Here is a 54840-nt window from a genome sequence, read left to right on the forward strand (position 1 = left end):
CAAACATCAACCTATGTTAGTCACCCAATGAACTGTGCCTCAGATAAAAGCAACATACGTAGATTGAAATCATATTCTAATTTCTATTTCACAAATCTAACTTGAGTTCTTAAAATACCATAGTTTATTTGAAGTCAATTTCAATTCAGTGGATTGGATCTTGACAAAGCTTCATCATTATTGATTTTTCTTGAGATCCTATTCATATTTCAGTGAAGTATGGTGCAAAATGTTCTCAGAGTTGAAGGCTTAGAGATACCCTTGTTGTATAGGTCGGTGTTGTTTCTGCAGTAAAACAAAACAAATTGTACTTCATCATTAGGCAATAATAATACTGAAGTTTAGTTAAGGATGGATTTTACTTTTTCATGTTACACTTGTGGAATGGATAACTAGATAAATAGAGTCATAAAATCATACAGCATGGAAACAGGCCCATCGGCCCAACTTGCACACACTGGCCAACATGTCACAGCTACACTAGTCCCACCTGCCTTCTTTTGGCCCATATCCCTCTAAACCTGTCCTATCCATGTACCTGTCTAATTGTTTCTTAAACGTTGCGATAGTCCCTGCCTCAATTACCTCCTCTGGCAGCTCGTTCCATGCACCCACCACCCTTTATATGGAAAGAGTCACCCCTCAGATTCCCATTAAATCTTTTCTCCTTCACCTATGTCCTCTGATCCTCAATTCCCCTACTCTGGGTAAGAGACTCTGGGTCTACCCAATCTATTCATGATTTTATACACTATATCTGTCAAACTTCAGAATAATTTTTATAAAAGTGAATTAAAATATGCTATGACTGTGTTTTCTAGTTTCATAACAGAATCCAATTTTTAATGAATAAACAAACCCACTTGAGCACTCACCTCTTTCTTTCAAATCCTGAAAGTACACGTGCATCATTTCTTTTTCAAATTCTTCATGTTCTTCAACATCTGCAAAGATTTCACTGTCTGCCATATCTTTGATATTGTCAAGTGGATTTTCCCTCAGATCAATATATCTGGTAAAGGATAGATAAGGTGCATAATCCTTGGTTGAGCGTTTATCAATATTTGATTTACTTGTGATGTTATATAGAGAAAAATATCAAAACATATAATGTGTAGGAAGGAACTACAGATGCTGGTTTAAACCGAAGATAGACACAAAAAGCTGCAGTTACTCAGAGAGTCAGACAGCATCTCTGGAAAAAAGGAATAGTGACGTTTCGGGTCGAGACCCTACTTCAGACCTTACCTTTTCTGAAAAATTAGAAAAAAACCTTTTTAAAAATTGCCCTTTCATTTTCAGTATTTAGGGAAATGAAAATTACATTAATTCATTAAGTGACTGCTAATTCTCCCTCAACTAGTGACATGGGATTTCTAACTATTTTAAGGACAAGGACATGAGACCACAATTTAATATATCAGTTGAAAGACACAGTAATCAACATTGCTTCACCCTCTCCACAGTTGATTAGCTCTCTTCAGTATGGGCAATATATTTAAATTCTAAAGCCAGTCTTCAACTCACAGTTAGGTCAGTTCGATTCTAGAGGACTAGCTAAAGAGCTGAAAGACACAAAAAATGGCAAGAAAATGTGTCTAAATGGGTGGCTGTGGAGATAATGGATGCTCTGGTCAACATCTTCCAAAGTTCTATAGATTCTGAGATGGTTCTTCAGATTGAAGGATGGCAAATGTGACATTGTCAGTTAAGAAAGGCAGAAGGGAGAAAGCAGATGAGAGACCCATTACTCTTAGTATAAGAAAATAACTGCAGATGCTGGTACAAATCGAAGGTATTTATCCACAAAATGCTGGAGTAACTCAGCAGGTCAGGCAGCATCTCAGGAGAGAAGGAATGGGTGACGTTTCGGGTCGAGACCCTTCTTACCCATTACTCTTAATAATTAGGAAAATGTTGAAATCCAAAATAAAACAATGTGACATCAAAACATGATTAGGTAGAATCACCGGTATTATGAAAGGGAAATTATGATTTATCTACTTATTAGAGTCTTGAGTAGGAAAAAAATCAGTGGATGTGGTGCATTTGGATTTTCAGAAGGATTTTGATAAACACAGACAAATTGTTGAACAAAGTTAGAGCATGAATTGGGTGTTGTGAAATTATCATTGTTAACAGAAAGAAAAGAAGAAATAGGAATAAATGGGTTCTGCTTAAATAGGCAGGAAGCGAATAGTGGGGTACCAACCATTTTAAATCTGCAGCAACAATCTGGCTGTAGATATCTAGAAAGGAGCTCTGAATTTGCTCATGACCCAAAACTAAATGGGAATGTAAATAGTGATGGATACAAAATGGCTTCAAGGGGATATGAAAAAGTTAAGAGAGCAAAAACATGGCAGATGGAGTATAATGTGGAAAAATGTTATTCATTTCAACAGGAAAAGCAGAAATGCTTTATTTTCAAAAGGTTGAGATTCAGCAGGACCTGGGTGTGTGTGCATATGATGCTGAAAGCCAATATGCAGATGCAGCAGGTAATTAGGAAGGCAAATGATACAAAAGCCTTTATTAAGAGCACAACCATAAAAAATACCTTCCTATAATTGCACAAGGCTTCTGCGTGATCGCAAATACTGTAGAGTATTACTTATAATTTTGGTCTTCTTAAGTCAAAAAAGTTTTGGTTGACGTAGAGGGAGTGTAACAAAGATTTAACAGACTGGTTCCTGGGCGGGTGGGTCCATCAAAGGGCAAGAGATTGAGTCACATAGCACTTTATTCTTTCGAGTAGTGGTGCCCAACTTTTTGCATCCGCAGCCAAAAACTGATCAAGCTTTTGGACTTATTTTAAGAAAGCATGATAAATGAATTGATAATTCTGTCAAAACGATTAGAGTTTTCGCAACATTTTAGTTTGGCTTTGCAGCTTATTCTTACGGAATAAAAATATTAAGTAAAAATCAAATTAAATCATTGAAAACAAAATTAATGCAAGAAACAAAAGCGTCACGATGTTCCTACTGGTCTACCCACCTGTTCCCTGCGCGCTTAAACTTCCACAAGAACTACAAAGCTATGTGTCAACCATTTAAACAACTTTCACCGGAATATTCCTTAATTTAAAAAAAATGTTTTGGACCTTCTCCCGGCTCAGTTTCAATCCTTCGTGACTCAATTTTGGGCCATGGCCAAAGATTGGGAACCAGGGTTCTAGAGTTTTGAAGACTGAAAGGTGACCTAATTGAAACATTTGAATTCTTGGTGGGCTTGACACAAAAGATGTTACGAAAATGTTTCACCTGCCTGATGAGCTTAGAATTAGTCATCACTGTCTCAAAATAAGGAGTAGGCCATTTACGATTGAAATTAGGAGAAATTTCTTCACTCAAAATGTGGTTCATTGTTTGCTGCGCTAAACTGTTTGGTGCCATACACTATATTGTGGAACATTCCTCTCGGACCAACAACAAAGGCAAAGACAACTTAAATAAATCCTTTTAACCAAATGCCTTTTATGCCATGCGCTTGGCCAAACATAACACACATCCAGAAACAATGCAATAAATCTGATTATTTGAGATTGCTAAACATTGAGGTTAATTCGAAAAGAGCGGTTTGAAAATTTATGTTGTGCCAGAATTAACCACCAAATCACCATGGAAACAAATCCAATAAAATATCCTTAAGTGACACAGTATCATTCACATTGTTAACTTTAGCTTACTGTGCACACTCGTTTACGAGACCAATGTCAGGAATATCTGGAGAAGGGTCCCAACCCAAAATATCATCCATTTCCCTCCACTTTTCACTCCATTTCCCTGCCTGATCTGCTGAGTTCCTCCAGCAGTTTTTTTGTTGTTTTATGGTCAGAATTCCAGCATCTACAATCCCCTGTGTTACCAAAGTCAGGGACTTTAGTTTGCACATCACTTTCCTCAGGTAATTTTATCTAATTGCATTAGTCCTGATCTTTAACGGCTTTTAAAGACCTACATGACTGTTATTTTATTATTTTCTTCTAATCATCTCCCTTTCCTTGTTAGTGTTTAATCCCCTCTCAATATTCTTTGGTACACTTTGCTATACTCAGTAAATCGAAAGTATTGACATAAAGAAACTAGAACTATGAACAAAAAACAAAATGCTGAAGGAAATTTGCAGACTAGGCAGCATCTGTGGAGGGAAAAAGACAGACAATGGTCAGGACTGAAATGCCGCCTGATCATTCCCGCAACAGACGCTGCCTGAGCCGCTGAGTTCCTCCAGTTTTTTGTTTTTTCCTCAGGATTCCAGCATCTAGTTTCTTGTGTCTCCATTTAACATGTTTGTAGGAAGATCCCTTTAACTATTGTGCTTTCAGTATTTGTTGTTCATTTCGTAAGTGTTGCTCAATCATGCGTACTAGCAGTCATGAACTCCATCACCTTAATGAAACAACATTTTCCACATCATAATGTAGCAATCAACTGAATCCAACTGCATTCCTCCTGATTACTCATATGTCCTCCCAATGGCAGACTAACATGCAGAAGTGGACACAAGTCTATTGATTGAAATGCAACACTTCCTTTCTCAGTTTTGTTGAATTTTAAGGGAAAGTAGGAATTAAAGGCAGACGTTGCAGAGTAAAAAACAGAGGAAATGAATTAAAAATAACTACAAAAAGAAAGATTATATTGCAACACTTACTTTAGATTGGGGTCCGTCAGAAGAGAAGTTGGCAAGTTGTTTATGTCATCGCCACTGACAACCAACATCTTTAGATTAGCCATTCTGCACAAGACTTTAGATAGGTAGGTCATCTTGTTTTTCTGAAGGAAAAGTGACTGGAGCTCACTGAGTCTGTGCAGAATGGAAAAATAATGCACACTATCATCCCTATCTTCACCTCTATAGAATATTACACTGACAGCCTAATTTATCTCACTTTATCTATGATATATATTTTTTAAAACAATAGTTGTATTAAGTCAATGTATTTAATTTTTTTAAATATTATTGGCCTAAGTATACAATTCTGATGCAGTGGCATTCTATTGGATTATATGAATGGTTTAGAGTTGAGAGATACAGGATGGAAACATGAATCTTTGGTCACCAAGTCCATGCTGACCATGGACACTACTTCTACGTTACCGACTTTCGCATACACTCCCTGCATACTGGGACAATTTACAGACGCCAAGTAACCGACAAACCTCTCTCGACTTTGGGATGTGGGAGGCAGAGGATGGTGATGAGGAGACGTTTTACTGATTAGAAGTCTGTGACTAGTGGTGTGCTGCACGGATCGGTGCTGGGATTATTGTTGTTTATAATAAATATCGATGACCTGGATGTGAATACAGGAGATATGATTAATAAATGTATGGATGATATGAAAGATGATGATATGTGTTGCAAGAAAGGTTGTCTAAGACTACAGTAGGATATTGATCAAATGGAAAATCGGGTGGAGCTTTGGCAAATTGTATTTAATCCTGACAAGTCTGAGGTGATGTATTTTTTTGTTGGATCGAAGGATGCGTTTCTGTCTTTTATAGCCTATGACAATGACTCAATGACTATGTGGTGTAGCTGTGGACGAGGAAAGGCAGCACTGGACAGCACTGGTGAGGAATTAGAGTATTGCAATAGAAATGAATTATCAGAGAGAATGTTATGAAGTTTTGCTGACAAATGGCCAGTGACATTTTCAAAAATAAATTGCCAGTACAAATAACGTAATGGGTGCTTGATGTAAAGATAAGTGTAATTTTCAATCTCTTTCTGAGAAGCTGCTATGGGACATCGAAAAAAAAATTGGAATCTGGGTTAAGATTGGCCAGACAACTTTCACAAACAATCCCAGGAAGAGAATTTGAAATTAATCTGGTCAATTAGGGCCTTTGGAATAAGGAGCCAGATTCTCTGTGAACTTCAGGTTCCATGGACTTAACTGAGTATAAATTTGGGATTAGTTCAGACTGAATTGCAGCCTTCTGCTTTGTTAACAGCTGGTCCTTGGACAATGTGAAGGTAAATAATAGACAATAGACAATAGGTGCAGGAGTAGGCCATTCGGCCCTTCGAGCCAGCACCACCATTCAATGTGATCATGACTGATCATTCTCAATCAGTACCCTGTTCCTGCCTTCTCCCCATACCCCCTGACTCCGCTATCCTTAAGAACTCTATCTAGCTCTCTCTTGAATGCATGCAGGGAAATGGCCTCCACTGCCTTCTGAGGCAGAGAATTCCACAGATGCATGGAGTCCAGTGGTACTGTGCGGTTGCTCTGAGATTCCAGGCTGGGGAACTAGCTTGCTGAGCCTGTGGCAAGTTTGACCTGGCCCAAGAGCTGCACTCCCATTGAAATCAAATCAAATGCGAAAAAATGGCAGAGGAATGATAAGTAGTCATGATTCGAAGGTAGGTAACAGGAAAATTGCCAGTCAGCAGGTCTTCCCAGTTACTTTACTTAATTAGCACGGGTGTCAGGGGTTATGGGTTGAAGTCAGGAGAATGGGGTTGAGAGGGAAAGATAAATCAGCCATTATTGAATGGTGGAGCAGACTTGATGGTCAAAATGGTCTAATTCTATTCCTATAACTTATAAACCCCGAAATAAACTTAATTTGGACTGGAATTGAATCAGTGCTAACTGTAGCTATGTGCAGAATGTGCTCTACTTTTGAAAAATGGCACATATAAGAACTTTCATTATTGTGTTCTAGTTTTGCCACTTCAGGTTTTGCACATTTCTTAGATGTTGATCAGGAAGTTACCTGTCCAGGTCCTGAGGAAGTTCTTTCAGTTTATTACTGCTAAGATCCAGGCTCTTGAGGTTTGACATCCGAAGCACACATATGGGCATGCTCAGAAACTGGTTGGAGGACAGATCTAAGTGGCTGAGATTCTGCAGATCACGCAGCTGCAACACACAAACAATATTCATGTTATGTTATGGAATCAGACTGTAGAAGGTTCCCAACCTGAAACATTGTCTGTCTATTCCCTCCACAGATGCTGCTTGACCCAATGAGTTCCTCCAGCACTTTGTGCTTTGCTTAAGATTCTTCAAGTATGTTGGGTGCATCCCATTACATTAATATCTGAAGCCTTGTACCTCAATGAATAGACATTTAGGCTTTTCATATTTCATTTTCTTTCCATTGGGAATGGGTGAAAAGTGGACATAATAACTTTACTGCATTATTCAGGACTCTTTTATTTTTGATTTCATCTCTTGTTTATCTCAAAATTCAATTTAGCACATTTAGCCATGTGTTGATTTATATTCACCTTTTCCATAAACAGACTTGTACATTGACTTGTACGTTTATGTCACAAGTCCCAACCATTTCCCCCAGATAGTCAGTTACTTTAACAAAGCAGTGGTGGCTGCAGTCAAGATGCTTAACATAATGTGACCATCTGTCACCACACATTATAACTTGGCACTTTCCCAAAGTAGTTTTGTTAAGCAGGCATATCAAGCAATCGGATGCAAAGGTGGATAAATGGATCAGCTATGAACTAAATGAAAGAAAAACTGGAGGTGTAAAAAAAAAGAAAGCTGCTGGAGTAACGCAATGGGTCAAGCAACATCTGTGGAGGAAAATGGGCTGTCAACATCAATGTGTGATTATGGTCAAAGAGTTACAGAGCAGTGGAAATCACAGGGGAGGAGTAGTCAGAGAAGATTTCACAGCACTCCTGTTGAAGAGAAGTGGAACACTTCTTCAAGGAGGGAATGCACTGAAGAGACTTCGTAGTGGAGTGGTAAAGTGGAGCAGCATTTGCAGTCCCTTTATTATTTATTCAATTTTTAGGATCTGGGCATCGCGGACAAGAACAAATTTATCGTTCCTAATAAATTGGTGGTAGGTTGCTTTCTTGAACCTATATAATCCATTTTTCCTGTAAATCTGCAGTGTACGAATTCTGTTGTCCCAGTTCATACCCAGTGCATATGAGAAATAAACATTCTTGACTCCTTTCATTGAAAGTCCACCTATGACACCTTTGGGGAAGAGGTTTCAGGATTTAGACCCAGTTATGATGAAGAAATGCCAATCTATTTCCAAGCTACACTGAAAAGCTTTTTTTGCATGCTAACCAGTCAGCAGAAAGACAATAGATGATTACAATCGATCCATTTACAGTGGTGCATTTACATCTTTGCTACCTCAATTTATGTAGAGGAAGATGCTGAGGGTCTGTGATATGCTGTTGAAGTAGTCACGACAAATAAATGCAGAGTATGTTGGGAACAGTATACATCATAGCCGTTTTGTGTCTGTGTTAGAGGGAATAAAAAGTTACGCTGGTGGAGGTGGTGCCAATTAAATATTTTGCTTTAATTTTGATAGACCTGAACCTCTTGAGTTTTGTTAAAGTGCACTTATCCAGGCTAGTGAAGAATATTCTATCTCACTGGAAACTTCTGCCTTTGAGTTGTTGGAAAGGCTTTGGAGTAACAGGAGGTGAGTCACTCCCCACAGCCTTTCATCTCCCATATTGTCATGTCCCATTTGAGTTCTGGCCAACGGTGAGCCCCAGGATATTGATGGTGGGGTGATCAGTGAAGATACCATTCAGCTGAATGACATTTCTCGTTATGAGTTCTGAGAAAATGTCCAGAGTCTTCCCTAAATGTTCTTCCTTCTCTGAAGTGTTAATTTCTCATTACAATGTATTTTTATTGGTGCTGACAGGATGCTGGGCCTTGGAATATTACACAATGTATGTGCCGAACATGATGCCAAGACCAACTGTTATCCTCCTGCACATAATCCTTATCAGAAGAATCAGAATCAGAATAGCCTTTATTGTCATCCAAAAACATGTCTTTTGGACGAAATTCTGTTACCCACAGTTGAACAATAAGAAGCAATAAACATAAAGCAATAACACACACAATCACAAAACCAACATAAAACAAAAAAATATCCATCACAGTGAGTCTCCTCACTGTGATGGAAGGCCAGAATGTCTTTCTCTTCCCTGCCGTCTTCACCCACGGTCAGGTTGTTCAAATTGCCACAACGGGGCGGTCGTGGCTCCCGACATTGAAGCCCCCGCCATTGAGAAAATCCCACGGCCTATTCCAGGCCGCGCCGGACGGTGAAAGGTCCGCAGCGGGCCGACCCAAGCCCCGCAATTCGGGGCGCACGAAGACGCTGCCGCTGCCGGAGCTCCCGAAGTCGGCCCACACCCAGGGACCTGCGAGCTTCTGACGTCCACAGGGCCCGCTGCCCGCGGCCAAAGCCTCCGAAGGCGAGTCGCAGCCGCACTCGCAGCGCCACCGCAGCCTCTGAAGGCAGCCAGCTCCGCAGGTGGTGAGTACAGTCTGCGGGCTCTGCGAACCCAGGTGGTCCCAGCTGGAGGCCAGCTGGAGACCGCCAGCTCCAGGTGCATGGCCGATGGTAGGCCGCAGCGGGAACGGAGACACGACCCAGCAAAAGGTCGCATCTCCGTTCGGAAGAGACTACATACGGAATTTGTAATAGTTTCTCCTTCCCCCCCACACATAGCACACAAGCACAAAAAACACTACATCACATCCAAACACTACAATTAAGACAACAACAAAAAAACCACAAAATACAAATGGACTGCAGGTGAGCTGCAGCTGCTGCGCAGTGCCACCACTTCCTTCCATTCTCTGCATATATATGTGCCTACCCAAGAGTCTCTACAAAGCCACTATTGCATCTGCCTTCACCACTGCCCCCAGCAGCAGGTCGCAAGCACACACCACCCTAGGTGTAAAAGACTTGACCCGCACATCTCCTTTAAACTTTGCCCCAATCACCTTAAAGCTATGCCCTCTACTATTTGATCTTTCCATTCTGGGAAAAAAAGGTTCTGATGGGATACATAGAAGGTTCTACCCTATCTATGCCTTTCATCATTTTACACAGTTCTGTCATGTCTCATCTCAATCTTGTCAAATTGTTCACTCCTATATGTGAACCAAGTGCCGATGTGCCAGTGGACGTGTCCATTAGGACACTATATCTGAGCTGAGTGAACAAAAAAATAATTGAAAGTGGAGGTTTTCTTGTCCAGTTATAATTTCCTCACTGCTCCAGTTGAAGATTAATCCTTGGACTTCCTACTCTGGTAAAATACTGCAGAAGGTAATGTCTTTGTTCATGTGCTTCAGAAGAACATGCAATTCCATTAACAAATGAACATAGGGACAAAGGCAAGCTGGTATATCACACTTTCGTTACAATGTTGATACCCCATCCTGGACTCGTGTAAGATTTTGGAAATGTCAAAAACAAAGAAAAATAATTGGGTAAAAATTAAAAAATTAAAATAAAAACTCAAGCAAATTCCTCTCCAATTTCTTCCTGATTTACTTGCAAAGGTTGTGTATAACAAACAGAACATTTTGGTGATTAGGAAGATATTTTTTCCCCCTTTTGTTGGCCAAATCCAGAATATCTGGGGGAAAGGTATTTCTGGGGAAGATATATTTAAATACTGTTTCTTTTTAAAAATCTTAAACAGAATTGAGTATGCACCTGACCATAAAGAAGCCACTTTCAAAATTTTAATGTGCAGAGTTTGAAAAATGGATTCTGACATCTTATTTACACTTGATTTCATAATGGATAACTGTGTGCAATGACACAACTAATGCATAAATAGTCAGCAAATCTATATACTAAAACTCTCATTTGTTTGTTTGTTTGTTTGTTCCAAAATGGCGGCGCTGCCATAGCAGCTGCGGCTTACCTGCGGTCCATTTGTCTTTGTGTTTTTGTTGTTTTTTTTTGTCTTAATTGTAGTTGTGATGTGGTGTTTTTGTGTTTGTGTACTATGTGTGTATGTGGGGGGGAGGGGGGGAACTGTAAAATTGTAAATAGGTGTCCCTTCCGAACGGAGACCCGACCTTTGTTTTCTGGGCCGTGTCTCCGTTCCTGCTGCGGCCTACCATCGGCCCAACTCCTGGAGCTGGCTGCACCAGGGCTCTGGTTCGCAGAGCCCGCGGATCGGACTTACCATCACCGGAGCCGGCCGTCCTCGGAGGCTGCGGGAGCGGCTGCGACTTGCCTTAGGCTCGGGCCGCGTGGATGCCGACATCGGGAGCTCCGGCAGCGGCAGCGGGTTCGCCCGCCCCGGATCGCGGGGCTTGGGTCGCGGACATTTCACCGTCCGGCGCGGCCTAAGATATGCCGTGGGATGTTTCTCTGCTGGGCGGGGGCTTCGATGTCGGGAGCCACGACCGCCCTGACGTGCAGCAACAGCGGCAGCGGCAGCGTGTTCGCCCGCCCCGGATCGGACTTATCATCGGCGGAGCCGGCCGTCTTCGGAGGCTGCGGGAGCGGCTGGGACTCGCCTTAGGCTCCGGCCGCTGCGGACCGTCCGGCGCGGCCTGCAACCACAACAACCTGACTGCGGGAGAAGACGACAGGAGAAGGGAAAGACATTGTGGCCTTCCATCACAGTGAGGAGAGGACTGGAGGAGGCTCACTGTGATGGATGTTTCTTTGATGGATGTTTCTTTTTTTGTGTGTTTTTGGGGTTGTGTAATTTTAATGCCTATTTAATGCTTTTATTGTTGGACTGTGTTTTGGGGGTTTTTGGGGTTGTGTAATTTTAATGCCTATTTAATGCTTTTATTGTTGGACTGTGGGTGACTGAATTTCGTCCAATATTGGATGACAAATAAAGCTATCTTGAATCTTGAATCTTGAATCTTGAATCTTGAATCTACAGCCAAAATGGTACATGATAGCTCAACAAATCTAGGCCCACCTTACTCCGTCGTCCCTTTGGTGCTAATGGAAGACGTTTCATTGGAATCTGTGCCACTTCCGGAGGGGGTGGAGGGAGGGGGTGGGAGGAAGGGGGAGGAGGGAGGATAAGGGGGTTGAGGGGGATGGGGAAGGGGGGAGGGGGCGGGGAGGGGGAGGGAGGGAGGAGGGAGGAGGGAGGGGGAGGGGGGAGGGGAGGGAGGAGGGGAGGGGGAGGGGGGAGGAGAGGGTGTTGCATCAATGCAGGAGAGGTTTGGGCCCAATGGGTCCACTTGTATATTATAAAGTCTACACATCCAATACTTGTGTTGACTTAAATTGAGTCAAAGGTTTGATATTTTCTACATTATATTTTACTCCCATGCTCCTCTTCTTTGATATTATATTAAATTCTCTTTGTGGTTAAATGCAATATGTGACACATTCACAATACACAGTAAACAGAACTGATGCTTTACCAACAGTTGAAATTCCAGTTGAATAATGGTGGTGCCTTACTTCTTTTTTCAATTCAGATGTTTGAGTTATGGGTGTGCTTTTACTTAAAATAATTTATTATTCCTTGTCTTCTTTTACCAACGAGTTAATTATAGGGCATGCACAGAGAGTTGTATTGAGTCCAACTTAAATAGATCACTAATTCTACAGGAAAACAATCAAACTCCAAACTTATAATGATGTGTGATCTACTTCTGAAGCTTTAATTTTGGGTTTTTTCTAGACTTCTGAAACCAGATCCTCTGCGTTCAATTTGCAGGTGAAATCCAAATAAGCCTGATCAGAAACAGGGTGTAGTTCTTTCTGTAAAAGCAGTTGTTATATCACAATAGTATCCAGTCAATGAAACATGACGGTCTACATGGACACACACAAAACTGCTGATGTTGGTTCATAAAACAGACACAGAGCGCGGGTGCAACTCAGCGGGTCAGGCAGCATCTCTGGAAAACATGCATAGGTGACATTTCGGGTCGGGACCCTGCTTCAGACCGTGGGTCTAGGTATTGCTCCAGACCCTTTCTTTGGCATTTAAACAGTAAAGCAGGTCATCCTAATTCTTTGAAAGCCACAGAAAGAGAGATTTTTTAAGTGCAAATTTTATGAGACAAGCGGCACACTGAAACTGACATTGTTGATTTCATTACATGCCCTACTGATGTATTGGAAATTCCCACGATTCTGAACTTATAGTAGAGCACACACAATCTTTGCAGATGGCTCTTAAAGGGATGAGTGCTGCAATGAGGCGAGAAGGTTGCCAGGTGCTCCCAAGGGGTTAAGTGGACCCAGAAAAGTCAGTAAGAAAAGGAGACGTGGAAACAAGGATCTGCAGATTCTGGTTTACAAAAGAGACATGTCTGTGTCAGATGCTCTGGGGCCATAGGAGAGTTGCATGGAGTTTAGGTTCTTGCTCTAATAATGCAGCAGTGAGCATCAAATGCTGAAACCTTGAAATTGATAGGGAACTTTAAAAAACTGATAAGAGGATCAGAAATATTACCAAAATCTGTTGGTTAATTTGCTGGTGGGGTTGTGGGGGGGGGGGAGACCAAAGGAAATATTCACAAAATTACACTATTTCTTCTACAGCCATTTTTCAACTGCCCACTATCATTATTTTTCTAAATTGTGCAATCATTTATAGCCTGATAATTATATTGCAGTTACATTACTGCTGTACAAAATGGCCACGCCAGGTTACCAATGATGGGTTAAATGAAAGTCACTCAAAATATTTAAATGTTAAAGTAAAGATCCTTCCATCATTGTGGATTATATTTGCCTTTATTTATCATTTCCCTACAAGTAGAATTTCAAGGCTCACGTTGTCATGCTGCACCGAATCCTCTGTAAGTATCTTACTGCCACTAACAGGTTTCCCCATTTGACAATTTTATCTGAACAATTTCCCTAACTAATAACAGAGTGATCAACTCAACCTTGGCTTCAATGACATTGATGCTGGTGTTAATGCATTCATTGAAGCATACAAGAGAATAGTCCTTACTTAGAACATCCATAGGACAAAAACTATACACAAAACCAAATGCGCTCTCGCCGGTGTTTTATATATTTGCAACATAAGATTCCACCTTTTATATACAATGCCTCAACCTCTGAAGGCAAGCGTGTCATATGATGTCTGCACCACCCCAGCTACTGTGTATAGACACAAAAAGCTGGAGTAACTCAGCAGGACAGGTGGGAGAACAAAGAAGGGAAGAAGATTGAACTTTTTTTGCCTTCCATCACAGTGAGGAATGTGGGGGAGTCATGTGGTGGATGTTCATGTTAAAAATTTATTTGGGTGTCTTGTTGCTTTTTATTGGTATGACTGTATGGCAAATCAAATTCCTCGTATGTTGCAAAAACATATTTGGCTAATAAAGTACTATTATGATTATGATCTCTTGAGAGAAGGAATGGGTGATGTTTCAGGTCGAGACCCTTCATCAGACTGGTTAGGGATAAGGGATGAGGCTCTCACTAGGGTCTCTTCTACATCCCGCAGCTCCGCTCTTCCTCCCCTTCCCCCCATTCGTAACAAGGACAGAATCCCCCTCGTTCTCACCTTCCACCCCATCAGCCAGCGTATTCAACAAATCATCCTCCAACATTTCCGTCACCTACAACGGGACCCCACTACTGGGCACATCTTCCCATCCCCTCCCCTTTCCGCGTTCCGCAGAGACCATTCCCTCCGTAACTCCCTGGTCCGCTCGTCCCTTCCTACCCAACCCACCCCATCCCCGGGCACTTTCCCCTGCAACCGCAGGAGATGCAACACTTGTCCCTTTACCTCCCCCGCAACTCCATCCAAGGACCCAAACAGTCTTTCCAGGTGAGACAGAGGTTCACCTGCACCTCGTCCAACCTCATCTATTGTATCTGCTGCACTAGATGTCAACTTCTATACTTCGGCGAAACCAAGCGCAGGGTCGGCGATCGTTTCGCTCAACACCTTCGCTCAGTCCGCCTTAACCAACCTGATCTCCTGGTGGCTGAGCACTTCAACTCCCCCTCCCACTCCCAGTCTGGCATTTCTGTCATGGGGCTCCTCCAGTGCCATAGTGAGGCCCACTGGAGATTGGAGGAACAGCACCTCATATTTCGCTTGGGCAGCTTGCAGCCCAGCGGTATGAACATTGACTTCTCCTACTTTAGATAGTTCCTCTGTCCCTCTCTTCCCTCCCCTTCCCAGTTCTCCCTCTATCTTCCTGTCTCCACCTATATCTTCCTTTGTCCTGCCCCCGTGACATCAGTCTGAAGAAGGGTCTCGACCCGAAACGTCACCCATTCCTCTCCTGAGATGCTGCCTGACCTGCTGAGTTACTCCAGCATTTTGTGAATAAATACCTTTGATTTGTACCAGCATCTGCAGTTATTTTCTTACACAGGGAAATGAGAGACTTGAACCCGAAAGGTCCCTGTTCATCAACATTCCTTCATACCCTATCATTCACCATATGTATACCCGGCCACTATTTGACCTTACAAAATGCATCATCTCAAAGACTTCAGTACTGTGACAATGAGATCTAGCAGATTTTCTATTACAGCTGAAATTCTCATTACAGGATGGTGTTGGGTCGAATTGGAAAACTAGCAGCTGAGAGTAGCTGAGAAACGTGTGTTTTCAGTTGTGGAAGAGTCCAAGACCAGTGGCCACAGCCTCAGAATAAAAGGATGTTCCTTTTGAATGGAGAGGAGGAGGAATTTCTTTAACCACAGGATGGTGAATCTGTGGAATTCCTTATCACTTTCGGCTGTGGAGGCCAAAATGTTCTGTATTTTTAAAGCAAAAGTTGATAGGTTCTTGATTTGTAAGGGCAAATGTTATGAGAAGGCAGGAGAATGGGGTTGAAAGGGAAAGGTAGATCAGCCATGATCGAATGGCAGAGCAGAATGAGACGAGTAGCTAATTTGTGCTCCTTTGTCTATGGTGCAGGAGGTGGTCTTTAGTGTGTGGTGATATTACTATCTAAGCAGGTTGTGGCTAGCTCTACCTCTGCACCGCATAGTACGACAGAAGAGAGAAACATGGTGAAACATGGTGACTGTTGCAGAAATTGGTCACTACCCAAAATGTTAACTGTATCCCTCACCACTGATACTGTCTGGCCTGCTGAGCATCCCGAGTATTTTCTGCTTTTATTTCAGGTTTATGCATCTGCAGACATTTTCCGTTTCAATGAGCTGTGTGTGATATGTCTCTCAATCTTTAAGCGCAAGGAAACCTGGGGTGAAGAGTCCAGATTGAAAATGTAGATTAAAAATACACTGTGACAGTCTGCAGATCAATGAATCTAACCAACACCGCTGAAAGCTGAGGACACTCGACTATTCCATAAAAAGTGGAAATCTTTTGACGCAGTCTGCCCTGATTTTGTTTGTGACCTGAGCTCAGACAATGTTTACATTTTAAAATATGACCTATAAAGCATAGATCCTGAGCTCAATAACCAAGGCTGATTACGAGGTACCCCTTTATCAGGAGTGCAATTTATTCACGTTTGAATGTACACTGTATGATCTGATGCACCATCTCTGCACTACTTTAAACTCTGCAGGGTGGGTACATCGTGGTTGGGTAGGAATAACCAGAGGCTGTGAGTGCTGGTCAAATGGTGGACACTTGACTATGGTACAAATTCCAGTGGCACACCTAGTCCAAGAGAACAATGTTGTCACCATGACAACCTACAAAATAAAGCTCAGAGGTGAATAAATCAACGCTAGCTTGAGAGGGAGCTGGAGACAGGCTGGAGACTGCAGAATTCCATTGTGCTTTGGCGTGGCGCACAATACTGGCGAATCAACTTGCAGTCAAAAGCACGCCTTTTGCCCTTGAGACACCTGGACAGTAAGGAATTGAAGCAGATGTTTTTTGTTGTCTGAAATATCTTTGGAAATTTGACTGCTGTGTCAGTGAAGGTATAATAAGTCAGGCAAGATTACTGTCTCAACACTTGCATGGTAATCAAGGGAATTCTCATCCAGTGTAAAACACTAAGTGCTGGAGTAACTCTATGGGTCAGGTAGCATCAGAGGGAATGGATAGGTGATATTTCAGGTCAGGACCCTTCTTTAGAAGTTCCCTGTCCACCCCCTTCAATAATGCTGGCTCACCTGCTGAGTTACTCCAGCACTTTGTGTTTAATATTTTGTGATTCCAGCATCTGCAGTTCCTTCTCCACTCGGCAGAACTTGGCCTTACCTTTAACAACTCTTTTGATTCCTCCCACCTTCAAAGGTGTAGACATGCCATCCGTATGGGTCCCATCCATTGTATTTTTGTTGGCTACATGGAATAGACCATGTTCCAAGTCTATTCCACCAGTGTCACATCTCTTTCTCCGCTACATTATTGGCTACATTAATGCTGCCTCCTGTGCTTGTACAGAACTTGTCAAATTTCATCATCTTTTTGAACCACTTCCACTCTTCTTCAAATTCACCTGGACCAACTATTCTTTTTCTGGATCTCTTGGTCTCCAACTTAGAAGATAGACATGCCACTGAAATCTTCGATACACTCACCGACTCCAACAGTGACTTCGACAATACCTCCTCCAAATTGCCTCCTGCAAGGATGTCAAGCCCCTTTCTCAATTTCTCTCTGTCTTTATCGCATTTGCTTTCAAGATGAGGGTTTCTGCTCCAGGTTTGTATACACTGGAATTTAGAAGGATGAGAGGGGATCTTATCAAAATGTATAAGATTATTAAGGGGTTGGACACGTTAGAGGCAGGAAACATGTTCCCAATGTTGGGGGAGTCCAGAACCAGGGGCCACAGTTTAAGAATAAGGGATAGGTCATTAAGAACGGAGATGAGGAAAAGCTTTTTCAGTCAGAGAATTGTGAATCTGTGGAATTCTCTGCCTCAGAAGGCAGTGGAGGCCAATTCTCTGAATGCATTCAAGAGAGAGCTAGATAGAGCTCTTAAGGATAGTGGAGTCAGGGGGTATGGGGAGAAGGCAGGAACGGGGTACTGATTGAGAATGATCAGCTATGATCACATTGAATGGCGGTGCTGGCTCGAAGGGCCGAATGGCCTACTCCTGCACCTATTGTCTATTGTTTTCTAAAATGTCGTTGAAAGTGGCTTCTCCTCTAGCATTGTTGATGGAGTCCTTGAATATATTTCCTCCATTTCCCCCCTGGTCTGCTCTGATTCCCCCTTTGCCCAGATAGAAGAGTAAACTTTCCTGGTCCTCACCTTTCACCACAATAGTATCTGCATCCAACAACTCCTCCTCCTCCTCCATTTCCAGCTTCAAAGCAATTCTACCATCGGCCACATATTCCCTCTCCTCCCCTTTCTCCTTTTGCAGGAGCTACTCTTTGGAACTCCCTGGTTTGGTCATTTCTCCCCACTCACCCTCCCCATCCTCTGGCACTTTTCTCTGCAACTGAAGTAGGTGCCCGTCCCCTCACCTCTTCAGTTTCAGATAACACACTCTTGGTGTTTTCATCTCTCACATACCTAGTTTTCTGCCAACCTAGTTTTCGTATCTCTTTGATCATCTCTCATCCCCTTCTGCACCTGGTTCCATCTGGCCATCATCCCCTGCCCATCTGATTCCACCTTATCACCTACCAGTCTCTACCCTTATCACCTACCAGTCTCTACCCCAGCACCATTTCACACTGCTATAAATTGAAAATCTTTACTATTCCCTCGCAATCCTGATGCAGGGGCTCCACCCAAAACTTCGACATATATCTTTTGCCTCCACTGATGCTGCTTGACTCACCAAATTTTTCCAGTGTTCTGTTTGTCCTCTCATGGGACGATTATCTACCCATTCAAAAACTGAATTGATATTTATTCATTTGAAAGCAATGGAAATTAATATCAGGTTTGTTTTATGTCCTCTGCCCTCCATTGTGTAAATGAAAGTAATTAACTGTGTAACCACAGGCACAAATGTCAGACCCTTACTTGGCTGGCAACCCTATACATATTTAATACCCATTTACTGTTGCCTTAATCAAACAGTGCATTCAGTGACCTTTTTATAATCTCTGCCTGCATTTTTAGCTCATTATATTACCCGATGGATGCGCAAACTTTAGTTACATAATAGCGTTGCATATTACCACAATAAGAACATTCTCCAAAATGACAGAATTTTTTTTTAAGTGATGTTGGCTTTGGACATTGTGCAGAACTGCCCCCTGCAGGCAACCATGACCACTCAAATGTTACACTTCAGCATCTAGTTCTACATGGCGAGCTGCAACCCACATGAATATAGGATGCATGGATTCTTAAACATTTTAACAGCAGCTACATTTTAACGGTTGTCCACCCACAGACAGACACAAAGTGCTGGAGTGACTCAGGAAGTCAGGCAGCATCCCTGGAAAATGTGGATAGGTAGCGTTTGGGTTGAAACCCTTCTTCAGACTATCTTGACCTGAACCTTCACCTATCACATATCTCCAGAGACGCTGCCTGACCTGCTGTGTTACTCAAACACTTTGTGTCCTTTTGTGTATTAACCAGCATCTGCAGCTCCTTGTTTCTACTACTTGTCAACACCCACCTTTGGTTTGACTAAGACATTCTTTCCCAATCCTGTTCCTTTGCTCCCAAACTTTCAAAGTTTCAATAACCTGCTTATCATTAATCAGGTTACACTAACAAGTGATTGTTAGTGTAACCTGTACTAACAAGTGATCAATTATTGGACATTACAGCTGCCTTTAGCACTTCAACTTTGGAAGTAATTCCATTTCAGATTCAATTTAGTAAGTGAGAATTCCATCTGAATGAAATCCTGGTGGCATTTAATGGCTTGACAGGAACAGAACTGGGAAATGCTGGGCATAGAGTCATAGTCATACAGCGTGGAAACAGGCCCTTTGGCCCAACTTCCCCACACCGATCAACAAGTCCCATCTACACTAGTCCCACCTGGACTGTGGAATTGAAAATGTTTTAAACAAAAATCAAACTTTAAACCAAGAAAACTCTGCTCTCAGGGTAGTGTTGCACATGCTCCTGCATGCAGAACCACTCTGACCATACTTGCCAACACCACTTTCCTCTCCATTCTCCCCTCTGATCTTCCACTGGTCAACCTCCTCTCTTCTTCATCGCGCCTGAACCCATTCACCAACACCAGGCCCTTCCCCCTCTGCCCGCAGATGGCAAGACGGCAGACCATCTATAGCTCTGAGACCCAGGATCCATGCCAACTGAAACCAAGTGCAGACTCTTGAACCCTTTGCTCACCGGCCACAACACAACACAGCAAAGCAATCCTGCAGAAAAACTTTCTGGGAGCTCCAAGTGATTTCCTACACTTCCTGGTATTGGTGGCTATAGATTTCCAGTGCACCATGAGCATTCAGTGACAATCCTGCACAACACATCCATGATGATGGCCAAGTGCGGAGGACTGTTCCCACAGGATGCAACTACCCCCATATGCATGGGCGACTAGTAGGTATTTGCATCCCAATTAAGTTCATAATGCATAGTTTAAGACCACTGACATGGGGTGTATTTTAATGAACATTTGGGGAATTACACATGCTTGGCTGCAAAATAAAACAAGTAAAAAAAACACAGGAACTTAAGCATTGAGTTATGTTGCATTGGAGGTGAAGTTTCTGAATAGAGAGATAAAAACCTGATCAAAGGGTTTGGCAATATGAAAAATTAGAGAGAAAACAAAATATTTGAAAATGTTGAAAAGGAACAAAAGAGATGAGATTGGGCAATACCTTGCAATATCTTGGAATTCTCTGCTACAGAGGGCAGTGGAGGCCAAATCACTGGATGAATTTAAGAGAGAGTTAGATAGAGCTCTGGGGGCTAGTGAAATCAAGGGATATGGGGAGAAGTTGGGCACGGGTTACTGATTGTGGATGATCAGCCATGATCACAATGAATGGCGGTGCTGGCTCAAAGGGCCGAATGGCCTCCTCCACTTATTTTCTATGTTTCTATGTTAGAAAAAAAGCTGAAGGTATTTTACATTTTTAAAAATCCGTCCTTTTTATTCGGATAGACAATTGACCTCTATATTCATCTTCAGAGAATTGCATGCGTGAAAGTAACATAGTGGAATCCTCAACTTTGTGTTTTTATGTGGCATGGGTAGTGAGGATCAGCTGAATGGTACCACATTTACACACTTTATATTACTCTCGTTGAGCAACTGAACAAGTAAATGCTTCTGGTAAATGGTAACCACAGACACCATGTTTGAATTCAACAGCGGTGATGACATGATCAAAAAGAGCTTTGGCACATGTGTAAATGTAATGTAAAAGCATTACCTCAAACGGAAGCTCTGCCAGTTCCAGGTTATTTGATAAATTCAGGTTCTCTAGGCTCTCACAGTTCCCAAGCTCTGGTGGAATGGATGTGAGCTTGTTGAAACTAACATTCAGCTCTTTCAGTTTGGTCAGCTTGCCTGTCAAAACACCAGACATTTTGTTTCTCAGCACCTTGAAACCTTTACAGCAAGGACTGCAATAAGAAGTCTGTCTTACCCAATTGCCAAACACAATTATGCAATTACTCAAAGCACAATCACCTTAAGGGCTACTAATTTTTTGCTTTTACAAATTGCTTTCCTTCAATCCAACATTTTATACTGGAGTATGGATCCATGGGCATCCAACATGGATAGAGTGGATGTGAGAGAATGTCTCCACTGGTGGGAGAATGACTAGAGGTCATAGCCTCAGAATTAAAGGACGTTCCTTTAGGAACATGAGAAGGAATTTCTTTAGTCAGAGGTGGTGAATCTGTGGAATTCTTTGCCACAGAAGGCTGTGGAGGCCAAGTCAATGGATATTTTTAAAGCATGGATAGATAGATAGATTCTTGATTAGTGCGGGTGTTAGAGGTTATGGGGAGGAGGCGGGAGAATGGGGTAAGGAAGGAGAGATAGATTAGTCATATTTGATTGGCAGAGTAGACTTGATGGGACGAATGGCCTAATTCTGCTTCTATCACTTATGATCTTATGAACATGTCACTTTGGTGTCAGCTACAAATTGCATGCCAGCACTGTCACCCAAATTAGAAGGTCATGGGCCCAAGCTCTCCAAAGATAAAAGAACAAACCTCTTGGCTGGCATTTCAGTGCAATGCTGAGGAGTATCGCAGAGTTGAGGTGTTATCTATCAGAGGTGTCCAGCCCATGTTCTCAGGTGGATTCAGAAGGCCCCAACGCGTCAAGATAAGTGAGGAATTTCAAGGTCAGTTTATTGTCACATGTACCAATTAAGGTACCATATCTCTTGCCAATATTTACCCCCTAATAATTTCATTTCAAAACAGATTATCTACTCTTAAATTAAATGAGGACATCCTGCATGAAAATTGCTTGGCACTTTTCATTGGGCATGTTTGGGATATTTTGAATCTTGAACAGCATTATATAAATGCAAATCTTTCAGTCTTTCTGTTTGTAGTTCAAATGGCTTAGGTCTGAGCATGAATGTTTTTCAGGCTATTTTACCCTTGAGGATTAATCCCTCACCCATCCTCTTTGAAAACGACATGTCATTCTTCTGCTAGAAATCACTGGATAGTATTCACATCAGAATGCCTGGCCAATTCATCTCCCTTCATACCTCTCCACTATCAAGTTCTTGAAGCATAACCCTAATTCAACATCAGCAACCGAACACTACAGACCACCTCTTGCACTACCATGGACTTGTTTTTTCCTAAATGCTTTTTGCACTAATGTCTTGCTTTTTGTGCACTCTTTTAATTGAGGTATAAATGATGTTTGTGTGTTCACTCTGTGCCTGTGATGCTGTTGCAAGTAGTATTTCATTGTTGTTGCCCTCACTGTACTTGTACATATGACAATATCCCCGACTTGACTTCCAAGAACACTGGCTAATTAGCAGGCCATAACCTATTCCTAGACATGCACCAGAAAAAATTCTAAACTGAAAATCAAACCTGAACCCAATATTAAATCAGGTAAGCTATAACGTTATTATTAAAATATCCTGACAAAGTCAATTGTAGTTAAATTTGGAGCATGTAAAGCTGTTGTTCTAACTGATTCCGTGGGTTAAGTTAAACTTGCCACAGTTTCAGAAAATGTCATTAATAGGCATTGATAAAGGACCTAATAAATATTTACATTTACATTGAGATGGAAAGGGTCCAGTGAAGACTTAAAATGGGCAATGAATATGGGGCCCCAGAGGTTCTCCATTTCATTGCTACATTCACAACCCCCGCGAAATCAGTGCAGCAATAGTGGAAAAATTTAGATATCCAGATACACTGAGGAACACAACTTAAATATGTCATTGTGGTGTCCCACTTTTACATTGTTTGCAGGTGGGAAAGAAAACAGTTAATATCGAGCCCCAGATTTTTGGTGCAAAGGTGAGGTAGTTTCAATGCCGGAAATCTCAGTTGAAGTACAAGGCAGACACAAGCACTCTAAAATATATGTTAAAGTCATGTAGAAGATAAAACCGCCAACAAGATTTCAAGTCCGTAAAATAATATAATCATGAAGGACAGGGAATATATATAAACTTCCTCTGATAATGGGATGGGGAATGGCATTGTGCTGTATCTTAATTGTTAGCATCTGTCTCAGATCCACTGAGGCTATTTATGAATATGCTACTCATAAACTATCCTCTTTTTCAGAGAAAGCTCTCCTCACCTACTACATGATTTCTGCGAAGCCACTAATCCCCATTACACCCAAGATCCGTTTGACACTAGGAGGGTGATGAACAAAAGGCTAGCACAAAAGCAAAAAGACGACAAAGAACAATAATAAAGAGGAGGTAAATCCATCATGAGATTTCTTTCTCTACTGCAACAGCGTTACCACTCACTGCTGTAGCCAACCCTCTCCACAAATATCTGTAAAATATCTTGGTGGTTTCCTGCCTCTACTGACAACCACCCACCCCACCTGTTCTCCATCTCCATTAAACCGGATAGTTAAGGCCTACCCATTTAGTTTTTCACAAATGTCAGCAATTGAGCACAGTGACTGTCTAATTCTCCATTGTGGCCATTCATCCTTTAAACATGCAGCCTTTACACTGGAGTAGCAGTATTGTAATGAATTACCACCTAGAATTTTTCCATTGTAAAGCTTACATCCTTTTTTGTCAGAATACACTCCTTCCACTCCTCTATACTTATTCAATCATGCCATCAGAAATGTGGGCCAATTGTTTCTTAAATGATAACAATAGACAATAGGTGTAGGAGTAGGCTATTTGGGCCTTCGAACCAGCACCGCCATATCACTGTTGATTCTTTTAGGATATTATAAAGAGTTTTAGGAAATACATCATGAAACGTAGTTACTATTCCAGAAATATATGACCCAACATTTGCATTGCAAATTCCCACAAAGAGTATTGTGATTCAGATAAGAAAATGGACAAGATGTCCTAAGCATGCAGCCACATTTATTCCGAACCACTGCTGGTATCGCTGCTGTTAACTTTCTTATGTGAGGCACATTGAGCAGCAATCAATGAACATGTGGGAAATGATAGAAGAAAGAATGATGTCAGAGGACCTCATCACTGCAAATGTCGATGAAGACCAGACAATTTGGTAAGTTGGAAAAAAACACTATTAAAAAGTTAACAAAGCTAAATTTAAAAGTATGTGTAGGAAGGAACTGCAGATACTGGTTTAAACGGAAGATAGACACAAAATGCTGGAGTAACTCAGCGGGGCAGGCAGCATCTCTGGAGAAAAGGAATGGGTGACGTTTCAGGTCGAGCCACCTTCTGAAAAAGGGTCTCGACCCGAAACGTCACCCATTCCTTTTCTCGAGAGATGCTGCATGTCCCGCTGAGTTAATCCAGCATTTTGTGCCTATCTTAAATTTACAAGCTCATGAAATTTCAATTCATTAATTAAAAACATAAGTTTTTATTAAAATAAAATAAAACAAAAGAGTTTACCTTTTAAATGATGGTTAAGTGACCCCATTCATGAGGCATCAGTTATGATGGTGGTAAAGCTGAGGCAACAGATACGAAGTATATCAGGCCCTCGCTACTCGTGGTGTGTGCATAGCCAGGTCAAGTAGTAAGATCTGCATACACTCTGTGTGTTCCTAACCTCTGTGCTACAGTGTGCATGTCTGGAGTCTAGAACATGCTGCTGTATGCACTGCAGCTAACCACAGATTTCTCTACAGACCTGCCAGCTGTCAGTGCAGTCCCAGCCAATATTTTTTGCGCTTTTGGTCTTTGAGGGATAAATGTTGTCTGGAAGAATTGTACACTTGAAATTATTGTTTATATTTTTATAAACAATCAAAAACTTTGTTTCAATCATGTGTTGAAAGATTTTTTTACAAAATAAATGATATCTATGGAAAATTTATTCTGTGGAAAAGTCACTAGAGTGGAAGAGTCCTCTGTGGCTTGCAGCTCTACTCAAGGAAGTGTTGATGAGGTCACATTTGCGTGCATCAAGGAAGAGTGGAAAATATTAGGCTGGCTTTGATCTTACAGAAATTGCAACAGATACATCAATAATTAAATAATTATAACTGATTGACACATTGGACAACTGTTTAAAAAGTTGCCAAACATTTGAATTGTATGACGATTTACCCAATTCCAAGAATTTAGAAAGCCGGTTCAAAAAGTAATCCACGTTGAATAAAGTATTTGTATTTAGGCCACATGGAGATATGAATAAAGATAAAATGTTGGTGGAACTTAGAATGTCATGAAGCTTCTGCAGAGGGAATGGACAGGCGACATTTCAGATCAGGATCCTTATTGAAATAATTATTTCATGTGCTTTTAAATGTAACTTAATTTTTTGTTTTAAATGTTTTAAATGTTTTAGACTTGAGATACAGCATTATATAGTCTGACCGAGTCAGTGCTGACCAGCGGTCACCCTGTACATCAGCACTATCCAACATACGAGGAAAAAATCACAATTTTGACAGAAGCCAATTAACCTACAAAGCTGTACATCTTTGGAGGATTTCTTTTCAACTTTTAAGGAATTCTCTGGTCTTCATCAACATCTGCAGTGATGAGGCCCAATCTTTCATCTGACATCAATCTTTCTTCCTGCTATTTCCCACATGGTTGCCATTTGCTGCTCAATGTGCCCAGTGTAAGAGCATTAACAGCAATACCAGCAGTGATTCGGCATCAGTGTGACTGCAAGCATGGGCCGAAACGTCATCTATCCAACACCTTCACAGATGCTGCCTGACCTGCTGAGTTCCTCCAGCACTTTGCTTTTTGCTCAAGATTCCAGCATCTATAGTTTCTTGAAGATAGACACAAATGCTGGAGCAACTCAGCGGGACAGGCAGCATATCTGGAGAGAAGGAATAGGTGATGTTTCGGGTCGAGTCCGTTCTTCAGACTAATGTTCTACTCTGTAGTTTCTTGTGACTCCATGAATATACCACGTGACTGAAAAAAAACCTCCTCGATTACACAAGTGCAGAATTAATGAGCAAGTCCTAGCAATTCAGATGGTTTTTAAAAGTGAATATGCCATGCTTTTATTATAGCAATATGAAATAATGAGATTCTACGCAATAATTAAAAGAAGAGGGAAATTAATTATTAATGAAAAGAATGATTTATATGGTCATTTATCAAACGTCATAAATTTTTCCAATATGGCTGAAATTAAATAAATATTCCTGAAAATCAACTAATCTTCATGCAGCATTTTAATGGTTAAGTGTGAGATAGAAAATCTAATTGCATTCCATTTATAGATTTAGCCCAAGGGAAATAAATTATTGATTCTGTTAGCTCCAACTCAAAAACTAAATGGAACACAGTAAAATCTTAGCAGCATAATATGAAACATTTCTTCCCAGTCAATACTCTGTGCCCCATAATTCAACCAGCACAAGTAATCAAATGAATCTCTGACAACAGCAAACTTGATTTTAATTTTTAAATAATTTATCTAAATTATCTCTGAGTGATTTCAAGTGCAATCTAAAACAATTAGCTGGATGATGAATATACAACAATTTCCATCCACAAATCACTGTTTGTGACATTAGTGTTTATTGTTTAACGCATTTATGGTATTCCTGGGCATTAACACATTTAAAATAAACAAACTAGCTGGTAGATTACCAGATGGAGGAAATGTATGCAAATGGATTACATGTCCCTATGCTAATCTCACAAATTGTATTTTCAAGGCTATTATTATTCAAAATGGAAATGAAATAATTCAATTAGATCAGCATGTTCTAATCCCTCTCATGCCTCAGCTGCTGAGAACTGCATATGAAACAGGATCAGACCAAATGTAAATTGACCCTGGGAGAATGTCAGTGAAGTACTGCAATTAGCTTCAGCATGTAAAGAATAACGCGGAAGCTTTGCTTCTGTTTGTTATTCACTGACCCCTGCTAAAAGGAACTATATATTTAGATCTTTACTCTTCACCAGAATTTATTTAGGCTCCATGTCCTCATCTGGGATTGTCCCATTGATGTTCACGATCTAGAATAATACATGAAAACAAATATGATTTCAGTACCATCTGCCAGCCAGCTTCCAGCAATGGGCTCTGCTGGTTACATGAGGGGCACTCTGGAATATTGAAAACCTGCCTGACTCACGATGCTATATATTGGATTGCTACCCAAGACTGACGTGGCACATGATGTGGTACGCCATTTTGGAACCACTGGAAGATAAATGTAATCTGTCTTCTTCCAGTAGTAAGCTGCTCATTGCACAACTGACTAGCACACCTGGAAAGGTGGGAGATCATGGATCAACTATTTTGTGAACAGTTGCACATATTAACTATTGGCAACACAGAAAAGACACTGGATGTCATGCATCATGGAATATCACATCTTCAGGGCTTCGCATTGAATTGTTCTGCAGTATCTCTTCAACGGGTGGCAATGTGAACTGTGAGGAGGATGCTATGAGGATGCAGGGTGATTTGGACAGATTGTGTGAGTGGGCAGATGCATGGCAGATGCAGTTTAATGTGGATAAATGTGAGGTTATCCACTTTGGTGGCAAGAACAGGAAGGCAGATTATTATCTAAATTATGTCAAGTTAGGAAAAGGGGAAGTTCAACGAGATCTGGGTGTCCTTGTACATCAGTCACTGAAAGTAAGCATGCAGGCACAGCAGGCAGTGAAGAAAGCTAATGACATTTTAGCCTTCACAACAAGAGGAGTTGAGTATAGGAGGACAGAGGTCCTTCTGCAGTTGTACAGGGCCCTGGTGAGACCATACCTGGAGTATTGTGTGCAGCTTTGGTCTCCAAATTTGAGGAAGGACATTCTTGCTATTGAGGGAGTGCAGCGTAGGTTCACGAGGTTAATTCCCGGGATGGCGAGACTGTCGTATGTTGAATGAACGGAGCGACTGGGCTTGTATACACTGGAATTTAGAAGGATGAGAGGGGATCTTATTGAAATATATAAGATTATTATGTGATTGGACACGCTGGAGACAGGAAACATGTTCCCGATGTTGGGGGAGTCCAGAACCAGGGGCCACATTTTAAGGATAAGGGGTAGGCCATTTAGGAAAAACGTTTTCACACAGAGAGTTGTAAATCTGTGGCATTCTCTATCTCAGAAGGCAGTGGAGGCCAATTCCCTGGATGCTTTCAAGGGAGAGTTAGATAGAGCTCTTAAAGATAGCGGAGTCAAGGGATATGGGGATAAGGCAGGAACGGGGTACTGATTGTGGATGATCAGCCATGATCACAGTGAATGGCGGTGCAGACTCGAAGGGCCGAATGGCCTACTCCTGCACCTATTGTCTATTGTCGCTAAAATACAGCCACTGTATTACAGTGCGGAGACCCGCACCTATACCATCCCCTTTCCTGATGTCTTCATGTCCTCTTCAATTTCTGCACAAACCCTTCCTCAAAAGTTCCCTTCTTGGAACTTCACAACCATTTCCTCAGGCATCCTCTTCAGATCATCTCTTCAGCAATTCCCCCATCACCTGCTCCGCACAGCCGTACATCAATTATTTCTATAGAAACACCTCCATCACTTTCCAAACACACCTCTATCACCTCTTCAAGATCTCAGGAGCCTCATCATCTCAATGATTATCCTTACAATAATTTCCTCGGGTGTCTTAATCATATTCCCAGCAACTTCTTCATTATAAAAAAGTATTCTGTCCACCATTCCACTGAAACACCACCACCATCCCGAGTCTGTCCCCTAAAACTGAGTGCTCTCCCGCCAATCTGCCATCCCCACAGTCCTCAACTCCCCAACCTCACCTCCCTCCAATCCTCACCATTGATTATCTTTGTCCAATCAATCTGTGATCCAACAGACTTGCTCCACAACTTCCACCCTCTGGAAGGATTCAGGAAATCCCTGGCACCAGGAAGAGCCATGATTTGGATAAGAAAGTGCTAGGTATGATTAGCAAGTTTGCAGATGACACTAAGGTGGGTGGTATCGAAGATGGTTGTACAAAATTGCAGTAGGATCTTAATCAGTTGGGCTGAGGAATGGTTGATGGGGTTTAATACAGAGAAATATGAAATGATGCATTTCTGGTAGTCTAACCAAGCCAGGACCAACACAGTAACTTCTTCACAGTCTGAAGAAGGGTCTCGACCCAAAACGTCACCCATTCCTTCTCTCCAGATATGCTGCCTGTCCCACTGAGTTACTCCAGCTTTTTGTGTCTACCAACACAGTGAATGACAGGGCTCTGGAAAGTGTTGTAGAGCAGATGGATCTAGGAATGCAGGTACAAAGTTCCTTGAAAGTGGTGTTACAGGTAGATAGAGTGGTCAAACTTGGCTTTTGGCACATTGACCTTCATCAGTCAGTGTATTGAGTAAAGAAGTTAGGAGGTTATGTTACAGTTGTAGAATACATTGGTGAGGCCAAATTTGGAGTATTGTATTCAGTTTTGGTCACCATGTTATGGGAAAGATTTTGTTAAGATGGAAAGGGTGCAGAAAAAAAATCCGAGGATGTTTCCAAGACTTGAAGGCCCAAGCTATAGGGAGAGGTTGAGGAGGCTGGACTTTATTCCTTGGAACATAGGGGGATGAGGGGTGATCTTATGGAGCTGTGTAAGGAATAGATAGGGAAAATGCACAGAGTCTTTTACCCAGAGTAGGGGAATCAGGAACCAGAGGACATAGGTTTAAGGTGAGTGGGAAAAGATTTAATAGAAACCCAAGGGTTCACTTTAAAAAATAATACAAGGGTGGTAGGTATATAGAACGAGCTTTGAGCTGTAAGGAATTACTGTAAATGAATAGAAGGTAATAACTGGATTCGCATTTCATTCTGTAAGTGAGCAAAACCTAACGATTTGTGTGAACTACATTCAAGTATCTCACTGATAAAATGACTAATTTGTGTTCAAATTGCAACCGTATATATTTTAAAATGACAGGCACCCAGAATACGTATGTATCTGGATTCAAGAACAAATTGAAGCTCAGTTTCTCTGCAAAATATTAGCAATCTGTACCTATTTCAACTGGAAGTTCCCTGATCCAATTCCTGGATAAATCCATCACAATCAGATCCTGGAACATGACAATGAATGGTGGAATGATTTCAATGCTTGTTTTCTTAATATGCCACTCTTTGAGATATGTCTTCTCCTTTAATGAATCAGGAAGTTCCTGTCAAAAAAGAAAGATGCAATCATGTCATAAAGTAAATTTCCTGTTCTCTATCTAGCAATGACTTGGGCACAAATCATTTTGAGCAATTGGTTCATCTCCTGGAAGTGGTTAGTGTGGTAACTGAATGGAACAGAAAGCCCATAGAATACAAATAAGTAACTTTGCTCAGAATTTTTTCACACAAATATCCAATTTTTAAAAAAAAAACGGAGACAAGAGACTGCAGGTGTTGGAAACTTGAGCAAGAAAAAAGTGCTTGAGGAACTCAGCAGGTCAGGCAGCACCCGTGGAGGGAAATGGACGGACGATATTTTGGGTCAGGTCACTTCATCAGTCTGAAGAAGAGTCTCGATCCTAAACATCATCTGTCAATTTCCCTCCACAGATGCTACCTGATCTGCTGTGTTCTCCAGTACTTGGTTTTCAGCATTTGCTTTTAATCATTATGTAATGGTTGCATTTGTAAAATATCAAAAATATTCCATAATGCTTTTACAGATCAATGAATATGGAAATTTACCCTAATTCCAACATTAAATATCCACATCTATTTAAAGCTTTACAATGTTTCCCTGGATGTATAGTACCTGATGTTGCTGAGTCTCGTCTCCCATTCACCACCCTTATTAATGTGTTCTCTGTATCAGGGCTAACGTACACTAAATTATATTCAAATTATTTCAAGTGATCTGACTTTGCAAATCCAGGCAAGAGTGCAAATATAGTTCTTCATTGACTTATTCATTTTGATGCTATAGCCAGATATATGGTCATTACTTTCCCCATCCGTTTATGGTTACAAGCACATCATCTGACAGACAAAAGGTAGCATCAATAATATTAAGAAACTACATCTCCTCTACTCTGAACCAACTGTGTAGGAATTTTAGACACAAACAGCTGGAGTAACTCAGCAGGGCAGGCAGCATCTCTGGAGAGAAGGAATGGATGATGTTTCGGGTCGAGAACCTTCTTCAGACTGCAGAATTTTATTTGACAGGTCAGTTTACCATGACACAATGTTCTTTTTTCCCCAAATAGGTTGTCTGTTGCATATACATTTAAACGTTAAATGTAATTTTATGGTGGCTAATACATACTAAACACCAGATTCAGTTTACCCAGATCGTTGGAGTTTATAATCCCGATTCATTTTGGAACTTCTATTGATTTTCCTATTCCATTGCTATATTGGCAGCTGAATAAGTAAATGTAATCTAATCAATAAGAAGTAATTTTGTTTAAAAACAAACCTTCCAATCCATTCCTTGCAGTTCAAAAATAAATCTTTTGTTCTTGGTTATAGTATTCTTCCTCAATTCCAGAAAACCTAGGAGGTGAGTGTCCTTTCCAGTGCTGTTTACATGGTTCATTCGAACGTGCACTTCACCATTCAGTACACCTTTATTCTGCTCAATGTAATTCTTAATGGCTCTTCTTCTACGTTCAAGCGTCTGTGCCCATTCCTCATTGATCCTTAAATGAAAGATGATCAAATAAGGCAGAGACTTTTTGTGATGTTTTCATGAACCAGAGCAAGTTTAAAATGATAACCGCAAGATGTTTTGGTGGGCGTGAGGCAAGTGATAGGGGGATCCAGGCCAGGAGGGGTTGCTGGGCAGATGGAGCAAGGGATGGGGGGGAATAGAGATAGTGACAGAGGAGGACTTAAGTGGGAGACAACAGAGGAGCGTAGATTTGAAATCTGGTAAGACAGGAAGGTGATGAAGCCAGATATGGGTGGGATGGTGTGCAGTTGGGAATAGTGGGGAGAGAGAAGGCAGGGTGAATGAGTGGGTTAAGTGTGTGTAATAAGCAGATGGAGCCAGGAGAGGGACAGGAAAGAAACTGGATAACAGGGGGTGGAGTTGGAAAGAGAATGTTTGCAAGAAGATCTGGGCAGATCAGAAGGAAAGAGAAAGCCTCGCAGCGGATGTAGATGACCTGAAATTGGAGAATTCAATGTTCATGCTGTGGGTCGTAGATGTTTGCTGTGTGGAGGGGAGTTGAAATTGTTTGCAACCGGAGGCTCAAGATGGCCATTGCAAACCAAGTACAGGTGCTTGGCAAATTAGTTGCCTCGTCTGCACTTGGTCTTGCCAACGAAGCAGGGGTCACATCAAAAGTGCTGTATGTGATAGACAAGATTGGAGGAGGTGCATGTGAATATCTGCCTGACATGGAAGGGCTGTTTATATCCCTAGATGGTGGTGGAGGAGGACCTGTAGGAACAGGTGTTACACCTCCTCCAGCTGCAGGGAAAAGTGAATGGAGACGGGAGGGATGGGTGGGGAGGGATCAACAACCCAGAGAGTCATGGAGATTGTGGAAAGCAGAAAGGAGTGCGGAGGGGAAGAGGTTTAAATAAATATGTTTTGTTGGTGACACAGATCATGAACATGCCGCTACTGAATTTATTTAACAAAACCATTTGAACATTGCTTAAGCAGCTGTGAATAGAATTCTGCACAGTTTGCTTTGACGTGAACAACAAAAGAGAACTTACTTCACTAATGCGCTTTTCTCCTGTCTATCCTTCTCTTTTCTTTGCCGCTCTTTATATTTTTTTACTCTTCCTTCCCATAAGGTTCTTACAGAAGACAGATCATAAACAACTATAACAGGAGCCATTGTTGGAGTCTTCCAATTGTTGCTGAACAATCTGCAGTTATTAGAAAAAATAGTATTAGCAATTTAAATTTAAACAAATGTAAGCAGGGGCAAGGCTCTTCCATCTAATTGTACTAAACACATTTAGGACACAAGGATGAGAATTGTGTTAAACATACCCTCAAAAGCAGTTACTTTAACTTCTTACAAGTCATCAAGAATTAAACATTTTTCCCCTTGATTTTTCTACTCCATGTCGTTCTATTTCTAAGGAAGGTTTGCCATTTGAAATTACCTTGCTTGCAGGTTCTAACTGAAGTGCCATGACTCTGCAGCACATGGTGAGACACTTCAGAGCCAGTTCAAGCCATGGCTCTGATTCATACTGCAAGTTTAGTTCAGTGTGAATCAGAAATCATTCCAACAATGTTACACTTGCAAAGTAAATACATTCTAAGCCAATCAATTTCTAGACCCTTCAAATCAGAGTATCACAAGGACAAATTGAGTTCTGCCAAACGGTGCAATGGGTTACCTTGGGGTCTAAGATCTATTTTTACTGCAGTATATACTAAGGGTTAGTTATCACAAACATTATAACTTACAAGAGCAATCAAGTAAGATATTGGGTGGAAATGGGCATTTGCTATTTTGATTTCCATTTTAAAAAATGTTTTTGTATTCAGAGGTAATAAACACTAAAATAAAAATAGAAAATGCTGGAAATACTCAGTAGGTCAGGCTGCATCTGTGGAAAGAGTTAATGTTTCAGGTTGAATAATAGCTGTATCAGTTGCTTCCAGACATGCTCTCTTTGTACTATTCCAGGGTACAAAACTATATGTCATCATTCAAATCAGTACAGTTGTGCTCATTAAAGTCTCATCTTAGCTCTCCATGTTAGAAGATTGCGATTTCCAGCTTCAGTCCATGCTGTGTACAGTTTCTGGTTGCCGCTCCATATGAAAAATGTGGAGAGGATGCAGAAGAAATTTATTAGTTTGTTGCTTGGGATAATGTTTTTCCAGAACTCAGACAGGAGAGGCTGGAATGGTTTACTTGGGAGCAGGGGAGTCTAAGGGTGGGGGGTCTGATGGAGGTATACAAAATTTTGGGGGACATAGATAGGATAGTTGATAGATAATCTCGAGGGCATATAATTAAGATAAGGGGAATGCAGAAGGGATCTGAGGAAGAATGTGTTACCCAGAAGGAGTTTGGAATCTGGAACATGTTGCCTCAGTGGATGGTGGAACCATATTCAAAAGTCTCACAGCATTTATGCAATATTCAGATGAACATGAATCACCGAGATATAGAAGACTATGGGCCAAGTGCCAGTAAGAAAGATTTAAGTAGATTGGGGGAGGGGGGCGGGGGGGGATACCAGTTTTCTCCTCCTCTTTGTATCATGAACTACTTTGTCGTTCTCTCCTAAATGGCTTATGACCAATTTTAAGATCATCTTCCTTATTGTAGTCATCCAAAATGAGGATGATGTTCAGTATCTGAAATAAAAAAACAGGCGATTCTGGAGATACCCAGCAGGGCAGGCACCTCTGGAGAGGAATACAGGTTTAATGTTTCAGGTACATGAGCTTTTAAGAAAACTGAGAAAAGTTGCATGAAAGGGAGGACTGGGGAGAACAAATGGAATGTCTGTTGGGGAGTGGGGGCTGAGGAGACCAAGAGAGACCCGAGTGACACAAATGGCCGAGAGATGGTGATAAGCGAGTGATAATCACAGATGTACTGCCTAGAGATTTAAAAAGAGGGAGGTGAATATCAAACAAATGTTGAGAAAACAATGGTGGAATATTACAAAGAAACAAACACTGGAAGCAAAATACTTCAGGTGCTGGAAATTCAAATTAAAAACAAAATAGGGCCTGGCAGCGTCTGCAGGGAAAAAAAAATACTGTACATTTCAAGTCATTGAACAGTCATCAGGAATTCCCAAACAGGATAGACTTAAATTATCGAATTCAATGCTGAGTTCTGAGTGTGCCCAGTTAGAAGGTGAAATGTTATTCTTCAGGCTTACTTTGAGTTTCATCTGAGTAGTGTGAGAGGCCAAGGACTGAGGGGTCGGAATGGACGGAGTGTTAAAGTGATAAGCAACCAGAAGCTCAGGGTCACTCTTGCAGACTGAATGGAAGAATTCTGTAAAGTGTTCTGCCAAACTGTGTTTTGTTCCTCAGAGGTGACCACATCACAACTAATGAGTACATCTTAAGTCGTTCCACCTAAATATAGGCAGAATTACAATGACCTGGCCCTACCTGCTCCATAGCCAAACTATCCTCTCATAACAGTATCAAAAGTGGAATTTATACTCTTGCTTACTATTCAGTATGGTTTATGGACATTACAGTGCAGTTCCTCGGGCGAGAAGTTGAACTGTTCTGGAGAGAGTAGATGTTGTGGCGTCCGCCATGACGCCAGGTTGACAATGACTGCACTGAGATTCTTAGTACGGTGAACTCATGTTTCTGACAATAGTTGACGAGAAGGTCCGGCTCCACACATTGGCATTGTCCTTTGTCGTCACTGAGGAGGCACTGGCTATTCTGGATTTATCTCAGCAGCTCACTCTGGCCTCAAGAGAAACTGCTGGTGGAGTCAGGCTTCTTCTAAGCCTGCAAAAAGAGGCACAATTAATAACAACTAATGACAGGCAATAGATAGAGTGGATATGGAAAGGACGTTTCCACTGGTGGGAGAGTTTAGGACTAGAGGTCATAGCCTCAGAATTAAAGGACACTCTTTTAGAAATGATGTGAGGAGGAACTTATTTAATCAGAAGGTAGTTAATCTGTGGAACTCATTGTCACAGAGAGCTGTGGAGGCTAAGTCAGTGGGTATTTTTAAGGCAGAGATAGACAAATTCTTGATTAGAACGGGTGTCAAGGGTTATAGGGAGAAGGCAGGAAAATAGGATTAGGAGGCACAGATTAGCCATGATTGAATAGCGGAGTAGATACCATGGCCGAATAGCGTAATTCTATAACTGTGTGTGAGTTGTCTCCCCCTTTCTCCCCCGGCTGGGGCTCCTGGGTTTGCAAGGAGTAGGGCTGACGAGGTGTAGGTGAGTTGATCCAATAACCATTAGTTGGATCCAGCTGTGGCTCATTTGACTGTGGCCTCAGCTTGGTCCAGAGTGTTGGGGTTTTCCAGCAACCAAGCGATGTTAATGGTGATGATCGTAGGCTTCTTCTGTCTTATCTGCTGGCAATGAGGATTGGAGCGGCCCTTAGGAAGAACAGGATTTGGAACAGACCCAACAGGAGGGCATTAAAGCGGGAAAGCCCATCCACATTCCCATCCCCTGTGATCTCTCTGTCTCTGTGATCTCTCCCTCTCACCGTCTCACCCTCTCCCCTCAGGGAGGTTTGTTAGAGCAGTACATCTACTCAAGGAACTGCTGTGCTGCAAGTTGCAACCACAAGGGAGAGGCCAAGGTGGTGCTCGGCCTCTAGCTCGGTCCAGAGTACCAGTGTTTTTCAGCTGCCATGCCATGTTAGTGGTGATGTTCGTAGGCTTATTCTGGCCTGTCTGCTAGCCACTCGGATCGGAGAGGCCCTAAGGGAGGACGTTACGTCACGTCATAATGTGAAAAGTGCAAACTTTTTGGAATGAAGCGAGATCTTCCAATTATTAATGCTTCTTCCTCAACACACAGCAAGGCCCCATAGCAGAAGCGTCCATGTCGCGGGGCTGGAAACGGGAAGTGGCCTGAGCTAATTCTGCTGCCACCATCATCTATTGTACGTGATAGCTCCCACTGATTGTCGCCGGAAGCTTGTGTCCTTTTCAGCTCAGACGATGACAGTGATGTAATATTTGGAACATAGACGATGGACACGAAAGAAGAAGAACACACAGCATAAATGTAAGATATTTTATATTCAAAACTGCTGATGCCTTTGGCTGTGTAATAAATCTTCAAAGTGAATAATTTTCTGAGGGCCTATTGACTTGCGTTAAGATAAAAAGTAAGATCTTTCATGTTTCTTCTCTCAAATAAAATATGGATTATACAGGTCAGGGAATATTTTCACAGTTAACTTTCCTTCCGTAACTCTATTCCAAGGTTAACATCCTTCTGTGAATGTCAAACTGTAGCTCTTCAGCTGGCAGTTCACTTGGAGGCTGACCTCACAAACCTGGAATGGACAAATACAGCAGTGCCTCGGCTAAATATTTCCCTTCAGAATTCCAGCATTGGCCATCTCGGTGCAGACTTCATGCAGTTGATGTGCTTGCAGGAAAGATACACGAAGGATCCTAATAGGATCTGCCCTGAATTGGCTGAGCTATGTTGGATTGGCAGAAGGTACACTACAGTCAACTTGGGTGATGATGAAAATGGGAAACTGGGCAGAGTCCTCAGTCTGAGCTGCCAATTAATTAAACCTTGTGTGAACTAGGCTGAGGACGGGATCATTTTAGCTGTGTCACCCCAAGCCAACCACTGACACCATTTTGACATGCTAATCACAATGATTTGAAGAGATAGATATATGGAGTTAACAAGAAATCAATGCTTTCAAAACAGAATGTAATATTACCAGCAAAACGTAAACAGGTTTTTGAAAAAAAGTTTGGGACTTCTTGTTTAATTAGAAATCATATGGATCTCTTCCAAGGTGATAATCTATGTGACGGGCTACAGAAGGCTCAAGTGACAAAATGAAAAAAACACATGTTTAAATTTGCAGCATGCATGGAGGTCACTCAGTAATTAATATTACTTTGCACTCTAAGATCCAAATTTGATCTAGCACCCATGCTGAATGATTCATCCTTGTCCTCACTGGCCTTCAACATAGTTTTTCCCAAGATAAGGATATAAACTATGGTTCCTTATATTCACATAACAAAAAGACATTACCTCAAATTAAACTGCTCTTTCGTATTCATGTGAAGATGCACAAACTATTTTGACTATTTTCTGCCTGACCTGGTTGCTAACCATTGACCTTGGTTTATCCTAAGAGCTGGACTTCCACCTGTAATGACAAGTGAAAATTAGACAGCAAGAGATATGTTCATGAGTCATTGGAGCAGAATTCGGCCATTTAACCGAATGAGTCTACTCCGCCATTCAATCATGGCCGATCTCTTTCCTTCCCAACCCCATTCTCCTGCCTTCTCCCCATAACGTTTGACACCTTTACTAATCTAGAACTTGTCATTCTCCCTTTCATAAATACCCAATGACTTGGCCTCCACAGCCATCTGTAGTCTGAGAGTGAGCATATACTGTGACAGATTTGGACAAGCAAGGAAAAAGCAATGTGATTCTCATTGATGACAGGGTGAAAAAAAATAGAATGTTACTGTTGCCTGAAGATAAATATCTGCGTAGTTATCCCCTGGAGATGCAGAAGTTCAGGAAAAAAAGTGAAGCATCAGAAGTGGACCACATGAAGCCAAGAGAAGAATAAAAGTTAGAGGAGAATATTGTGCCATGTCTTTGTAGCAACAATCAGCATTCATCACATGTCTGTAAATACTATTTTTAAATACCATTTTACTTGTTTTGATAGAGGTTTACTGACCCAAAATGTTAAATCTATTTCTCCCTCCTTAGCTGTCACCCGACCTGCAGAGTATTTTTATTTCAGATATCCTGAATCTACAGTATTTTTGCCTTTGATCCATTTTAACAGCTACCGTTGAATCCAGTACTATTACCCATTTATGTTGGACACTCCAGATCTGGAATTGTTCAGTTTAGGCTAAGGGCATAACAATCTTTAGGAGGAGAAGGTGTGGAAGAGGAGAAAAGTGAGACGGAAAGAAATGTATAAATCGACATTGTATAAAAGGCAGGAAAACGTTTAAAATATATTCCGATAGAGCTTCTCAGATGCAGACAGCATATGAAAGTCACACGAATTACAAGATTTCCTTAACCTTTTAACTTCGGCTATGTCTTTGCCAAAGACTGATAACAATCATGCCGAACGTGCATTTTCACAAAAGTTCAGCAGCACATTATTATTCATTTGGGCTTTTCACTTGCAAACTTTGAAATTCAGAACTGCTGGGCTTCTGTCTGCTCATTACTATTCCAAAAAATGTTTCTCAATTTTGAACACTCACTGACCAAGGATTTCCAGAAGTCAGTGATGTTGCACTTGCTCAATGAGATTTTGAGAACATCCTTGAATCTTTTCTCTTTACACCTCAAAATCTCTTACCATGATATGGAATTGAGTGTCTATATTGAGGGTCTGATAGTCGGATTGGTCTGCCTGACAAGGCCAATTTAGCGTAACAAGGGATTGAGTACTGGGGTTGTTGGCCTGGTTCACTTACTCTGAATTGGAAGGATTTTGCAGAATCAGTTTTATTGATATCTCTCCAATATTACAATATGCCTGTTGTAAGTAGAGCAAGTTTCAGAAGCCCACAAAGTGCTGGAGTAACTCAGCAAGTCAGGCACTATTCCTGGATAGGAGCCGTTTCAAGTCGAGAACCTTCTTCAGACTCAGACTTGCAAAGTACCTCAACTTCTCTTTATTCTCCATCTTTGTTTCTACATTAAGTCTCAGAGGCATTTTGAGGATATGAATTTCTGTTGAGTTTGATATCCTGATCTTCAAAAACATGGTAGGCTGGTGGAGGACTTTTTCAAAGATATTGTGATGTTCAGTCCATTCTCTCAAATGCCTCCATGAAGATCTTACAGAGGTGTATAAAATCATCCGTGGAATAGATATTGTGAATGCACAGTGTCTTTTACCCATGGTAAGGGAACAAAGAATGAGAGGACATAGGTTAATGTGAGAAAGGAAAGATTTAATAAGAACTCAAGGGGCATCCTTTTCACTCAGAGGGTAAAGGGTAAAGGGAACAAGCTGTCAAAGGGGGTAGTTTCAGCAGGTACAATAACAACGTTTAAGTGTCACTTCGATAGGCACATTGACAGGAAAGGTTTAGAGGGATATATAGGCCAAATCCAGTCAAATGGGACTAGCTTAGATGGGGCATTTTGGATGGCATGTACGAGTTGGGCTGAATGGCCTGTTTCTGTGCTGCATGACTCTACAACTAAGAGTTGTTAGAACTTGGAGTACACCCTCCAAAGGCACATATGCAGAAATATCTTCAGTGCACGGCAGCTCATTTATTGAAGTATGGGTGACTTTGCTTCTGGATTTAAGGCAATCTAGGTTGTTCATTTGTCATAAAGATTATCTCCACTCCCACACGAAGTTGGTTTGAGATGAGGTGAAGCACTGTGGTGATGAACATTGAAAGGATTGTCGAGGCAATTGAGATTCGATCTGTTGTGGACTAATTAGTTAGGATCACAGTTTGTAAGCCATCATGAAGTAAACTCAAGATGGATATTTTAATGTGGGCATTCAGATTTGAGCAGGATGTCCCATTGTCTCTTCTGATTGACAGAATCAAAGGCCATTTGTAGTTGAGCAAGGCCATGATCAGTGCTGCTCCCAGCCATGGAGTTGGCCCAAGGTGAAGATCACTGAACAAGGTCACCCTGGATGAAGGGTGACTGAATGGTCTACTCATAGGGGGCATACTTTATTCATATCTCTAGCCAGGAAGTTGCATGCTGAAACTCCACCATAGAAAATTAAGCATGTGTTCTGGGCTAATATGTCGGTAGAATAATACAGTAAGAATACTGCTCTAGTGATTTCTTTGTGGCTACTGTACATCACTGAATCGATACCATCAAAGGCAGGGATTGATCATTTGCCTCTTGGATATAACTGTGTCTTGGATATAACTGTGCCTTGCCTGGGGTTAAGAAAAGTGCTCGACCAATGCACATTCTTTCTTTAATACAGGAGTGAATGGTCATTTGCTCAGATGTGTTGCCTATGTAACTGCACCTCATTAAATGCATGGAGTAAGAGTTAGGGGCTAGGTGATGGAAGAAAATTAGGTTAAAAGAACATTTTGGAACATTATACTGTAACTATCATTTTAATCGGGAGGCAACAGATCATAACGACTGTGCAACCTCTTTTGATATGAGGTTATCATCAATTGTGCAGACAGATAGATGTTATAATACAACGTACTTATTTTCCTGAGATGTACTCACACATCTCACCATAATGCCATGGCCTCTTAGCCCAGCAGTTTAGTTGAAATTAATATATCAAAAAAGTTAAACAAAAAAGGATTGGAAGGTATCCCAGTAGAATTTAATGCCTTCGCCATGCTTTTCAATCAACATATATAAACCTGATGCAACCAATTTTAGATTTTCCCAATTTTTTCTTCAGCTGCATGTTAGATTATTGTATGTTCCCCAGTCATAGGCATTAGCAGTTAATTCAAATACAATTTAAACTAAGATTAATTGATTAATTAATTAATTAATTGATAATCTTATTTCAATTACATCATTGCATTCTCTTGGTTTCAATGACTAATGAAGCACACAAAAGCTAAGAAATAGACTTGTTTCATAGTTTACAAACTAGGCTGTATTACAGTGCCTTGAACTAGGCCAGACTTGAAACATGCACGAATCACTGACACCCTGAATACTAAAATATGATAGCAACTCAATTCTTATGCCTTTCACTTACCAAATTGAAAGTGTTTTGCTTGCCGAACGTTCCAGGCTATCTGTTTTAGTTCAATTTTCTCATGTATCTCTGTGTTTATATGGTCTCGGTCAAACATGTCCCTGCAGGCGTGCCGAACCTTCAGTGTGACTCTACTTAGATGGAGTAATATACTATTTTTGTATTCTGTTTATGTGATCTGAAAGCTGTACACCAGATACACGTGTTCTGTGAAACATTCAAAACATGCAGATAAAAGCAGAGAGCAAAGGCCACTTGGCTAACGTGCGGATATCAAACTGGAGCAATTGCATCCTGCAATTCCTTCTCTCCCGAGATGCTGCCTGACCTGCTGAGTTACTCCAACATTTTGTGAATAAAACAATTGCATCCTGCTGTGCATTTTTGTCATAATCTATCTGGGATTGGCCTAAAATTAAAAAGACATTTTTATCCAGGTCTGTTTCATAGCTTTTCCATGGCTCCATGGTTGAAAATTGAAGAACCCTTTGTGTCAATGCTTGCAAACATTGTGACATCCAATAATTTTTCAGCTTAACTTTTTGATATATTATTCATTCCACCTAAACTGTTCGGCTAAGGGATCGTGGCATTATGATGAGGTGTCTGTGTATTCTAAGAAAATAAGTATGTTGTATCTGTCTGCAAAATTGATGATAATCTTACAACAAAAGAGGATGCAGAGTTGATCTGTTGATGATGATCTGTTGCCTCCAAATTAATAGTGGTTACATTCTGATGATGATTACAGAATTGGATAAGAATGGTAAGGTAAAGAATGCCCAGGTAAAGAATGGACAGAAGAATCACTTGACTAAATTCTGCTTCAGTGTTAGCAGAAAAGTAAATCAGTCCTGTCATGTTTTTGTAACCTCTTAAAAATCAATTAATATCCAGGTGCTGGAAAGCTAAACTAAACTCATAAAATGATGGAATACTCATCAGGAGAGTTTTGATGCAAGTACAAATACCTGTAACATTAAGACTTTCTTTTTCCATAGATGTTGCCTCAATGAATGGGGATTCTCAGCCTGCTTTTTATTTCAGATTTCCATCAAGGCCAATCTTCAGCCTCTCACGGGTGCAGAATATTCTTTTGTTTTTTCCCCCCCTAACTGCCAGCATTCAACTATCTGGACATTTGTGACTGCATTTGTATCACCTGGGCAACAATGCCCTCCACCTTACACAGAAACGATTTTCAACCTTGTTGGTCTGAGAAACAATCATCCAAAAAAAGACAACCAGCTTTCACTTGTCATGTTTCTCTTGAGACAGAGGAGTTTAAAGGCACAATGCTCAAGCTACATCCACTACCTTCACTGAGACCTGTGCAGTCCTCTGACCACAAATACAACCTCACACATATGCTTCATATGCTATGGCGGCTTTGTTCAGAGAGATTAAGGTCACAGTGACTATCATCTTTATGGTCTCCGGACCATATCACGCTGCTGTCGTTGTTTGTCACTTCTCACAGTCGGCTGCTCAATGCTGCATTGGGGGAGGTGGTTTTACCCAAATGGTCAACTGTAGAAGGGTCCTGACCCCAAAACGTCATCTATCCTTTTTCACCAGAGATGTTGCCTGACTCGCTGAGTTACTCCAGCACTGTGTATATCTTTGGTATAAACCAGCATCTGCAGTTCCTTCCTATTACATTCCTACTAGGAATGCCTGGCTGCACCCCTGGAGGTCTCCAGCCCCACATGGTTACTATTCTTCAACATGCTTTCCAGCTCCTTCTGATCCTTGGGACCACTCTCTCTTCCACCCCCTTCCCTCCCTCCTGTCACTGGAGAATCCATTCATTCAGTAACAACTGGACCTGTGTTGCCGATTTGTTGTATGTTCCCTAATGCTGGCAGCTTTGACACTGGCAACACATTATTGGAAAATGCCACCAAAACCTATATCAGCTTCAGCACAGCATTATCCTGACAATACTTTTTGTGAAGCTGGCAAGTCGTAGGAGCAAAAGTAGGCCAATCGGCCCATCGAGTCTACTCTGCTGTTCAATCAGGGCTGATCTATCTTTCCCTCTCAACCCCATTCTCCCTCCTTCTCTCCATAACCCTTGATACTCTTACTAATCAAGAATCGGTCAATCTCCACCTTAAAAATACTCAATGACTTGGCCTCCACAGCCATCTGTGGCAATGTGGCAACTCAAGATCTTGACCCACACACATCTTCCACAAATATATTATTTTAAGGTTATTAAAAGGTGGTGATGAAATTTCTAGCCTAGAGTGTTCTCGCACTCCATCTATATCATGCAAACTCTCCACGAATACAGAGCATCTCCGATGCTCCTCGCGGACCAATGACGCACACTTGTCACCAAGGTCCAAAGCACTCAATCACTTCAGAATGAAGCTCAACCTGGAGAACTAATGAACATGTCAGCATCAGTTCTCTGGTTTTCAGTCAGATAACATTTCACTCCCACAGGGTTAGTTTTCATACAAAGCTGTTGAACTAACAGAACTAACAGAAATAAAACCAGGCCACAAACAGTAAAAGACTGCTGGATCTCATAAATGTATTTTCTCCCAACACCAAAGTGTCATATTGCAGCAAAGAACCAACTCCAGAAAAAAATAGCTCAGTCTGGTCTTCGTCAGCAACCAATATCATGCCAGATGTCGTCTCATTATGAGCAGAATGGGAACAGGTTGCTCCCTTTGCAAGAAACCTGTTGCTTATCACCTGGCCTGATGAGGGATTGTCTGTTTTTATAATAATAATAATAATAATACATTTTATTTATATAGCGCTTTTCATATACTCAAAGACGCTTTACAGAGATTTTGAGAACATAGGGAAATGAATAAATAGATAAATAAGTAAATAAATAAATGAACAGAGAAAGGAGACAGAAGGTGAGGTGACCTTCAGTGGTTGAAGGCAGTACTGAACAGGTGATACTTCAGCGATGTTTTGAATGTGGTGAGTGTGGGGGAGTCTCTAACGGTTTGGGGTAGTGAGTTCCATAGGGTGGGAGCAGCGATGGAGAAAGCCCTGTCCCCTCAGGATCTGAGTTTAGTCCGGATGTGGGGGGATAGGAGATTGGCAGCGGCAGAGCGGAGGGTGCAGGTGGGAGTGTGCCTGTGGAGGAGGTCGGTCAGGTAGGATGGAGCCAGGTTATGGAGGGCTTTGTAGGTTATGAGGAGGATTTTGTACTGGATTCTCTGGGGGATGGGGAGCCAGTGGAGTTTATAAAGGACGGGGGTGATATGGTCACGGATCGAGATGTGTGTGAGTAGACGGGCAGCGGAGTTTTGAATGTATTGAAGTTTATTGATGATGCCATGACAGTTTTGGCACAGGTCAGCCACAGAGCTATGTCATACAAAAGGCAAACAGGTCCTTTGGCCCAATTTGTCCTTGCTGACTAAGATGCCTCATTTAAGCTTGTCTCCTTTTCCCGCTTTTGGCCCATATCCCTACAAAGCATTACTATCTGTGTAAACGTTCAAATGTCTTTTAAATGTTTTTATAGTACCTGCCTCAACTATATCCTCTGGCAGTTTGTTCCATGTACCTATCACCCTCTGAGTGAAGCAGTTGCCTCTCAGGTTTCTATTCATTATTTCCCCCCTCACCTTAAACCTATGTCGTTTGTTCTTGATTCCCCTAACCTGGGAAAAAGACTGTGCATTCACCCAATCTGTGCCCCTCATGATTTGATACACCTCAATGATCACCCCTCAGCTTCCTGTACTCCTGGGAATCAAGTCCTGGACTGCCCAAACTCTCTCTATAGCTCAGGCCCTCGAGTCCTGGCAACGTCCTCATAAATATTTTCTGCAATCTTTTCAGCTTAATGTCGTCTTTCCTATAGCAGGATGACCAAAGCTAAACACAATATTCCAAGTGTAACCTTACCAACATATTGTTTAACTGTGACATAATGTCCTAACTTCTATGGAGACATAAGGAACTGCCCTTACTGGTTTACAAAAAATGACACAGTGCTGGAGTTACTCAGCGGGTCAGGGAGCATCTCTGGAGAACATGGATAGGTGATGTTTTGGTCAGGACGCTTCTTCAGACCGATTTTAGTGGTGGAGTGGGGGGGGGGTGAGAAGAAAGCTGGACAAGAGGTGGGGTGGGGACAGTCTGACAAGCGATAGGTGGAGGGAGATTTTTGATTGGATGGTGGTTGGAGAAAGGACAGAAATAAAAAGACAAAAAGTGTGAGACAAGGAGCTAAGGATAAACAAAGTGCAAATGTGAAGCCAGAGGAAGGAATATAGATGAAGGGGATGGGAGTGGGCAGGGTGGGGAAAGAGGAGAATGAAAAATGACTGTGCATTTAGGGGCCGCACAGGGAACTGAAGGGGAAAAGGGGGGTTAGTGGGAGGGGGTTCTATATTAGTTACCTAAAATTGGAGAATTCATTGTTCATAATATTGAGTTGTTGATAGCTACTCAAGCAGAATATGAGATGCTGTTCCTCTAGTTTGCATGTGGTCTCACTGGCAATGGAGGAGGCCTAGAACAGAAAGGTCGGTGTGGGAATGGGAAGGGGAGTTACAATGATTAGCAACCAATCTGTGACGCCACTTTCAGGGAACTATGTACTTGTACTCTTAGATCCTTCAACTCTACCACACTGTGGAGGGCCCAACCATTCACTGTGAAAGTTTTGCCTGGTTTGCCTTCCCAATATGCAACACCTCAGACTTACCTGAATTAAACAACATTTGCCATTCCTTGGCCCACTTGCCCAGCTGCTCAAGATCCCATTTTATTTCTTGGTAACCATCTTCACTGTCTATAATAACACCTATTTTTGTGTCATCTACAAACTTACCAATCATGCCTTGTATACTCATCTAAATTATTGATATAGATGACAAACAGTAATGGGCCCTGAGACACACCAACAAGACACAGGCCTCCAGCCCAAAAAAAGGAACCTCCGTCATTACCCTCTGCTTCCTACCATGAAACCAATTCTGTATCGTCAAACTTCTTGGTTATTTCCTCAAGAAGGTTGAATCAGATTTGTGAGACATTACCCAACATGAATAAAACCATGCTGACTATCCCCCGTCTAAACCCTGCCTTTCCAAATGCATTATATCTTAAACTCCTCTTCCATAACTTTTCCTAGCATGGATGTTACAAGGTCCCAGGTTTTTCCTTGCAGTCCTTCTTAAATAGAGGCCCAATATTAGCCACCCTCTAGTTTTCTGGTGTCTCACCAGTGTTTAACAATGATTCATATATTCAATTCAATTCAATTTCAATTTAAAATACTTTATTGGCATGATAAGATACATCATTATATTGCCAAAGTATAGAACATAACATACATATTTAAAATGCACGAATATAAAAACAAGTATACAATGCATGGGTCGATATGCCCCTGTACATATATATATATATATATATATATATATATATTCATGCAATACATTTATAGCCTTTTATCAATTGCTACTCGTTCTTGCAGTTGTGAACAGTACAACAAGGTAGCACGTTTAGCAGGTCGATATTAATTTCCTTAGTGTCAATTTATGTATGAGTGTATGTGTACATGTTGGTCATTCACTGTCTCTCAGGTTGTGGCATGCTGTTACGTATTGTGCGCCAAGATGTACCGTATTTCCTTCGTCAAGGATTATTCTTAGTTTTAATATATCGTCTAGTTCTTTAAAATCTGGGGTCACCAGACTGAGTTTTTCAAAATATATATTTCTTATTTTATTGAATTTTTTACATTTTAAGAGGAAGTGCACCTCTGTTTCAACCTCATCTGTCAAGCAGTGACTGCATATTCTATTTTCTCTTGGTTGCCAAGATCTCTTCTGTCTTCCTTTTTCAACTGCCAAATGATGGGCACTTAACCTGTACTTGGTGAGGGTCTGTCTCTGCTTTATATCTCTGACAGTTGAGAGATAGTCTGCCAATTTATAATCTCTTTTTAGGGCACGGTAGCACTCTAGTCTGCTTTGGCTTTTAGTTACTTTATCCCAATGTTCCAAATAGATTTCTTTGCATTGTTTAATAATTTGGTTCACTCTAACTGGTGATTGGAAAGCAGAGTTGATCTGAGACTGGTCAAGGTTTAACTGGGTAGGAGTAGTTAGTCTCAGTACCAACTGACACAGGGAGCTCTTTTCTGAGTTCCCCTCTTGGGTTTGGAGGGCTTTGAACTGGAGGGTGTCTGGGGAACTAGATTTAAGGTGATTCCAAAATCTAGGTATGGACCTCTGCAATTTCTTCTTGAGCTTCTCACAGTGTTCTTGGATATATCTGATCAGGTCCAAGAGATTTATATGTCACCTCCTTGAGTGTAATACGGAGAGTCCTCAAGATCATCATTTATATTCCCAAATTCCCTAGTTTTCATGTCTTTCTCCATGGTAAAAACAGAGGAGAAATATTAATTGAGGATCTTGCCCCATCTCCTGTGGTTCCACGTGGAGGTTGGTTTCTGAGAGGGCATATTCTCTCTCTAGTTACCCTTTTTTTCTTAATATACATAAAGTTTCTTTAGATTCTCCTTAATCTTACCTGCCAGAGCTATCTCAGGCTCCCATTTTGCCCTGCTGAAACCCTTAAGTAGGTTCCTCAATCATCTTTATTCCTCTTGATCACAGCTGCCTATACCTGACCTATGCCTTCTTTTTCCTGACCAAAGCCTTATTTCAATTGTTATCCAGGGTTTCTTACTCCAAGCTGCCTTGCCTTTCACTCTTTCAGGAACATGCTTATCGTGGACTCTCACTATCACACTTCTAAAAGCATCTCGGTTTCCAGACGTCCCTTTGCCCGCAAATAACCTACTCTAATCAATGTTTGCAACTTCCTGTTTCGTATCATCAAAGTTGATCTTGCCACAATTCAGAACTTTAACTTGTGCACGAGCCCTGTCCTTATCCATAACTATTTTGATGCAAATAGAACTGTGATCAATGGTTCTAAAAGCTCAACCACTGACACTTCAGTCACTGCCCTTCCCAATTTAATCAGAGTAGGTCACACTTTGCCTTCTCCTTTGTAAGGCCTTCTACATATTTCCTGGGAAAACTTTCCTAAACACACTTGACAAAATCTAAGCCCTTGACAGTCCCAGTCTATTTTGGGAAGGTTAAAATCCCCCTACTAGTCTTACATCAGTCTGCAATTTCCCATCATATTTGTTCTTCTAATTTCTGATGACTATTTATAGGCCTATTGTATAATCCCAACAAAGGGATAATCTCTTTTTTAAATTTTACAGCTCCACCCATACAGCCTCACTAGACGATCCTTCAGTAATGTCATCTCAGGCTACTGCCGTGATGTTCTCCTACATCAATAAAGCCACACACCCTCCTCATCTATCCCCACCCATATTTCTCCTATAGCACCTGTGAGATAACAAGGTGTGCAGCAAGTGACCACACCTGGAGTTTCAACATCAGCCATTTGGGAGCTGAATTTGAATTATGCCACATATCCATTAAATGGATTTTCATGGCACACTGGTCTATTTGGGGAGAACTTTTTCATACTCCTCAAAACGCATCCCAAAAGTCATTGAAACCTAGAAACAGAGAAAAATATGTGCAGGAGTAGGCCATTCGGCCCTTCGAGCCATTCAATACGGTTATGGCTGATCATCCAAAATCAGTACCCCGTTCCTGCTTTCTCCTGATTATCTCTAATGGGTACGATGTCACCCTTCATTTCACGCTTCCATTTTTCATGGTCAATTTCCTCATTTATTGCACAGCTTTGAATTTCCTCCTTTTTGTATGCAATTAGTAGTTAATGTAAATACAGCTTGTTTTGTTTGCTAATTGCTTCTTTCTGACAATGAGAATTTGCTGAACACCACCAATAAATCACTTTGCAGGATAAAGCATTTTCAAGAGCAATTTTCCATTCAATGAAATATAAATGTGCACACTGTAATAATCACAAATGTAATCCATTTGTCACACCAACTCATCCTCAAATTATTTGGATTTCTCCCACAACATCTTGCCTGATGTGGGCAATGTGTGCTATTATATAAGCCTTATGCATATCATTATCTAGGACCATTGTAAACTACATTTCCCATTTAAGGCCAGGTACTCTGTGCCACACAACCCTGTACGATATTTTCATGAGCCAAACAACTACTGTGCAATATTTGCATGGATTACAATCAGATCACAGTTGATCTTTCACCTTTCCCACATGTATCTTAAGCAAAGAAAAATACCAGTGGTGTGCTATAGGGATTTGTGCTAGGTCCTCTGCTGTTTGATATACATGCCTAAGGTTACAACAGTGTCAAAATCAACAGGGAAAGTAGGCAAAAAAAATGACAAATGGAATTTATTTCAGACAAATTCATCACTTTGCATTTTGGGAAGTTAACCCAAGGTAGGAGATACACAGTAAACAACAAGGGTCCGAGCGAGGAGAGTTGTAGAAAAGAGAAATCTAGGTGTACTTGAACATAGTTCCCCAAAAGTGCTGATGCAGATAGGCAAAGTGGTGAAGAAGGCATACGGCATGTTTGCCTTCATCAGAGTGGACACCGACATGATTCTATAGGACATTGATGAGACTGCACCTGGACTATCATGTGCAGGTCTGGTTGCCATCTTATAAGGAGGTTGTGATGAAATTAGAGAGAGCACAGAAAAGATTGATGGGAATATTGCTGGGAAGTTGTCAGGAGAGACAGGATTCACTGGAACTGTCTTCCCAGAGTGAAGACAACTGAGGGATGACCATAAGGAGGTGTAGAAAACCACGAGAAACTTCGATAAAGTGGATGGTCAGTCTTTTTCCCAGGGTAGCTGAGTCTGAAGCTACAGGGGATAGGTTTAATGTGAGATGGCAAAGATTTAAAGATGCCCTGAGCATGTCTTTCACTCAAAGGGTAGCACTTACATCAAAATAAGCTCCGAGTGGAAGTGTAGAGTCGGGTACAATGTTTGTTTAGTTTAGTTTGATTTAGTTTATTATTGTTATTAGTTCCAAGGTACAGTGAAAAGCTTTTTTGTTATGGGTTATATGGTCAGCGGAAAGATTATACATGATTACAATCAAGCTGTCCACAGTGTACGGATACAGGACAAAGGGCGGGGCCAGATTAACATAGTAGCAAAAGTAGCATTTGCTACGGGCCCCACGCTTAATGCTTGAAATCGGCCATCCCTAAATGCTTGAAATCGGCAGGGACGCGGTGTTGCGCATGTCGCTCCACAACCAAAGCGGTTAGAATGTGTTGCCAACGGCACGGTTAGAATGTGGTGGCGGTGGGGCTGCGCAGGCCAATGGGCAGCCGGCGCATCACCACCCAACCTCCGGCCCTCTTACTCCACACACCTCTGGCCTCACCCAAACACCTCACTCCTCCGGACCTATCTGCTGGAATATTGGCCTTGTCTCCCCACACATCCCGGCCCTCTCACTCCTCGCTCATCGGCTCTTTTTTCTCAAGTCTCCGGGCCTATTTTACCACCTCATCACCCCCCCCCCCCCCCCCATCTCTCCTACTCCGGCCCTCCTTCTCCCTATTCCTCCGGCGCTCTCTCCCCACTCCTCTGGCACTTGCTCCCCCGAATTCTCTGCTGCTCACTCTTCCGCATGCCTCCCGCCTGTTCTTTCCCTATCCCTCCGTCTCCTTGCTCGGGCCTTCTCTCTCTCTTCACTCCCGCGGACTTCTCTCTCTCCCCACTCCTCTTGTTCTCTCCTTCTCCCCACTCCACTGGGCATCTCTCTCCCCGATCCCCCTTCCCTTGCGCCTCCCAGACTTTCATCCCTCCAAATAGCCACTGTTCCAGTTCTCTCTTCCGCCAATCTACCTCTCCTCTTTATTCCCAGTCTTCTGTCCTACTCTCCCTCCTCTTCTCCACCCACTCTCCCCCCTGCGCATCTCCATTACGCTCTCTCGGTTTCCTCCGAACCTCTTTCCCCCACACCTCCCTCCATGCCCCCCCCCCCCCCCCCCCCCTCCGGCCTTTACTTTCCATTTCTATAGGCACTTTCTCAGTCCCAACCCGTCTGTACCTCTCTCTCTCTCTCTCTCTCTCTCTCTCTCTCTCTCTCTCTCTCTCTCTCTCTCTCTCTCTCTCTCTCTCTGAACTCTTCTGGCCCATACTCCCACAATCCTGCGACTCCCTCTCACCCCTCCCAAAAGCTAGGGCCCTCTTTCTCACCAATCCCCCGGCCTTCTCTCCTCATTTCCCGGGCCCTGTCTCCTCCTCCACTGTTCTACCACCTCCTCTACCCACACCTTGCATGCCTCTCAGCATCCACTGCTCCAGCACTCCTGACCCCTACTCCGTCCCTCTCACCCCTACACCTCCAGTCCCGCCTCTATTCACTTCGGCCCTACCATTTTCACATTCCTCCAGAACCTCCCTGTCTCTACTTCTCTGGCACCCTCGGCTCCCACTCCTCCGGCCTTCTTCTCGCGATCCTCTGCATTCTCCCCATGGTGGCTCAGTGGTAGAGTTGCTGCCTTACAGCGCTTGCAGCACCGGAGACCCGGGTTTCATCCCGACTGGTGCTGTCTGTATGGAGTTTGTACGTTCTCCCCGTGACCGCGTGGGTTTTCTACGAGATCTTCGGTTTCCTCCCACACTCCAAAGACGTACAGGGTTGTAGGTTAATTGGCTTGGTGTATGTGTAAAATTGTTCCTAGTGTGTGCAGGGATCGCTGGTCAGTACGGACATTGGGCCGAAGGACCTGGTTTTGCGCTGTATCTCTAAACTAAACCCCTCCATCACACACTCTCTGAGAGTCCCGTATTAGGCCCACGGGCCGCTGTAGGCCCCAACACTGTAGGCACGGACAGTGTCGGCTAACGGAGCTCGTTAACGTCAACGTAGTTCGGGGAGCGGAGCCGAGTGTGTTCGGGGAACGGGGCCGAGTGTGTTCGGGGAGCGGGGCCGAGTGTGTTCGGGCAGTGTGGCCGAGTGTGTTCGGGGAGTGGAGCCAAGTGTGTTCGCCGAACGGAGGTTGCAACCTGCTTCCCGGCCCGGGCGGCCGTCATTAGTGGAGTGAGAGCATGTGGCCGCTGGCTGGGTGAGGTCAAGTGGGGCACGGGCAGTGACATCACCTTGCCCCATATTTAAGGCCCCTTTATAACATATGCTACAGGCCCTGCACTAGCTTAATCCGGCCCTGATAAAGGGAATAACATTTAGTGCCAGATACAGTCTAGTAAAGTTTAATTAAAGATAATCCGAGGGTCTCCAATGGGGTAGATAGCGTAGTTAGTGAAAGGATGGTTCAGTTGCCTAATAACAGCTGGGAAGAAACAGTCCCTGAATCTGAGGGTATGCGTTTTCGCACTTCTACACTTCTTGCCTGATGGGAGAGAGGAAGAGAGGGAGTGACCGGGGTGAAACTCGTTCTTGATTACGCTGATGGTTTCTGACCTTCTGTGTAGTGCCAATATTTTTGCTCCATGGGAGGTATTGAGGAGGTTGGCAAAGAGGAAAGGACCACCAGAGATATGGCGAGTGAGGCAATAGGAGGGAAATAACAGGAACAAAGAGGAGGTAGCATAGACTAGCAACTACACAATGATCAGAGACAGTACCTCAGAGAAGATGAGCAGAGCAGCAGGGAGATATTCTCTAAAAACTCTCTTAAAACATGACTAAAATTATTAATTAAAATTAAATCTAACCATCCTCATAGAAAAAGCTGGTGTCGAAAATATTAGATCTCGGTCCTGTTATTAGGGGTTAAATATGTTGCAAATCTTAAAATAACAAGCTCGCAAAATGCTGGGAACTGTATTTCCATAGATGCTGCCTGGCTATTCTTATTTCAGACTTCCAGTTTCTTCAGTGTTTGATTTTACGGTTTTGGCTGAATTTGTAAAAACTATTTTTCAGGTTATTTGGAGAGTGATACAATTTTTCCCCTTTCATTAAATTTCATTCTTCCATGTGCTGCTTAGATTTGTCCCATCTGAAAACCTGGATTTGTACCTTTCTACTCATTGCCGACTTTATGTTAATTTTTCTTCATATAATTCTGTAATTCTGCTAATCTGAGCATTATTCCTATTCGTCGTCCCTTGGACGGTACCCTAGTCAAATAAATTGCCCTTGTTTTTCTATGAATTCAACTTTAATGGCCTTTTGTGACCAACAAATACCTTCTGTACACCCATGTAAGTAGCAACGGCAGACCTGTCCACTGCTTTGGTCAATTCAGGCAGAGTTGTACAGCATGTTACAGCTGTCAGCTGAAAATTTCCTCAGAAACTCAGCCAATTTGTTCTTAATTATAGACTCTGGTAATTTCCCAGTAACAGATGTTAGGTTAACAGATCTATTATTTTCTGCTTTCCCATTTTCACCTTTCTGAAATCACGATTAACATACACCCATACACATTTTCTGACTGTCAATGTCTTCATTTGTCCAATGTGAAATATGTTTTTATACAGTTAAATGATAATTATACCGTGTGTTACATGCCAAGCACGCAAGTCAGAAGATTAAATACTCATTTGTTAATATCAGACTCAAACACTACATGATCTCCACAAATTGAAGAAGCAAAATCAGTAAGTTTACAAACTGCAAAGCAACAGCAAAAATTCCTTCAACGACTTTCTATTTTCTGCCTTTTTTTTACTGCAGCAAGTATTGACCTTTCTGTCCTGTGTCTCATAGAAACATAGAAATATAGAAAATAGGTGCAGGAGGAGGCCATTTCACCTTTCGAGCCATTCATTGTGATCATGGCTGATCATCCACAATCAGTAACCCGTGCCTGCCTTCTCCCCATATCCCTTGATTCCGCTAGCCCCAAGAGCTCCTTCATTGCCAGCGTGAGGCCACATGTAAACTGGAGGAATAGCATCTCATATTCCACTTGCGTAGCTTACAGCTTAACGGCATGAAGATTGAATGATCCAATTTTAGGTAACTTCCACCTATGTTCTCATCTCTGGCTTCACAATTTGCACTTCTATCCTAATCTCACACCTTGTGTCCTTTCAACTCTGGCTTTTGTCCAACTATCTGCCCCCCCCCCCCCCCTCATCTGTATCTACCTATCACTCTCCAGGCTTTGTCCTGCCCCTCCTCTCTTCCAGCTTTCTCTCCCACCCCCTACCACAATCAGTCTGAAGAAGGTTCCCAGCCCAAATTGTCACCTATACCCTGTTCTCCAGAGATGCTGCCTGACCGACTAAGGTACTCCAACATTTTGTGCCATTTTTTCTTCAGTTTAATATCTCCTTGATAGATTAGTATCTTTATGAAGCTAGAATATGTGCACAACATTCTGAAGTGGG

At 41.9% G+C, this 54840-nt stretch overlaps 1 protein-coding gene across 1 annotated transcript; it reads right to left on the reverse strand.

The window, feature by feature from the left end:
- Nucleotides 1-209: 209 nt before the first annotated feature.
- LOC144592404 (leucine-rich repeat-containing protein 2-like) lies at nt 210-33020 on the reverse strand. The gene is made up of 8 exons (XM_078396977.1): nt 32881-33020; nt 31628-31850; nt 30215-30371; nt 21025-21161; nt 6738-6883; nt 4660-4812; nt 876-1012; nt 210-285 (listed from the first exon to the last, which is right to left on the reverse strand). The coding sequence occupies exons 1-8, from the start codon at nt 33003-33005 to the stop codon at nt 236-238; spliced, it is 1128 nt and encodes a 375-aa protein (XP_078253103.1). The 5' UTR covers nt 33006-33020; the 3' UTR covers nt 210-235.
- Nucleotides 33021-54840: the final 21820 nt, after the last annotated feature.

Source organism: Rhinoraja longicauda, chromosome 3 (assembly GCF_053455715.1).
Source record: "Rhinoraja longicauda isolate Sanriku21f chromosome 3, sRhiLon1.1, whole genome shotgun sequence".
NCBI classification, from domain to species: Eukaryota; Metazoa; Chordata; class Chondrichthyes; order Rajiformes; family Arhynchobatidae; genus Rhinoraja; species Rhinoraja longicauda.

Bases quoted from the DNA above. Each gene is read 5' to 3' on its own strand.
- LOC144592404 (XM_078396977.1), bottom strand. From the start codon at position 33,005: ATGGCTCCTGTTATAGTTGTTTATGATCTGTCTTCTGTAAGAACCTTA. The intron at 21,162-30,214 runs GTACAGATTGCT...GTGTTTTGACAG, and splicing joins GGAACTTCCAGTTGAAATAG to GCAAGCTGACCAAACTGAAA. The intron at 1,013-4,659 runs GTAAGTGTTGCA...ATCCTTTACCAG, and splicing joins CTGACGGACCCCAATCTAAA to ATATATTGATCTGAGGGAAA.